The sequence below is a fragment of the Rhinatrema bivittatum genome, chromosome 8, assembly GCF_901001135.1.
Source record: "Rhinatrema bivittatum chromosome 8, aRhiBiv1.1, whole genome shotgun sequence".
In the NCBI taxonomy this organism is placed as follows: Eukaryota; Metazoa; Chordata; class Amphibia; order Gymnophiona; family Rhinatrematidae; genus Rhinatrema; species Rhinatrema bivittatum.
In genome coordinates, this window is record NC_042622.1 from 26,301,182 (window position 1) to 26,373,270 (window position 72,089).

The window sequence follows — 72,089 nt, forward strand, 5'->3', positions numbered from 1 at the left end:
TTTTATAGGTTGTTTCTTGTATTATGGTAAATGATTTGCCTGATGGCTGGCAAGGCACTGTGCGCACCTCTTTACGTATCGATATCAATCCCATGACCCAGCATCTGTCCGCAATTCACTTCTTGCCCAGCGTCTCATTTCTAAACCAGTGATACCCTACCTTTGCCAAGTAGGCAGTAAGACAAATATTGGAGCGATACACTAACATATTTAATTCTATCAATAACATAAGAACATAAGAAAAATGCCATACTGGGTCAGACCAAGGGTCCATCAAGCCCAGCATCCTGTTTCCAACAGTGGCCAATCCAGGCCATAAGAACCTGGCAAGTACCCAAAAACTAAGTCTATTCCATGTTACCTTTGCTAGTAATAGCGGTGGTTATTATCTAAGTTGACTTAATTAATAGCAGGTAATGGTCTTCTCCTCCAAGAACTTATCCAATCCTTTTTTAAACACAGCTATACTAACTGCACTAACCACATCTTCTGGCAACAAATTCCCCATCCTATTCTATTGGTTGCACGCAAGTTACCTTCAAGCTTCCTGTTGCGTACACCGATGTATACTTCTTTCCCCAACCCCGTTATGTCATGTGACGCTAAGGGATTGGCCAGCTCACTTAATGCACTGATGAACCCAAAAAGGACAATATTGTACTCTAAGATGCGATACAGAAGTTAATATTCAAAGGCATTTTTAAGGATGGATACCAACTAACCCAAGTAAATCGGGCAGACCAAGTGGCTAAAAAAGTAAGCACGGTGCTCCCAATGATGTCTGGGCCTGAAAATTATTTTCATTATTCCCTTATTGTGCAATAACTGAAGAAGTAGAGTGATTTTTTAGTCGTATGATTTAGCCTTACCAAATAAAAATAAAGGCTACCCTTCAGTACATTTTTGATTTGTGTTACATTTAGAGATGATTTGTATTCCATAAATTGGGAAGAAACAATCTGAAAGATATAAAGCAAACTCACATAGATAACATGAAGGTTATCACTTTATGGGGGCAATTTTTTGAAACCATTTTCAAAGGGTTTCCCCAAATCTTGGTGAGGAGATTTGCATCTGCTAAAAGTAAGCCCAGGGCATACTTTCCTTCCCCCAACCTCACCATGCCCCTTTTCGGCCATGGTAAAAGAACCCGCATTAGTCACAAGGGGGGCAATTTTCACTGGGGCTTTTTCCACAGGTAAACAGATGTTTACCTGCAGAAAAAACTTTGAGAATTGCCTTTCATATAGTGATTTGTCCCTAAGGGCCTGCTTTAATATTCCATTTACAGAGTCACCGTGGGCCGATGCTGATACTCCATAAATAGGGCAGTATGACAATATGTACCATGGAAACTGTTGCAGGAGCGCTAGGGAGCGGTCCCAAATCCGGAGAAGTTGGTGTGCCCTTGGACCACGGCGGGACTGCAGAGAGCTCCGTAGAAGCGCCGAGGCAGGTAAGACGTGGCCAAGCACAGGTGGACAGGCTGAAGACCAGGGATTCTGACCTCTGCCAAACCTGAACGCATCAGAAGAGAACCAACAACGCAATGCTGGTCTCTGGGATAGCCCTCCGGCCACTTGATAGCTCTTTCAGACCTGCCGTACGGGAACGGCAAATGCGTCAGGACGAACAGAGGTCGAGACAGGCGATGGTACTGGAACTTGGAACAAGACAGGAACTCGAAGACTTGGATAAGACTTAAAGACTGAAGACAAGGTCAGACGACGATACTTGAAGACATGATCAGACGATACTTGAAGACGAGGTCAGACGAAGGTACTTGACAAGGCTAAGGCAAGGCTGAAGAGAAGAACATTGGGAACATTGATGAATAGAGATGTGAATCGTGTGCCAGATCGTCTTAACGATCAGATTCGGCTGGGGGGGGGGGGGAAATCTGATCATTAAGATATGTGAATTGGAATCATTTCCGATTCCAATTCACATCGCAAATTTTTTTTTAGGGAGGCCTGCGCCGCTAAAAAAAAACAACCCACCCGACCCTTTAAATCAACCCCCCCCAAAACCTTTTAAAATTACCTGGTGGACCAGGGGGGCCTCGGGGGGCCTCAGGGAGAGATCCAGGGGGGCCTCAGGGAGAGGAGAGATCCAGGGGGGCCTCGGGGAGAGATTTCCCGTTCCCAGGCATCAGCTGTTCTAAAAAAAAATGGCGCCAATGCCCCTTTGCCCTTACCATGTGACAGGGTATCTGTGCCATTGGCCGGCCCCTGTCACATGGTAGGAGCACTGGATGGCCGGCGCCATCTTTAAAGATGGCGCCGGCCATCTTTACTCATCAGCCCCTATTATAGAGTATTACTAAATTATAGAGTATTACTCTATAATAGGGGCTGATGAGTAAAGATGGCCGGCGCCATCTTTAAAGATGGCGCCGGCCATCCAGTGCTCCTACCATGTGACAGGGGCCGGCCAATGGCACAGATACCCTGTCACATGGTAAGGGCAAAGGGGCATCGGTGCCTGGGAACGGGAAATCTCTCCCCGATGCCCCCCTGGACCACCAGGTAATTTTAAAAGGTTTGTGGGGGGGGGGGGGTCGGAAGGGTGGGGTCGATTTAAAGGGTCGGGTGGTTCTTTTTTTTTTTTTAGCGGCGCGGGCCTCCCTAAAAAAAAAGGGTCGGGAGGGTGGGGGAGGCTAAGGGGGGTCAATTTAAAGGGTCGGGTGGGTTTTTTTTTTTATCGGGCCATCGGTGCCATTTTAATTAGTGGCAGCCAAAATGGCGCCGATGGCCCGAGAGCGGGAGATCGCACCGGGACACCCCCCCCCCCCCCCACTGGACCACCAGGTAATTTAACATTTTGGGGGGGTTGGGGAGGGTAAGGAATTGGTTTTAAAAGCTCAGGGTGGGTTTAGGGGTTGTTTTGGTGTGCCGGTTTTCCCACCCTCCCCCAAATAATTCCCGTGCTCTATTTAACGATACAATACAAATGCCCCTGACGATAAATCGGGGGCATCTGTATTGTATCGTGCACTCTAACAATTTAGGACAATTTTAAAATTATCTGACGATAATTTTATTCGTTCAAAAACGATTCACATCCCTATTGATGAAGACACTTGATGAGTGGAAAGACAACAGAAGAGTTAAAACCCAGCATGAACAGGAATACGGCCATGACTCATAGCAGCAACCAACCTGGACTGAGCTTCAGTGACAAAGCGTGATTGACACACCTGACAGGCCAACCAGAAGAAGTGAAGGCTTCAGACCTGGCGTGGAAGACACTCCAGAAGGTCATCCCAAAGTTGAACAGAGGATGAAAGCCCACTAGGAGGTAAATCCGGGACCAGGACATCCGAGAAGAAGGCTTACCTGAAAAATGAGCCAAAAGGTCTGAACGCTTGAAAGCGAAGGATCTGAAGATAAAGACGTCAGGAGAATCTGAAGACAAGGATATCTGAACATGAAGATGTCTGGAATGTCAGGACATCTGGACTTCAACCCCCAGGACACTCAGTCAAGAGCATTGAGGAGGCACCAAGAGGCAGAACAACTGGATGACTGACTTCAGGAAAGACAGGACATCAGAGGGCAGACATCAGGATGATCTGAAGGCAAGGACAACAGGAAGGTTTGAAGGCGAGGACACCTGGAACATCGGATGACGAAGACATCAGAAGACAAGGACATAGGATCCAACAAGAGACCAGAACATGGAATGAAGAGGCAGATGAAGGATCAGGAACCACAGAGGAAGACAAGGGAATTCCCATGAAGAACAGAATGCCTTGAAGAAGTGAAGGTGGACATTGGATTCTCCTGCAACGAAGAGCTGGAACGGAGGATCCAGGAGCAGTCCAGCTCCATGACTGACTCCTTGCGAAGGCAATGAAGAACTGAAGGCAGAGCCCTTTTGTAGGGTTGCAAAGGAAACACCTTGATGACATCACTAGGAGGAGCCAGGAATACTGCCCACAGCTGGCCCTTTAAAAGACTGAAGGACGCGCGGCCTCGCGCTTAAGAAGGCAGGAGGCAGGACCCTGGTGAGCGGCGTCCCTGCTGCAGACCAGAGCAGGAGTAGCACTAGGCCGTGAAGCAGGGCCCAGCTTGGAAGGCGGCTTCCTGCCGCAGAAAGGAAGACTGAGGGTGGCTCCAAGCCTCAGAGGACGGCGCTGACATTGGCGGCTCCCTGCCGCAAAGACCAAAGAGGAGCAGGAACGGCACCATACCTTGCGGGGTTCAACATTGGCGGCCTCCTGGCTGCATGGAAACACGGCGGCAAGGCCCGCCATGCAGGAGATGAGCGTGGGCGGCCTCCAGGCCGCGGAGAAACATCGGCGGTGGCCTCCAGGCAGAGCAAGGAGAAGATGTCGGGAGAGCAGGCAGGCTGGCAGAGAAGCAGGCAGCAAGGAGGTGAGAGGCTGCTCACGGCCTAGCCGCGAGCAGAATCACAACAGAATCGGATCCTTCCCTTCACATTTGGAACAAGGATTATTCTGGTGGGTATGGAAAAGGGCGTGCTTGAACTCTCTAGCTGAATGACTTTCCGCAGAGACAGTCCTTATCCATACCCACCAAAATATCCTATATTCCAATTATGAAGGAGAGGGGGCAATCCACATTTCACAACTCTATAGAGGGAGAAAGCAGAAGAGTATACAGACTGGAAGGGCCATATTGTTTTTTTATCTGTCGTCATTTACTATGATCTTGATATTCAAACGGTTTATCTGGCTAAATTTTGAAGTTAGCTGGCAAACTCCAATGTTTTAATATTTCCCCCGGCTTCCTGGCTAAATTTTGCCTGGACAACTTGTTGCCCACATAAAATTTACCCGGATAAAAAGAGGTGGCATGTGGGGGCATGACCAAATTATGGTTTTGCCTTAGTCACAGCGGCCTAGACAACATTACCTTGGGAAGTCTGGTTGGACAAATACCTGTCCTAAAGTTATCTGTATTACTTTATCCAGTAGGGATGTACACAGTCATTTTTGTTTTGTTTCATTATGGGCTTTTTTTCTTTTGCTTTTTCTTCATTTTGTTTGTTGACCATTCCACTGCCTAGGTAGAGGAATGGCCAGCAGAGAAAGGGAGGTGTTATTGCCCTGGATAGGTCCCTGTGAAACCTCATTCGGAACACAGTACATTTCTGGCGGGCACATCTTCAAATGGTCAGAGGTCTCCTTTAAAGCAAATGGGGATAGACTTAAAGATCTAAACATATGCACCCTAGAAGAAAGGCGAGATAGGGGAGACATGAGAAAGACATTCAAATATCTTAAAGGTTTCCATACACAGGAGGGGTGAGCCTTTTTCAATGGATCATTATATGAAGGTGAAAGTGGGGAGACACAGGACAGAGTAATAAGATCATAAGGTTTGCCATACTGCGTCAAACCAATGGTTCATCAAGCCCAGTATCCTGTTTCCAACAGTGGCCAATCCAGGTCTCAAGTCCCTGGCAGGATCCCAAGGCGTAGATAGATGCCAAGCTGCTTATCCCAAGAATGAACAGTGGATTTCTGGTTTATGGACTTTTCCTCCAGGAATTCATCCAAACCAAATATTTCTTTACAGAGAGGGTGGTGGATGTGGAGCAGCCTCTTAGTGAAAGTGGTGAGATAAAAACAGTATCTGAATTGAAGAAAACATGGGATAAATACTGGGGATCTCTGAGGAAGTGATGGGAATTATAAAGCTAAATTAATTGGGTGGATGGGCAGACTGGATGGATCATATGGTCTTTTCTGCCATCATGTTTCTGTATTTCTATGTTGATTCTTTCATTTCTTTTCATTTAATTAAAATGAAAAAAAGAAGACCCTCTCCCTAAAATGTCAGTCCCAGACCCCCCCCCCCCCACACACACACACAATTTTCAGCCCTTTCTCCTAATCCTACCCCACCCTAAAGCCTCTTACGACATTGATGTTTATCATGAGGCAGGCGCAATCCCAGGTCACTCCTGCTCCACCGGTACTGTCATTAAACATGGTGCCAGTGGACTGAGACCAGCACCATTTTTTATTTCTTCCATAGGAAATGGCGCTAGTCAGGCCCAGGGCCAGGCCTCAGTTCAGGACTGAGAGGGGATGGGGATTTGAAAGGGAGCAGAAGCAGAGTAGTGATAGGGACAGTTACCTTCAGGAAGCAAGGCAAGGCCTGGCTATTCATGAGGCTTTCTTGTAGCCTCCAGGACCAAGATTTCTTTTCTCTTAAAATGAGCCCCCGAGCTCTTGGTCATCAGACCACCTTTAGCCCCATGGGCTTTCTTAATTTAAGCCACTTCTCTTTCTTGGCATTGGCCTTTTGCTTTCAAGTGAGTGCTCATCTCTGTCCCTACCCGTATTCCCTTGCTATTGTAGCCCATGAGCTGCTACCTCCTAAGCACCCAAGTTCTATCTTAGATTGTTACACAGATTCATGGTCACTGCTTCTGTACCGATGGTAGTCGATAATTCAATCGTAATTGTAATTCTGATTTGATTGTAACGAGTCTTGAGACTATCTTGCGAGGATATGAAATGTTTGTAAATAAATAAATACCCTTAATGGCAGTATTGAAGGGGCAGGAGCAGCTGTGGACTGCTCTTTCCCCATGAAGAATGGTAAGAGGGTTAGGGGCACAGTGAGGAAATCAGAAGCATGGGCCCCAAGAGTCATTGTTTTTTGGCGGTGTACCGTTTTTTTTTTTTTGTTTGTTTTTTTTAAACAACAAGAATGATTTTCATTCATTTTAAAAAACAAATTGAAATGAAACAGAGCACGTCATTAAAATTTCTTGTTTCATTTCAAGCGAATGCACATCCCTATTATCCAGGTATATTCAGCAGAACATTTATTTGGGTGAATTCTAGTGAATATCCAGTTAAAATGATCTGGGTAACTTTATCCAGATAACTCTCCCACTCCCCAGCTTACTCTGTTGTGGTCCCGGGCCATGCCCCAGTCCCTCTACCTACCTCGGGGACGTTTCGCGGCCTTCTCGGGCCTGCATGGCCTTCTCGGGCCTGCATGGCTTCCAGCTGCCGTGGATCCAGCGCGTCTCTCCCTCCCGAGGAGGGAGAGACGCGCTGGATCCACGGCAGCTGGCTCCTCCTCCTAGACGCGTGCGAGGAGGAGCCCTTCTTAAAGGGGCCAGCGCAGGAAAACTATAGAGGACGCCCTGGATGACGTCAGATGCTGCAGGATATTTAAACCCTGCAGCTTCACCTAGACAGGGCCTTGCAACAAGGTTCCACAGTTCTTCTGTGTTTCTAGTTGCTGCGTTGGACTCCGGTTCGCCTCTGCTGGTTATTGACTCCTGGCTTCTGACCCTGCTTCGCCCCTGACTTCGTCTTCAGCTTCCGCTCCTGGTTTTGGTTCGTCCTCTGACCTCTGGCTTTCGACCCGGCTCCGTCCCACGACTCTGTCTTCAGCTGTCATCCCTGGCTTTGGTTTGGATCTCTGACTTCTGGCTTCTGACCCGGCTTCGCTCTTGGACTCTGACTTTGGCTTCTTCCATCACCTCAGGTATCCGGTACTTGCTGGCCCAGAGGATTCTCCTAAGTCCCAGCGGCTTGGGCTCTCACGGGCTCCTCCCGGGGGAGCTGTGGGCTTCCGAGGGTGAAGACTCTTCAGCTACCTGGGCCCAGCCGTCCTTCGTCCATCTCTTCGGCCGCAGCCCGGATCCTTGGTCGCATAGGATCCCACCTAAAGTCCAAGAGATCCGGGTCCCTACGGGTTCCTCCTGGGGGGACCTTGGACTTCCAGTGGTGAAGCCTCGTCCGAGTCTCTTCCGTGCCGCCTCCCAGCTGTGACGCTCGCTGTGGGCCTTTACAGCATACCATCCACTGTCTCAGCCGGCCCAAGGGTCCACGACCGTAACATACTCAGTATGAACCTCCATGTTAGTATGTATACATTTCTGCATGTCTGCTTTCAGTGTGGGGTTGGGAGTAGCACGCCACAAATATTAACAGTGGCTTCTGAAGTGGAACCTTTGCTGTATCTCACTATCGAACCCATGGAAGCATGGCTATGATTTTAAAGTCCATTCAGGATGTCCAGTCACAAGACTGTTTAATTCTAAGGTTGATCTCATAGTATCAGAGCTCTCAATCACTGGCACGGCAATGCTCTTCCTAAAGGTAGGAGTCCAGTAAGGTTCACAAAGTATGACATGGAATGGCAGCACTTGATTCATGGCAATGGGCTCACCAGGGTAGTAATAACTGGAAGCAGTATGCTATGCATTACTACTAGGTAATAAAATACCAGTCATCTAGTTAATTTGATATTTCAGCTTACAGCAAAAAAAAAAAAAAAAAGAAATGTTTTAAGAAAGCAAATAATTACCGAGAAAGAAGCGCCAGTAAAAGTAACGGCTAAAGTAATTCAGACTGTATCGAATTTGTGCGGCATGCAATTCACAGGTAATGTGGATAACTTACCCTGTCCTTCCCATTTTAGTGTGCCTGAAAAACATAAAGAATATTTGTTGGGGAAAAAAACAAAACAAAACAGAGAGGATTGTTAAGTGGATAATAAGAGGGCTGCCCTGTGCATTCTTGTGAGAACGTCCCCCTCTGCTCCCTCTCTATACAAACCAACCTGGGACCTACTGAACAGAGAGGAAATCCAAGGAAGGGGGAGGAGCTTTGGCAGAGACTCCGTTGCTATGGAAACAACTTCCCTTTTGTCTGCTCATTCCGAAGGGTTGCCTCGTTTATGGCATGGCTTGGTTCTCAGGTAAAACACTATAGATTATGCTGTGCAATTAGGACAATGACAGGAAGAAAAACAATTCAAAACTGCGACTCATAGGAAGAAAGATATGGGCACAATCAGAAATCATTTACATGATGACAAAAGTGTGCATCTTTGGCCGGTTACAGTCTTCTAGAAAGATACAGCTAGATTCTTGATGGATTTCTCTAAAAATTATGCTACTAAGAAGACAAATACTTGTGATTTCAACGCAATGTGTACAAGTAGATCTCTGCTATCTAAGAGCCACCGCTCTGATGGGAAGATGTGTCTATGGGATTGTGACACGTCAGACATTGAAATTTCTCTCAGTGAGGAGACAGTAACTTTGAGGTCCATATTCAAAAGATTTTTCTGGGTAGTTGTTCAGGCTTATCTAGTTCCTTTTTACATAGTTATAGTTATTGTTCCCTGTAAAGGCATTGCCAAAAAGTTCCAAGTTACTTGTAAACCGATACGATGTGCAAACGGTTGTCGGTATATAAAAAAAAATTCTAAATAAATAAATAAATAAAAAGATCTCCTCCTCGCTCTCTGTTTAAACTTTATTTGAGTAATTCAACAGCTTCATAAAATTTAGCCAGATGAACAAGATGTGGTGATGGGGCATTCCAGGGCTGGGGCTTAATGGCAGCCGGTTAGTGCTGATATAAGGTGCTGAGCAGACAAAATGATTCAGGTGAGTCTCATCGTGCTGGAGGGCTGTTCTAAAGTTAGCTGGATAACTCTACACATAGGTGTCTTTGATTTTAGCTGGGTATATTCAGCAGAACGCGCCTCGGGTTATGTTCGGCAGAATATCCAAACAATCTTTACCCAGATGACTTTCTTGTGTCCTGGCTTACTGAATACGGGCCTTTATGTATTCAGGGCCCGATCCATCAAGATGTTTTACTGTGACAGAACAGGAGAGGAACCTTCATACAGTCCTGCTTCTTGGTTTTCTAAGTCGTGCCTTCATCCCGTGGTTTCCATTTCCCTAAGAAATGATACAAAACCAGGACTAATTCAGCATGCATGAGGATTATTTGGAAACAAAATGGGAAATTTTAACAAAATTATCCTTTTCAGTTTGAAAACAAAATAAAAAACAAACAAAATGTTGTTCTTTTTTCATTCATTTCATTTTCAAAATAAGTCAGTCCCAACTCTAGACCCGGGACCCCATGCTTTTGGCCAGCTCCACCCACCCCGTTACCCCATCCACAGGTCTTCAGGAGTAGGAGTCATCCCCAGTTGCTTCTGCCCCCCACTCCACTTCTGATTTTCAAAATGGCACCTGCCAACCGGAGTCATTGAGAATTTTTGACTCTTGGAAAAATGGCTACTTGGTCAACAAGCATCACTTTCTTATATGGCAAAAATTCACAATTTGGGAAAACAGGACTGGTGAAGCAGGTGTAATTGAGGATTGCTTCTGCCCTTGAAGATCATCAATAGAGTAAAAGGGGGGGGGGGGGGGGGAAGGGTCCATAGGGGACTGCCCATGACTCAGAGGAAAGATTATTTTCAACTTTGCAGGAAGGGGGACAGACCCTCCATTTTTTTACATTTTACTTTTTGGGGTTTTTTCATTTTTTATTTGTTGTTTATTTCATTTTTAATAAACAAAACAAAATCAAATAAACAGCAAACTAAATTTAAAAAACAATGTTCAGTGCAAACCCCTAGTAATTGATGGCCTAGTAAAGCCATGTGTTTGTCCATATTCTCAAATCAACTGATTTTTCCTACAGCTAGCAAAATGCTAAATGTGAAGTAAGCAGGCAGAAAGCTGATGATGCCTCTTCTTATGCATCCGAGCATATTGTTATCTTGTCCAGTTGCTTTATTGGCTATCCTGAGGTGATCTGAAATGATTACACCTAGATCTCTGTTTTGGCAATTTCCAATTCATGACCTCTTAATTGATAGGTGACAAATGGATTTTTGCATCCCAAATGCAGGATTTTACGCTTTTTCCCATTAAAGCCCATTTTCCAAAGGTTTGACCAGTCCTCCAGTTTTTTCAAGACCCCTATCTTTTTCCTCACATCTTCTGACATGTATTGTCCACTCTGTTAAACATTTTAGTGTATCATAGGGATGTGCACACAAAACATTTTCATTTCATTTTGGAAGAAAAAGCTATATTGGTTCAGTTCACTTATTCTTTTCAGCTTCTTTTTTTGACACTTTTTTCATATTGTATCATTTGCTTCAGTAGTTTATGTGTATAAATGCCATTTTATGTGCATAAAATCAGATTTTCTGCTCACAAAAAAATTATACAATGTTACAAAAACCACGCCCTATAGGGCAACACGATGCTATTACAAATGTTCACGTTTTTCACAAAAACATTATAAGCATAAACAATTACCCAAATGAATGAAAAATAAATGCACATCCCTATCAGGTATATTTTCCCCGAAGTTCCTCAGCAATGTCACTAATACAAAGCACCAACCCCAGTGCGCAGTCCTGGGGAACCCCCGCTGGTTACTTTTCCTCTATTCAGGTGCTCTCCGTGCATCACCACTTTCCTCACCCAGTTTACATACAACACTCTGGCCTACTCCCGTGCCATCCAGCTTGTTTCATCAGTCTTCAATATGAAGCAGTATCAAAAGCCCTCCTGAAATTCAGATAGGCAGCATTGCTCTGATCCATCACCTTTATCACCTTATTAAAGAACTCAAACGGGTTTGTCTGGCAGGATCTTCTTTTTGTGGAACCATGTTCCCTAGTGTCCTATAAATTACTTGTTTCAAGGTGCTGCACTATCCTTTTTTTTAGCATTTCCATAGTTCTGCCCCTTACTGACATTAGACTTTCGGGTCTGGGGTTCCCCACCAAGTGTCCTGGGATGTACACCATTGGGTCCCATGGCCTTATCCACTTGTGTTTTCATAAGTACCTCCTCTTGTATATTTTATTTATTTAAAAACTCTTTTATACCGTCGTTAAGTTAGATAACCATCACAACCGTTTACAGCAAGGCATGATAATGAAAATATGAGTGGTATAGATTACAAATTAAACATGTGCCATCATAGTATGGTAACAATTTAATACAAAAAACTATGGGGCGGATTTTGAAAGGCCCGCGCGCCGGCTCGCTTATTTTGCATAGGCCGCCGGCGCGCATAAAGCCCCGGGATGCGCGTAAGTCCCGGGGCTTTCAAAAAGGGGCGGGAGGGGGCGTGTCCGGGGGCGTTCCCGAAATGACGCGGCGTTTCAGGGGCGTGCCGCGGCGTATCGGGGGTGGGCCCGGGGGCGGGACCGGGGGCGTGGTGCCAGCCCGGGGGCGTGGTCGAGGCCTCCGGACCAGCCCCCGGGACCGGAAGATGGAGCGGGGCTGCCGGCCGACGCGCGCAAAGTTATGCCTGCTTTCAGCAGGCGTAACTTTGCCGACAAAGGTAGGGGGGGTTTAGATAGGGCCGGGGGGATGGGTTAGGTAGGGGAAGGGAGGGGAAGGTGGGGGGAGGGCGAAGAATAGTTCCCTCCGAGGCCGCTCCGAAATGGGAGCGGCCTCGGAGGTAACAGGCAGGCCGCGCTGGGCTCTGCGCGCGCAGGTTGCACAAATGTGCACCCCCTTGCGCGCGCCGACCCCGGATTTTATAAGATACGCGTGGCTACACGCGTATCTTATAAAATCCAGCGTACTTTTGTTCACGCCTGGTGCGTGAACAAAAATACGCGATCGCGTAATTTTTAAAGATCTACCCCTATGTGTGTAAGTTAAGCTTGTCTGTTGGGAACATATTAGGCAGTTTGAATTTAACATTAATATGCATTTGTAGGTTACAAGTAACAAGTTCTAGTTTGGTGCGTCCTTATCAATCAACTGGATTTTTCCTTCTCTTTATCTTTATAAAAAGCTTGTTTAAAGAGCCAGGTTTTCAGATTGGTTTTGAATATTTTGAAATTTCTATGCAGCCTTATTTCGAGTGGCATGGTGTTCCTTAGCACGGGGCCTGCCAGTGATAGTGCTCTATCCCTTACTTGCATGAGGCGTGCTGTTTTGACAGAGGGGACAGTTAGTACAGCTTTATTAGCAGATCTCAGGTTTCTTTGCAGGACATGTACGCGCAGTGCAGTGTTAAGCCAGTCAGCTTTTTCATCGTGGATTAGTTTGTGAATTATGCATAAAGCCTTATATTGAATTCTTTGTTCAATTGGAAGCCAGTGTAATTCGATGAGTGTTCCTGTAATGTGGTCATTCTTTTTTTTGCCAGTCAAAATTCTAGCAGCCGAGTTTTGTAGTATTTGCAGAGGCCGAATTGTAGATTGTGGTAGACCTAAAAGTAGGGAGTTGCAGTAGTCTGTGCTTGCGAATATCATTGCCTGCAGAACTGTGCGGAAATTGTTTAGTGTTAGAAGAGGTTTTAGTCTTCTCAGGATCATTAGTTTCACGTATCCTTCTTTTATTTTCAATGAGATGTGTTGTTTCATGTTTAGTTCAGGGTCAATTATTACTCCTAGATTCCGTACTTTTGTTGCTAGTTCAACAGTTTGGGTATTTTTGATTGTGAGTGTTGGTTGAACGTGATGTATGTTTTTATGTTCAAGGTGTAAGAATTCCGTTTTGTCGATGTTTATTACCAGTTCCATTTGATTTAAGAGCTGTTTGATAATTTCAAGATACATATTGGCAAGTTTCATTGTTTCTTCAATGGTGTTCACAATGGGTAGCAGTAGCTGTATATCGTCTGCGTATATGTATGATTCCAAGTCCCGCTAGTAGGTGATATACCAGGAGGAGATAAATGTTAAAGCATGTTGCCGACAGGGCTGATCCCTGTGGGACACCGGTTAGCAGTGTGACTTTGAGAGTGTATTTTTGATTTGTGCTTGAAAACATCTATTGTTTAGGTATGACTCAAACCATTTTATTGTTTTATTAGTGAGACCTATTTCTTTCAGTCTATTGAGTAGTATTTTGTGATTTATCGTGTCGAATGCTGCGGAGAGATCTAATAGAACTAGAATGTAGTATTAGAATGGAACTGGTAATATTCAAGTTTATAATCATTTTATATTTATCAAGGCTATTTCCCACCATAAATCTCTCGCTTTCCTCTTCTTCTGTAAACACCAAGCTAAGGTAATTTTTTAAGATATCTGTTTTTACTAGCCCTTCTCTTCAAAAATCCCATTTTCATCTTATCTATTCCTTCTTTAGTTTTTCCCCTCTATAGTTCTTCTTTTCCCCTCTGTAGTTCTTCTTTCTTAAGACAGTGGAACTGAAAATTCATGCCTGCAATGAGCTTAAGGCCAAATTTTCAAAGCGCTGTGCGCATACAATCGCCAGGTTACATGCGGTTGTAATGCCGACGCGCGCACATGTTATTTTGCATAGCCGGAAGTTGTGCATGCATGTATACTCGCGCTCACAAACACACGCATGTCAAAAAGAAGCATGTCAGGGGCGGACACGGGACACACGCGTTGACGTATTTTATAAGGTCCATGCGCTTACGAGATGGCGCATTCAGGCAAACACGTGCATATATTTGCTACTGCATGTATATGCGAGCCAGTTTTGCTCGAGTGTTTTCTGACAGTTTGCCTCCTTGCTCTGCGTCACTGGATGCAGAGCAGGGCAGAAGGTGATTTTTTTGGACTTACTGGTGTAAACTGGGAAAGTGACAGATAATAACACATGGCTAGCAGGTTTAAGGCAGGGAGTAAGATTTTCATGTATACACTGGTGCTTTAGGTATAACATAGGGATGAGACAGAAACAGGAGACGAGAAATCAGTGTTGTACCTACAGCTATTGAGGGGAATATTCATAGTTGGTGTATCTTTTCAACATTATTCTTACAATAGCTGCATGGTACTCAGTAGAGATGTGAATCGTGTGATCGATCGTCTTAACGATCGATTTTGGCTGGGGGGGGGAGGGAATCAAATCGACGCGGTTTTGTTTTTTTAAATATCGTGTAAATCATAAATCAGGGGAGGGCAGGAAAACCGGCACACTAAAACAACCCTAAAACCCACCCTGACCCTTTAAAATAAATCCCCCACCCTCCCGAACCCCCCCAAAATGTCTTAAATTACCTGGGGTCCAGTGGAGGCTCCCGGTGTGATCTTCCACTCTCGGTCCATGGGTGCGTTGATAGAAATGGCGCCGGCGCTACCTTTGCCCTGTTATATGACAGGGCAAAGGTAGCGCCGGCGCCATTTTGGTTCCTGTCCCCGAATTCACGAGCGTAGGAGATCACTCCCGGACCCCCGCTGGACCCCCAGGGACTTTTGGCCAGCTTGGGGGGCCTCCTGACCCCCACAAGACTTGCCAAAAGTCCAGCGGGGGTCCGGGAACGACCTCCTGCACTCGAATCGTGTTGCCGTATTGCAAAATGGCCATATGGCCGGCGCCATTTTGCAAAATGGCGCCGGCCGTACGGCAACACGATTCGAGTGCAGGAGGTCGTTCCCGGACCCCCGCTGGACTTTTGGCAAGTCTTGTGGGGGTCAGGAGGCCCCCAAGCTGGCCAAAAGTCCCTGGGGGTCCAGCGGGGGTCCGGGAGCGATCTCCTACACTCGTGAATTTGGGGGACAGGAACAGGCGCTACCTTTGCCCTGTCATATGACAGGGCAAAGGTAGCGCCGGCGCCATTTCTATCAATGCACCCGTGGACCGAGAGTGGAAGATCACACCGGGACCCTCCACTGGACCCCAGGTAATTTAAGACATTTTGGGGGGGTTCGGGAGGGTGGGGGATTTATTTTAAAGGGTCGGGGTGGGTTTTAGGGTTGTTTTAGTGTGCCGGTTTTCCCGCCCTCCCCCTTCCCCTCCCCTTCCCCCGATTTACGATTTTTGACGATAAATCGGGGGAATTCCTATTATATATCACCTCTAACGATTTTTGACGATTTAAAATATATCGGACAATATTTTAAATCGTCAAAAAACGATTCACATCCCTAGTACTCAGATCAATACGGCTCAGAAGAGAAAGAGAGAGGAGGAGAAGAAGAATGCAGAGGAGGAGGTACCCCTTGCACAGAGTTTACAGGACTCGGACACAGTTTCTGGATCTGTCTGAGGAGGAAGTAATGCGCAGGTTCAGATTTAATAAGGAAACCATACAGTACCTATGGCAACTGTTAGAGCAAGAACTACAATCTACCACCCAAAGGGGCATGTCAAGGTCACTACCGCCCTGGCCTTTTTTGATACTGGCACCTTCCAAACCCCTCTAGGGATCACATATGGAATCACTCAGTCTGCCACCTCTAGATGTCTAGAGCAGGTCCTGGCTGCCTTGCTCAGGAAAACGCAACACTTTAAATCCTTCCCTTTCAAAAGACAGGAGCAACACCAAATAGTGATTGATTTCTATCAAATCGCATGCTTCCCCTCAGTCTTGGGAGCTATCAATTGCACTCACATCCCCATAAGGGTACCGGGAGGAGACAAGGCCACGTACCGCAACTGCAAGGGATTCCACTCCCTAAATATTCAAGTGCTCTGCAACACCAAGGGCATCATCATGAATCTGATGCCCCGCTTTCCAGGATCCACTCACGATGCCTACATTCTATCATTTTCGAGCAAGGACATATCCCTGGGAGATGGCTTCTAGATATACCCATTTCCCTGCTTACTTTTGTCTCCCTTATATTTAGGGTGCCACTGCAGGACTCCTTTAAACTAACCTTGTGAGCTGTGCCACTATAAAACCCAGAAGGTATATGTAGCCCAGATTTTATGTGTCTTCTTCTCCTACAGGTGACAGAGGCTATCCACTGAAAACCTGGCTCATGATCCCCATTGCCACCCCTGGAACTGCAGCTGAGTGTCACTACAGCAAGGCTCACCGTAAGACCCGGGCTGTCACAGAGAGAACCTTTGGTTTACTTAAAACATGCTTCTGCTGCCTGGACAGATCTGGGGGATGCCTTCTTTACAGCCCCCCTAAAGTGTGAGATCTTTCTAGCCTGCTCTCTGCTACATAACCTTGCACTAAACAGACACATGGCTTCTCCGGAGAAGGGCTGTCAAGAGAATGAGGAGGAGGAGGAGGAAGAGCATCTGGCTCAGAATGAATTGCAGGAAATACATCGCTTGAGTCAAAGGCAGGCTATACAGCAAAGGAGCACTCTCATTCAAAGACATTTCAGAAGGTGCATTTATTTACAAAAAAAGGTTTTTTTAATGTGCTCTTTCTCCCCTCCCCAAAAACGTTAAGAAAACCACACGAACTTTCGTTAGTTTTCTTATCGTTTGGTCATTGCTCCCAAAACGCAACGAAATAGGAAATATCGTCTCTATTTCCTATTTCGGCGCAAACGAATGCACATCCCTAGTTTGTATCTCCTGTTTTGTTTTATGTGCCTGTTCTCTCTAAAAGAATCCATGCCAGATGTTAGATTTCAAACATGTCTTTTCTGCTCCCCTCCCATCCCTTTGTGAGGTCAATACTCTATCAATGAGAACTAGCCAGTGAAATTTCCACATCACCTGAATCTCTTCCCACTACACTAGCTCTGTTAAATAGCTTCTAGCAAGACTGCATTCTACAGCTTTGCAAGTTGAAGCCTTTTGAGAGGTTGAGGGGGACCTGCATTACATACCAGCTACAACAGAGCCTATGTTCAAGGCTGGGTGCTGCCTGAAGCTCTATAACAGTTACAAAGTTAGATAAATTATTTGGCTTTTCCTGTCCTAAAGAATATGAGCATGTGGATGGGTGTACAAGCTTAAAGTTATGGATGTGAAAGAATGGTAAATTGATAGGTAGCTATGAGTACTCTGTTTGTATGATATAGTATGTATGTGCTATGACTTTTAAAGAGTCTTAAAAAACAGACTACTCATAGCTACCTATCAGTTTACATTCTTTCACATCCATAACTTTAAGCTTTATTTTTGCTTAAGGCTGCCCCCTAGATATTTCTTCATAGTCTGTGTACACTAGATGAGGTACAGGAGTACTGCAGACCAGGCATTCTGTCTAACAGTGGAAAAAGGTATAGGGCTGATAAGTACAATGGTGTCCTGTCCCTCAAAACCCCTCCTTCTCGTTGCTGTGCAGATAAAAAAACCCCCATCTCTAGCACACTCCATAATTATATGTGTGTACCCAGTTCCCCTTTCACCCTGTGTCAATAATGATCCCTAGGAACAGAGAAGGGCAACCAAAATGATAAAGGGGATGGAACAACTCCCCTATGAGGAAAGACTAAAGAGGTTAGGGCTGTTCAGCTTGGAGAAGAGACAGCTGAGGGGGGATATGATAGAGGTCTTTAAGATCATGAGAGGTCTTGAACAGGTTCATGTGAATCAGTTATTTACTCTTTCGGATAATAGAAAGACTAGGGGGCACTCCATGAAGTTAGCATGGGGCACATTTAAAACTAATCGGAGAAAATTATTTTTCACTGAATGCACAATTAAACTCTGGAATTTGTTGCCAGAGGATGTGGTTAGTGCAGTTAGTATAGCTGTGTTTAAAAAAGGATTGGATAAGTTCTTGGAGGAGAAGTCCATTACCTGCTAGTAATTAAGATGACTTAGAAAATAGCCACTGCTATTACTAGCATCAGTAGCATGGGACAGACTTAGTTTTTGGGTACTTGCCAGGTACTTGTTACCTGGAATGGCCACTGTTGGGTTTGATGGGCTTGATGGACCCTTGGTCTGACCCAGTATGGCAATTTCTTATGTTCTTATCCCCCTACCCTCTGTGAGACTTTAATCTTTCCTCTCTCAGCCATATTACAGTAAACATGGCTTACAAAAGAAAAACTTTGGTACACAACCCTGAGCTTTGCTGAAATAATGAAAAGAAGATTGCACTGGTAATATATGTAATTTTTTTTCTAAATGTGGTGAATGTCCATGTAGTAGCAGATTGCAGCTGTACGTGGAGATGGTGATGGTGCTGCAGAACTTCATTCTGACGCTGATGCTGCTGATGCCGCCTCAGCTCCTTGGCTTGGCAGATTGGCTGTTCCTCCTTGACTGTTGGAAGATTTGGTGAAGGTAAAAAAAAAAGAAAAACCTGATCTCATAATAAATATCTACAATCGTAAAACTGCAACTCTCATTTTTGTTTTGCAGGGGAATTTTCCTAAGTAGTCCCTCCCTTTCCCCCCTCCCCCTCTTCCCCTTCCCCCATCTTTCCCTTCTCCCTCTTTCCCTCTCCATTCCCTCCCCTCTCTCCCTTCATCCCTTTCCCTTCTCCCCTCTTTCCCTCCCCTTCTGTCCCTACATGTACAATAAACACACCATTTAAAATGTTAAACTTTTGACTTTGAATAAAATATGTACAATATTTACAATATGTACAAATATAAACAAAAAAAAGGTTGTGGAGAGGAGCACTAGGGACAAAAAAGATGTACAAAAAACTCCCCAGGGAGTTAGGGAGGCAGGGATGAGGGAGGATGCTCAGGACCGTGGCATGTGATTTCCCTGCCCCCAGCAGACTGTATGACCCTGAGAATCACATCCATGGTCCTTGGAAGGCAGGCATAGCCCTCAGCTCCTCTTGCAGCCCCCCTCACGTAAGTTCTAAATTGGCCCCTAGTTAGAAGTTCATCAGCCTCTGGACTGCTCACGTGGGGGAGGCCCAGAGGAAAGGCTGGCCCCTTTGTTTCCCCACATTCCTAACTCCCCGGGCAAAACAGGGAGGAGGCCCTACTTGTGGAGGCCCAAAATCACAGAACATATAGAAAGGCATGGTTTAATGGAACAAACTCAGCATGGCTTTACCCAGGGCAAGTCTTGCCTCACAAATCTGCTTCACTTTTTTGAGGGAGTTAATAAACATGTGGATAAAGGTGAACCGGTAGATATATTATACTTGGATTTTCAGAAGGCATTTGACAAAGTTTCTCATGAGAGGCTTCTAGGAAAAGTAAAAAGTCATGGGATAGGTGGCGATGTCCTTTCGTGGATTGCAAACTGGCTAAAAGACAGGAAACAGAGAGTAGGATTAAATGGGCAATTTTCTCAGTGGAAGGGAGTGGACAGTGGAGTGCCTCAGGGATCTGTATTGGGACCCTTACTTTTCAATATATTTATAAATGATCTGGAAAGAAATACGATGAGTGAGATAATCAAATTTGCAGATGACACAAAATTGTTCAGAGTAGTTAAATCACAAGCAGATTGTGATAAATTGCAGGAAGACCTTGTGAGACTGGAAAATTGGGCATCCAAATGGCAGATGAAATTTAATGTGGATAAGTGCAAGGTGATGCATATAGGGAAAAATAACCCATGCTATAATTACACAATGTTGGGTTCCATATTAGGTGCTACAACCCAAGAAAGAGATCTAGGTGTCATAGTGGATAACACATTGAAATCGTCGGTACAGTGTGCTGCGGCAGTCAAAAAAGCAAACAGAATGTTGGGAATTATTAGAAAGGGAATGGTGAATAAAACGGAAAATGTCATAATGCCTCTGTATCGCTCCATGGTGAGACCGCTCCTTGAATACTGTGTACAATTCTGGTTGCCGCATCTCAAAAAAGATATAATTGCGATGGAGAAGGTACAGAGAAGGGCTACCAAAATGATAAGGAGAATGGAACAACTCCCCTATGAGGAAAGACTAAAGAGGTTAGGACTTTTCAGCTTGGAGAAGAGACGACTGAGGGGGGATATGATAGAGGTGTTTAAAATCATGAGAGGTCTAGAACGGGTAGATGGGAATCGGTTATTTACTCTTTCGGATAGTAGAAAGACTAGGGGGCACTCCATGAAGTTAGAATGGGGCACATTTAAAACTAATCGGAGAAAGTTCTTTTTTACTCAACGCACAATTAAACTCTGGAATTTGTTGCCAGAGAATGTGGTTAGTGCAGTTAGTATAGCTGTGTTTAAAAAAGGATTGGATAGGTTCTTGGAGGAGAAGTCCATTACCTGCTATTAAGTTCACTTAGGGAATAGCCACTGCCATTAGCAATGGTTACATGGAATAGACTTAGTTTTTGGGTACTTGCCAGGTTCTTATGGCCTGGATTGGCCACTGTTGGAAACAGGATGCTGGGCTTGATGGACCCTTGGTCTGACCCAGTATGGCATTTTCTTATGTTCTTATGTTGTGGGGGAATAGGAAGAGGCCCGGGCTGCGCCTCTTCGGCTGGACGTGGCTCCATCTCCTGATGTTCCATGACTGGGGGGCGGGGAGAGAATCTGGCTATCCCCCCCCCCCCCCCCACTCCTTCACAGCAGCTGCTATTGGTGCGGGGGCTGGGCCTGGTCCTTCGTCTTCTTAGTCAGGTTCTAGAGCATGTTAAAACAAAAGCAGGGGTCACAATGAAGTGTACATAAATGAATCTATGTAAGAACATTGCCCATGAGCCACCAGGCCCAGTCCGCTCTGCACGCAGCCGCTCTAGCCACCTCCTCTTCTTGAAGCACAGCCACCGGGCCTTCTTCATCAGGTCCTCTATCTATAGGAAGGAAATAGGAAGACCACGAACGAACGTGCTCTATAGGTGCTAATGGGACCCAACACCCGCCATAACGCCCTCATGCTTTTTGATGAATGAACCTGATGGTTTGGAAAGAGGATCTGGCACAGAAATAGAGCCTAAGGAAAAGATTTTTTTAAAAATTGCCTTTTCCTTGTTATCTAGCAATTGAAAGGTTTCAGATTTCAGGGTTCAGGCTCCACTACACTATTTCTCAGCCCCACGCATATATAATTCTGTGCTCAATTGTTCTTTTATTACAATGAGTGTCTAAATAGCTTGGGAAGCAAACTGTGTGCATCTAAACTTTTCTTCCACTTTGATCTCAGCTTAAGATACGATGCATTATGACATTTTATAATAAAAAAAAAGACTTGGTAATAAAGAAGAGTGCAAAAGCTGATGGTCTGGTTATTACACAGATAGTTTCAGTAAAGGTTGCCTTGTCATGGGCTGTTTAATCTATAATGTTTATTGATCTGACAGGTCCGCTACCAGCCTAGTAATCGTGAACCTTTATTTAACAATTTGCAATGAAGTGTACTGACTCCAGTATCTGTGGTTATTTCTGGTGTGAGTCTGTTATGTTTTAAGAGCATCTTTTATATATATATATATATATATATATATATATATATATATATATATATATATATATATATATACATATATATATATATATATATGTTTTACCAGGAGGTCTCTTCCTCCTGCTTTGGCAGTGGGTTGCATTACAATTGTGTCCCCATTGGGTTCAGGTGACATGGGGTTACTCCTCTCCCATCCCCAACCCTAGTACCTGCCTTTTGTACCGGTTCTCAGTATCTGCCAAAAGCCCAAGAAGGGAAGGTTCTAGACTCATAATTCAGACTTTACACTTCGGTCTTAGCCGAGAGGCAGACTAGGACTGTTTAAAAGCACATGTCAGATGGAAGTCTTAAAGGGATGATATTGTTCTAGTTACTTCTGGATTACTAAAGGCACTGTTGGCTGACAAAATGACTTCTTGCTTACCAGCCCTTGGCAAAAGTTGTACTTAAAATTGGAAGTAAGGCAAGCATTATTGTCATTGTTTCACCCCTTCTATTGCCCTCTTCTCCCCACCACCTGATACCCCTCTATCTCTTCTCCCTCATTACCTGCCATCAACCATCTCCATTACCCCTGGGAATGGGAAAAGGTGACAGACAGACAGGCATTTTCTTGGCTCCGACTTTGTTTAAGAGGAGTCATAATTTTTGTCTAAACCATACAGAGATTAATATTCAAAGGGGTTTGTGTGGCTAAGATCTGAATTTAACCAGACAAACTTGAGTCTTCAGTTCCCTGCCCCACTGAATAGATACACTTTAGTCCCAGGTAAGTCATTATCCAGGTAAAAGTTATAGAGATTAAAAAAAAAAAAAAATGAGGTGGTGCTGGGACATTCTCAACGGGGAGCATTAATATCCCACACAAACCCAATAAAGTAATCTGGGTAAATCGGATCATGCCAGACGGCTCTCCTAAAAATACCCGATAACCTGGTCCGGGCATGTTCAGCAGAGCGTGTAGCCAGTTATGTTCTGCTGAATATTTGAGTAAAGTTATGCGGGTAACTTTGCTTGGATAACTTTCTCGCTCCCCTGCTTACTGAAAATATCGACCTCACTTTGCTTAATAAGAGAACAAAGCACCTTGATTATGAAAGCAAGGACTGTCCACCTGCCCACCTCCGTTGTAACATTTTGCTATAACTAGGAGCAACAGTGGATTGGAGAATATGGCCTTGAGGCAGTAGCTCTAGATGGCTCCAGGTCATCAAATACTCCACATTATTTCATTTTGTTTTGCTATTGTTTCTTCTTTTCTTCAGTTCGTTTTTTTGTTGTTGTTGTTTTGTTTTGTTTTCATTTGGTTTCATTTAGACAAAACCAAAATGAAAAAAAAAAAATGGATCTGGGCCCCCACCAGTAAAACTTTAAAAAGATAGCTCCCCCCTTCCCCTTTCGGCCCATCCCCTCCGGGGCCCCCCTTCCCCCGCCCTCACCCTGTGCCATACCTCGCGCTAATATTTAGGGCAGGGGCAATACCCATTCACTCCTGCTCCACCAGTCTTGTTTTTTCAAAATTGCATCAGCCTCAGGTCAGCAGGCGCCATTTTTGAAAAAAAGGATTGGCAGGGCCTGCAGGAACATGTAAGGATCCAGAGCTTAGTTCTCCAGAAGAAAGCCTGCTATTTGGAATTCTATTCGGATCCTTAACATGAAAATGTTAAGGACAGATTCCATAGCAGTGAACAACTGTTGCGGCAGTTTCTGCAACCAGAAAATTACAAAAAAAAAAACCCTGTAGCCTTTGTACATTCAGGGGTGGATTTTAAAAGCCTTGCTCGCGTAAATCCACCCGGATTTATGCGAGCAGGGCCTTGCGCGCCGGCGCGCCTATTTTCCATAGGCCTGCCGGCGCGCACAGAGCCCAGGGACTCGCATAAGTCCCGGGGTTTTTTGTCGGGGCGGGGCCGATCGACGCGGCGTTTTGGGGGCGGGACGTGGCGTTTCGTTGGCGGGCCCGGGGGCGTGGTTTCGGCCCGGGGCGGTCCGGGGGCGTGGCCGTGCCCTCCGGAACCACCTCCGGGTTGCGTCTCGGCGCGCCAGCAGCCCGCTGGCGCGCGGGGATTTACTTCTCCCTCCGGGAGGCGTAAATCCCCGGACAAAGGTATGGGGGTTTAGATAGGGCTGGGGGGGTGGGTTAGGTAGAGGAAGGGAGGGGAAGGTGAGGGGAGGGCGAAAGAGAGTTCCCTCCGAGGCCGCTCCGATTTCGGAGCGGCCTCGGAGGGAACTCTCATACATTACATGTATGAGGTCTTTTAAAATGTATTTTCCACCTTTTGAGACATTTCAAAGCGGATTACATTCAGATATCGTCGGTATTTCCCTATCCCCAGAGGGCTGACAATCTAAGGAGGTCATTTACGAAACTGATTTGGGCGTTTACCATGCAGTAAACGCCTAATGCAGCAATAATGCATGGTATTAGTAATGAGCTAATTAATTTTATGAGAATGAAATTATCAGGCTTGCCTCAAAAATCGCAAACCATGTTATTTCCTTGAAAGTTAGCTACAACTCGGGAGTTTTAGCTAACTTTCCTGAGAAGCATCAGGACACTAACTTGCATCCTGATGCATCTGGGTTGTCTCTCAAAGGGCCATAGTGGCCCCACAACCCCCCCCCCCCCACACACACACACACACATTCACCAATGTGTGTAAATCCTGCCTCCCCCGGGGCTGTCATGAGACCCTCACCACCTCTAAGAGGGGGCCCTCATGTCTATAATTAAAAAAAAAAAAAAAAGTATGTCATGTAGCAAAATCCTAACCTCCCCCCCCAGCAAAAGCAGTCCAGTACACTCCCCCCCCCCCTCCCACGATCCACCTTAGCCTACTCCCTCTCGGGCATACCTGGTGGTCTAATGGGACCCAGAGCACCCACTAGGCTCCAAGCCCAGTGGTCTTTGCCTTCAACATGGCAACAGCTGGCGTGATACAGATATGACCCTATCACATGATAGGGATATATCTTGTATCATGCTGGCTGATGTCATGTGATATAAGATCACACAACACCCACCTACACCAACCGTGTATTCCAGTACACAACTCTGTAAACAATTTAAAGAACGCAAGGTACTGGTATATACTGTTAAGCACCCTACCACCAGCAAAACGTTTGTTGGACCAAAAGACTTTCGGGACCTGTTCTTCGTGGATAAGTATTCCTGGTTATTAAATATTGACCATCTTTTCCTTCTGCTGGGATGCTGCATCAGTCTTGTTGAGACTATTTCTAAGATAAATTGATATTTAAAAAAATCTAATAAGACTATTTTTAAGAAAAATTGGTATTCAAAAATCTAACAAAAGGTATATGTGTTTATAATTAAAGTAATGTGACCCCTTATCACAGTCGAGTTTGTGTTTTAAAGGGTCGGGTGGGTTTAGGGGTTGTTTTTGTGTGCCATTTTTCCCGCCCTCCCCCAAAACGATAAGAGAACCCCACGAACAATTTCGTGGGGTTTTCCTATCGGTTTCGGGGAGCCCCCGATTTCTGACAAGTTTGAAAATATCATACGATATTTTCAATCGTCAGAAAAACGATTCACATCCCTATATACAATGTGTAGGTGGAGTGGAGAGAGAGAAAGAAAGCGAGCAAGTGAAGGTTAGACAAAGCGAGTAGATGCTCAGTGTGTGGTAATGAAGAAAGAAAATGCTGAGCAGTTGACCTGATGGAGCGAGAGAGAAGGTACTGGGTAAATGAGGATGGGGTGGAGAGACAGGATGTTGGCACTGTGGAAAGAGGGCAAAGAGATTAGAGTGATGCTGGCATGCTACTCTAGGAGTAGAGGGGAGAAAGAGGAGAATGCTATATGCGGGAGAAGAAGAGATGCTGGGCAGAAGGACAGAGAAAGTGGATGCTAGGCACCTTGGACACAGAAAGGGACATGCACCACAGAGATTGAGATGGTGTTGGGCCATAGCCAATGCTACCAAAGAAGGGAGCACCATGTTGAAACTACTGCTGCTAGTAGGTGGGAGAGATGTGATGGAGCTGCCATTAGTAGGTAGGATGGGAAGTAGGGGAGGCACAAGACCAAAGGTTCACCTAGGATGCCTAATACCCTTGCACCAGCCTTAGCCTTGACTCTGGATTGAGATGAACTTGAATCATATTTTATCACTAGTGTTTGCACCACAAGCCCTGAGTTCATTGCTAATGATGTTATGGCCCTGCAGGGGATTGGCATCTGAGCCATCACCCTGCTATCATTGGCAGGCTAAAATTATATCACCCTGCCTGGCATAAATGATTGTTTTGGATTGCATTGGTAAGGATAATTATCATTGGTGCATTGACACAAGGTTCTAAAGTGATCAAAGTTGCAGGCTGAGATCAGGGTTCAAGTTCTATTTCTCAAACTGATGCTGCTTGTGACCTCGGGCAAGTCACATCTCCCTCCATTACCTCCTTGGGTACAAACTTGGGGACTGATTTACTAAGGCTTTTCTCCCATTCTGTGTCTAGGGGGAAAAATGCTCAGTCAATGACGGCCTTGGATTTTAAGTCCTCTGGAACAGAGACAATTTGTAATTCACCTTGAACTTCAGTTTGGAAAGATGAGAAATTAAATCGGGCAAGTTTCCTATCTGAGTGGCCAGGCAGCAGGCCATGCTGATTCCTGGCACAAAGTCGTGCCAAAATGGTGATGGCTGCCACTGTGAAAGAGATAATAATGGTGATGGGTGGGTCTGGGATGCCCTCATTCAGTAGGAGTTGCTTCACATTGTACGCTTATAAGAAGAAAAGTCCTCGGGCTTCTGACCGGCTGCAAATATCCAAAAAATGTTCCATTCTAACGTTTGTAGTGTATAAGGTTCCTCTGCTACGTGGATAAAAGAATTGATCTCCGAGTGAATGTTTTAGGCAGGATCCTTGCACTTTTCCCAGCATAATTTTGTTACAGTTAGCGGAACAGTAGTGCCCTTTTCTTCCCACTGTTTAATTTTTCTGCCTGATCACTGAATCCTTTTAATTGCAAAGAATCCTCCATATCTTAAATGTATTTGATCTGGGATGCCTGGCAGGTCTTTGGGTTCTCTTCTGTGTTATAAATTCAAAGCTCCTGTTTCAAATGCTTTCATGGTGCTTTTGGTGGGCCTGCATGGGATAAATTAAGTCTGTTTTTTTCCCCCCTCTGATTGCCTTGTTGGATTTCTTTATAACTTCACTTTCTGCTCAATACTTCTCAAAGTACTGAGAGTTTAAAGAGGTACAATAAATCCCAGATCAGTTTTAATGACCACGGTAAGCCTGCTTGTAATATGTCAGTAAGCCGAGCCTATAAGCCAATGGGGAATAGGCCATTTCTGCCTTAGTAATTGCCTACACCGAAAGATTTATAATGTCATTATCTGAATCTACAAGAAATAACTCAGCCCTGAAATACCCTAAAAAAAAACCACAGATACAACAATTCTCTTAAAGGCTAGTCATTCATAAATGGTATATCAAACTATTTTCCTCAATATGTTTTATGTTCCAAATGAAATCCACTCAAATATAAATGTCTTTTTCTTAGCTATGATTTCTGTGCTCTCTGGTACTGGAGTTTATTGAGGAAAATGCTGGTGAAGCACACTGAAACCTCTATATTTGGGAATTAGAAAAGTTGACTTTATTTTTGAAATGTAATTTTATTGCAGCATTATTGAACCCTTTCCCCCCCAGGGAAGTGTTATCTGGATAAAGAAAACAAATCCCAGCACTTCTTTTCCTCATTTGCTATTTCTACCCCTCCCCCCCCCCCCCCCCCCCCCCCCCACCAAAGAAAATGACATTCTGCATATGCTGATGAATGCACCGCAGTGCTTGCCAACATTTTAGTGTCTCTTCCTCTGTCTTTAGCATTCTGGGATCAAAACATCATTTCCTAAAGAAAAAAAAAATCATGAAATGTGCCGTCCAATTTGCAGACTATTTAATCAAGTCCTGGTGTTGCAATTGGAGATTTCATCCTCTGATACTTTAATGTAATGTTAGATTTATACTTTGTCTAGACTAAATGTCCCTGGGACTGTGTATGGCACATAGGATGGGAACACAATTTCTTTGTGGGTTCTTAGTCCTGAAGTTCTAACGCTTCGGATATAACCTTTCAAACACCAGGGAACACTTGACCGTAGCCAAGCTTCCGCCTTTACAACAAAGCTTGCAGAGCAAAATCTCCGCTCCCTAGACAGGAGCATGCAACAAAACCTGGTCTGTGGGAGATGGCAGAAATCCAAAGTGCTCCAGCTCTTCCTGTTGACGACATTGCGTGCTCGATTTTTAGACAACAGACCCGCAGTTGAACAATCCCCTTGGAATTTCACACAGCTGCAGCGTTAGGCTGCCGTAAACGTTAGAATGCGGGAATCGGGTAGGAATATCTGTAGGTGCACATTTAAAGAGAAGCCGGCCATTGGGAAGGCAATGTTCAAAAACCATTTCTCGGAAAAATGCCCATTCTTTATGCTGATATTATATTAGAAGGAAGCATTCCGGGGCAGCAGGTAACTTACAGGTTGAGGGAGGAGAAATGGGCAGCAGAATGCATTTTCAAATCTACACGCATTATTTTCCAAGTAAAAAACACAAGGACAACAGGGAAAAGCAGGTGCGGATGTCTGCAAGTGCCTCGTGCCCACGGAAATGGTGAAAGTGAAAGTATGCACGAACATTTGCTTTGAAAATTGGTGCCCAGGCTGAGGGGTGAAACATCCCGGTGGACTTTGAAGCAATGCACAGTTTTGAAAATTGACCCTCCCATTATGTAGGACAACCTAAGTGAAATCTAATTAGCCAAATATTAGGCCACAGTGAGTGAATCTCATGTAGCCAAAAACCCTAGATTGGCCAATAAGCCAATCTAGGGTTTAAGACCCCAATTCACAAAATTCTCCAAGGTTAGGATCTAAAGAATATTCACTATCCTACAATGGATGCATGGAAATGTTCACAATCCTGTATTGGACGTTTGGTACACCTTCAATCATTATCTTCAAAGGGATAGCCGTGCTAGTCTGGTGTAGCAAAAAATGACAAGAGGTGCCACCCGACTCCTGTCATTTTTTGCTCCAATCATTCTGTATCACTTACATGGAAAGAGCAGTCAGTTTAAAAACTACATCAAGCAGTTTTCTTTACATGCACTTACATTTGTAGGCTCCGTCGCAAGCTCACTGAGCTCAGTTTACATTTACTTGGTGTTAGCTTGGAACAGAAGAGCAGGAATCTCTTGCACGATCCAGAGCAGAGGATCTCAGTCCAGTCGGTCTGGTTTTCAGGATGTCCACAATGAAAATGCATGAAATTGATTTGCATGCACTGCCTTCATTGTATTCAAGTTTAGCCCATACATATTGATTGTGGATAACCTGAAAAGCAGACTGGCTGGGAGTGTCCCAAAGATTAGGTGGAGAACCACTGGCTTTGACAGCATCTTCCTTAGTTCATTTACTATTTGTGTTAAGTGGAAAATGCCAGCTCCAGACTTGACTTATTACACAGATATTTTCTTTTCAACTTTATTTAAAACATGACATGATGCCTACTTTTTTTCTATGGTGCGCATATTGGACACATGATAACAGATAAGCAAAGGGACTGAAATAGCGCCATTTTGAAACATGACCAGAAGCACTAATAGTTAAGAATTCAATGCTAGCTAAGTCTTTCTGCATCTTTCAGAAACGTTCGCAGTTTAATTACCTTAAAAATATTTTAAAAATCTATGAAGTATAAAATGTAGCTCTAATCATCACTCACTTCATCTTGGATCAAAAAGGGGTGAGTGCACTGGTCTGGAGTTCCTACAGAACTGCCGTTAAGTCATTTAAATATCAATGGGGATGCCCCTTGCAGGCCTGCAGTCCTAATTGATATGTAGATTTCCTAATGGCAGTCTTTAATAACTTCCAATCAGTGCAGGAATCCTTTTTTGGAAAGATGCACAAATGGACAGCAGTCAGAACTGAAACCTTGACAGTTGGTTGTGCTGCTGAAAAGTTTCAAACTTGTGCTAATCCATGCAAATTCTTGGTCTGGAAATTTGCATATGGTTAGGACTACTAAGCCGTAGCGATGTGCCATGCACTTGAAATGAAGCAGGATATGTCAATGACGCCTGCCTATTTCTATGCATTTCATTTTAGTTATGAAACAAAAGGAAAACAAGCAACATTTTTTTGTTTTTCATTTCGTTGGGGGGAAGGGTTTTCATTTTCTTTTGGGGCAACATCTCCAGCCCAAAAAAAGCCATGCCATTTTTAAAAATTCCAAGCTGTCTGATTTTAACCTCCTCCTCCACCCCCCTCTCAGGATTTCTTGTACCTCCCACCAAACTTTGTTACTACCTCCCCTCCCCCCCAGCTTACCTGTGATATCCGGGGCACAAAGAGGGGTAGGAAACAATCCCAAATTGCTCTTGGCCTGCCATTTTGAAGTATGGATTTGGCGGCAGCCTGGGGTCAGCTGGTGCTATTTTGAAAGATGGAACTGGTGACTGAGGGATCACTCCTGCCCGCCTTCAGATCCCTGATATTGCAGGTAAACGGAGGGGTTTCTGTGGAGGCAGTGGCTGGATAAAGCCCAGGGGAGCTTTTTTCAAATTGGATGGCTTATTTTTAAAATGGCAGGCCATTTCTTGGGCTGGGGACGTTAACCTCAAAATGAAACAAAACAAAATGAACCCTGTCCCCCCACCCCCACCATCAAAACCGAAACCAAAAAACCCTCCCACCAATAAAACGAAATGAAAAAAAAAGAAAGCCCATGCAGACCCTACTAGCCAATAGGAAAGCAGGTTTCAAAATGCTCAATGACATCACAATGTTCTCTGGCCTATCTGAGATTTCATCCAAACTGAACTGAACTGATCTATAACCCTATAGGAAAAAGAAACAGGGATTCTAAGTACTGGGGGCACTGAGGGCACATGAAAAGTGTGAGCTGGGAAGGTCTGTGACAGAAATGTGAATGAAATTGGATGGAAACATGCCCAGCACAACTGGGTGTGCATACCGTGCAATTGCACAGGGCGGCGCACCTGGAGGAACGGTGGAAGAAGCAGCCCGCGAGGCCGTGAGTGGATCTGTCCCACCGGCGGCCGAGAAGAGGAAGAGGCCTGTGGAAACAGCCGGTAGATCGTATTCCACCGGCGACCCGGACGTACAGAAGGCCTGTGAGGCTGCCGGTGGACTCCATCTCACCAGCAGCTCAGAAGAGGAAGAGGACTCCGAGGCAGCCGGTCGACCCCATCCCATCGGCGGCCCAGAAGAAGAAGAGGCCCATGAGGCTGCTGGTGGACCCCATCTCACCAGCAGCCCAGAAGAAGAAGAGGCCTCCGAGGCAGCCGGTGGACCCCATCCCATTGGCGGCCGAACAAAGAAGAAGAAGCTCCTTCTCGGTGCTGGATTACGCTGATCGGCGTGATGCACGCGATCAGCATAGAGGAAGTGCTAGGCTCACATGGTTTGATTAGCACACGGGCCGGCACACGAAGAGCAGCAAAATGGCTCCCACTGGTATGTGTGTGGGTGTGTGAATGAATGAATGAGAGCCTGACCTGGGGGTGTGGTGTGTGTAAATGGGAGCCTGCCTGGTGTGAAGAAAATTTGTGCTGCCTCACTAATCCACGCCTTACTCAGGATGACTGAAAATAAAAAGTTTTCAGGTATGGAGAGCGGTGAATTTTCCATCCTTATTAGTTTTATTTATTGGATATCTGAGTCTGCCATTATGAAATAATGTATTGCTGTTTGGGAAAGTTTTAAAATTTTGTGTGAGCTCTTAATTATTGGATGTTATTCTGTTCCTTAGATCATTGGAAATTTTCTTTTTATAAGTATGGTTTTACTAATACGATTGATTTATATTCTTTGAAATTATTGTTTGATGAATGATTTATATGGACTGGTGATGTTTCTGTTTTTCCATTGCTGCATTGCATACAGAGTCTGGCTTGTTACGGTTTGCGGTTTGCGGGTTCAGTTTCTGCTTCTACTTTATAGTCTCTGAATGTATAGTTTATAGTCTCTGAATTTGGTGAGGGTGAGTCTGTTTTCTTCATATTTAATTGAGGTGGGGTATTCTGTGTTAAAAAAAAAAAAAGAGGAGGGGGACAGCACAGTAATTGTTCGCACAGGGCAGCAAAAATGCTAGCACTGGCCCAAAGGTTATCTGGGGGAAGGGGTGCACACATAGACAGACCTGAGGACCCTGTACAAAAGGAAGCCAAAATCACCAACAGCCAGCTGTCTCCATTCATGGCAATGCTTGCTACAGCTGACCAATCAATACTGAATTAAACATTTTAAAGCACAAGGATTGCTTCAGAAAGATATTTAACTAGTTGTTTACAATTACTGTGATAGAACCCTATATTACAAAAAAAAAAAACCCCACCCCACACTACCTGCATCCACTGATCCTACTTTGAGCCTACAAAAAAAATATTTCACGAGGTACGCATACATGCATCTGTCTCCCACTAACGTCTGCAGCTGTGCTTTCGGTATCCCCGATGGCAGATGTGACTGGCACAGTGAAGCAAGGTACGATTACCCCGAGGCAGAAGATGTGAAATCCGGAATCCGGGTCAGGTTAACAGAGCCATAAGAATGAAGAGTCACATCTGCCATTGAAGTCGTGATGAAGATACAAGGATCGCATCTGTGGTCATTCTGTGTGAGTAGTTGGCTTTTGGAGAAATATGTGCCTGGAGTTTATTTTGCTGTTTATGGAGGAGAAGATGTTCAAAGACAATTTTATTGCATAAAAAAGAAAAAGAAAAATAGCCATTTTATCAGAAGCCAGTGATTTTACTGGGGATACCGATGGTACAGCTGTAGAAGTTATCTGAGAGTAGGGTTTGCCAACTGGCTCCAGATTTTCAGCACAGGTTGATCCAGTCCTGGTTTTACCTCATTGCATGCTGGGACTTATTCTGATTTCCCAATTGCATTCTCTAATAAAATCAAGACTATAAGTATCTGCATGCAGGGGAGTAAAAGCAAGACTGGATCAACCTGTCCTGAAAATCTGAAGCCAGTTGGCAACCCTATCTGAGAGTTAGATCCATGTACGAGTGCCTCTAAAAACAGATTTTAGTAGGCTCATAGTAGAATCAATGGATGCAGGTAGTGTCTTTGTTTTGTGAAAAGTTTTCACACTATAGCTTAAGAACATAAGATAAGATATGCCATACTGATTCAGACCAAGGGTCCATCAAGCCCAGTAACCTGTCTCCATGCTACTAATGCCAGCAACAATCAGTGGCTATTCCCTATTGATTACTAGCAGTTTATGGACTTCTTCTCCAGGAACTTATCCAACCCTTTTTTAAACCCAGCTATACTAGCTGCCTTAACCACATTCTCTGGCAACAAATTCCAGAGCTTAATTGTGCATTGAGTGAAAAAGAATTTTCTCTGATTTGTTTTAATTGTGCTACTTGCTAACTTCATGGAGTGCCCCCTAGTCCTTGTATTATTCGAAAGGGTAAATAACCATTTCACATTCCATTTAAAGTCCTTTCATGATTTTGTAGACCTCTATCATATCCCCCCTCAGCTCTCTCGTCTCATGCAGTTGCCTACCTTTATTTTTTTTTTACCATGCTTCCCCTTCCCAAATTACCTTCACTAAGTAATTGTAATATGAAAATCTCTCATGCTTCTCACTGGTAGGCCTTACTCCCAATTCTGTCTCGCCCCCATCCCTTCTCTCGACTACACCTAATTCCCTTTCCACATGTAGACCAGAGAGACTAACCAGCCAGAAAACTTTCCTTTCTTGGGATAGACTGGTAGAATGCTTTTACTTCACCGATAACGTCAGGTGAGCCACGCAGACCAGAATCAATCCAAGAGTCCCCTCTCTGAAGCTAGGAATGCTGCAAAGGTCACATTCACAGCGACTGGGATTGGAGTGGGGGGGGGGGGGAGGGGTGAGATGGAAAGCTTGATCATTGCTCATTGGCATCACCTAGTGGTCAGACTTACATTCCTTTGCCATGGTCTGGTGGAAGCCACAGTTTGTGGGCCCCGAGGAAAATGAATCCACTTCTGACAAGGGCTGAATACTGTCAATTTAGAAAGTGAGTGGGCTATATAGTAGAGCATTATGAAAGATCAGAGATCAAATGGAAAGGCATATGTTACCATTTATGACTTATTAACAGCATTCCTATAGCCTTTACACTAAATATTATGCCATTTAGATACAGCATTTTTGCAAAAGTAAAATCAATCTTTATCAAACTCTGTATTTTTGTCAGGACGGAGAATTGGTGGAATGACATTCAAGGCCCCAGGAAAACAAGCTCTCTTTCCTGTTCTCTCTCTCCCTCTCTTTCTGAAGAAAACTCATTTTGTGTTTCCAAAAATAAAAAGCAGCAGAATTAGGAAATCACATGACCCAGGGGCAAGAGGAAGTGCCTCCAGTTTGCAGAGCTGGGCTAATTGCAGGCGAGGAGCCTCCTGATGAGGGATCCTGCAGAAATTTGGAAGCTTTACACAAAGGACTAATAAAAACCCAATCACTGCCTCCGAAGTTCCTGGAAGATGACGTCTAGCCAAGGAAGCGCATTGCTTTCCGAATGTATTCAAGTTCTGAAGAAAAAAACTGTAGTCGAGAGTTTCAAACGTGAAGATATGGCTATTTTCGGACTTTTTTCCTATTAGTGTCATTTTCCAGATGGTTAATTACACAAATAAACCTTTTGAAATATATTTTTAATCAGTTTCATACGGCCTTTAGAACACTGAAACCAGAAGAATATTTCTGTGTATTAGTTTGGTGAGTGCAACTTGTTTATAGAATTCTCTGTTTTTCACATGATAATATGCTGGCATACATAGAGACATTGAAACATGATGGCAGATAAAAGACCATATGGCCCTTCTAGTCTGTCCATCCATCCAATTTATGTAAGAACATAAGAACATAAGAACATGCCATACTGGGTCAGACCAAGGGTCCATCAAGCCCAGCGTCCTGTTTCCAACAGTGGCCAATCCAGGCCATAAGAACCTGGCAAGAACCCAAACACTAAGGGGCAGATTTTATAAAACTACGCGCACGCGTACTTTTGTTCGTACGCCGGATTTCAATAGATAGGCGCATAGCTGCACGTATCTGTTAAAATCCGGGGTCGGCGCGCACAAGGCTGCCCAAAATCGGCAGCCTGCGTGCCGAGCCGAACAGCCTGCCTCCGTTCCCTCCGAGGTCGCTCCGAAATCGGAGCAGCTTCGGAGAAAACTTTCCTTCCACCCCCGCACCTTCCTCTCCCTTCCCCTATCTAACCCCCCCCCCCCCAGCACTATCTAAACCCCCCCTACCTTTAATCCAAAAGGTACGCTTGCCTGAGGTAGGTGTAACTTGCGCACGCCAGGCCGGCTGCCGGCGCGCCATGTTCTGGTCTGGGGGTTGGTCCGGAGGCCGCGGCCACACTCCCAGGCCAGAACCACGCCCCGCGGCCCCGCCCCCAGAATGCCCCCGATAATGTGCCGGTCGCGAAACACCCCCCCCCCCCCAGGAAAGCCCCAGGACTTATGCGAGTCCCAGCAGTCTATGCAAGATAGGCTCGGCGTTCGTGGGGGGGTTTGGGGTAGGTTTTCGGGGGTTACGTGCGTAACCTACACGCGTAGCCCTTTGAAAATCTACCCCTAAGTCTATCCCATGCTACTGATGCCAGTAATAGCAGTGGCTATTTTCTAAGTCAACTTGATTAATAGCAGGTAATGGACTTCTCCTCCAAGAACTTATTCAAACCTTTTTAAAACCCAGCTACACTAACTGCACTAACCCCATCTCCTGGCAACAAATTCCAGAGTTTAATTATGCATTGAGTGAAAAAGAATTTTCTCCGATTAGTTTTAAATGTGCTATATGCTAACTTCATGGAGTGCCCTCTAGTCTTTCCATTATCGAAAAGAGTAAATAACCAATTCACATTTACCAGTTCTAGACCTCTCATGATTTTAAACTCCTCTATCATATCCCAAGCTGAACAGCCCTAACCTCTTTCCTCATAGGGGAGCTGTTCCATCCCCTTTATCATTTTGATTGCCCTTCTCTGTACTACTCCATCAACTCTATATCTTTTTTGAGATGCGGCGACCAGAATTGTACACCAATTGTACACGGTCTCACCATGGAGTAATTCAAAAGCATTATGACATTTTCCGTTTTATTCACCATTCCTTTCCTAATAATTCCTAACATTCTATTTGCTTTTTTTGACTGCTGCTGTTGCGATCCTGCCCGTGAGGAGCGTGGGCAGGCTCTTACCTTCTCGCAGCCAGTCGGGCTGCTGACGCTGCTGCTTCTCTTTCCCTGAATCAGCTGGGGCCGTCCCCATGCGGCCGGCTTCTCTGCTGCTGTTCTGCCTTTCCCCGACGTGCTGTTGCGATCCTGGGACCTTTAGCCAGCAGGGCGGCAGTCTTCGCCAGTGGCTGCTTCAGCCCGGGTCCTTGCCTGGCAGGGAAGCCGTCCCTGCCGGTGCCTGCAGCCTCTCACAGCTCCCTGCAGCCAGCACTTCTCTCTTCAGCCTTGCAGCGTGGAGCAGTGCCTGCAGCCTGCTACAGCCCCCTGCTTCCCCTGCAGCCAGCCTTACCTCTCTCTGCTTCTTCCTGCTTCAGTCCTTGCGGCTGGGAGCTGCTCCAGCAACCTGCCTTCACCCAGATCCAGCCCAGGGCTGCTCCGCTGCTCCACTGCTTCCCTGGCCTTCCACGTGGCTGAGGACGCCACCAGCTTCCAGCTCTTCTCTCCAGCTCCCTAGGGCGCGGGCGCGCGCCTCTCTGCTCCTCTTCAAGGGCCAGCCAGGTGTGGCCCCCTGCTGACCCCTCCCTGGGCGTTGTCTACCTCATCTCTACTAAAGGGCTCAGCGTTCAGTCTGTCTTTGCTGCGGCCGCCATTGCTCACGTTTTTAGTTTGACGTGCTTTTTTTTAAAACTCCTAATGCGGTTGAATGCAATCAGTTTCTAGCATCAGGAGCTATTTATTTATTTATTTATTTATTGTCACTTATGGGTTGCCATACCAAACATGCCTACAGTGACATACAATGATAATAAAATAAAAAAATAACACAAAAAGTTATTTAAATACAAAAATAAAATATAAAAACTGTCACCATAAAGTATGAGAAGTCAAAACACAACCCAAGACATTTAATGGGCAAACGAGAGACTCTTTGCTAACTTCTAAAATTTAGCATTGTCAGCTACTGAAGAGCTTAAAGAGTTCCATAAGTTAGAAGCGATAGTGAGCGCATTAAGAAGACATGAACTGAACCAAACCTAAAAACCTTCAAAAAATATCTTAAAACCTGGATGTTCACCAAAGCCTACCAAAACACCCAATGACTCATACACACCCTCCCCACAATATAACACAAAACTGGACTGAAACCTCCTCACCCCCGCCCTATTAACCTTCATTCAGAACCCTACCAAGTTCCCCTTGCTACGTTAAGAATATCCCCCTCAATCTTAATAATGTTGTAAATGAATGCTGTATGTATAAATGAACGCTGTGGGGTAGATTTTATAAATGTTCGCCCGTGCGTACTTTTGTTCGCGCACCAGGCGCAAACAAAAGTACGCCAGAATTTATAAGATATGCGCGTAGCCGTGCGTATCTTATAAAATCTGGGGTCAGCGCGCGCAACGGGGTGCACATTTGTGCACCTTGCGCGCGCCGAGCCCTGTGCGCGCTGCCCGTTCCCTCTGGCCTCCCCCCACCTTCCCCTCCCTTCGCAACGCCCCCGGAATGCCCCAGATGACGCGCCGGCCATGACACGCCCCCGACACGCCCCCCAGGAAAGCCCTGGTACTTACACGCATCCCGGGGCTTTGCGCGTGCCGGCACCCTATGCAAGATAGGCTCGGTGTGCGCGGGGGGGGGGGTTGGGGTAGGTTTTCGGGGGTTATGCGCGTAACCCTTTGAAAATCTACCCCTCTATGTACGTCAATGCATCTACTAACCTTCTAACACTTTATTCATCGAAAACATGTTAACCAATATGAATACAATGTTAATCCCCATCCTAACCTCTTAACATCTTACCCATCGAAACTTGTAAACCGTTGTGATGGCAAAACCGAATGACGGTATATAAAACTCGATAAATAAATAAATAAAATGTGTTGAAATGCAGCGCCTCTTTTTTCTTTTTTACTCCTGTCTTGTTGCATCAGCCCTTAGAAAGTTGACCTACATGAAACAAATGGGGAGGTCTCAGCCTAATTTGTGACAAGGTGAGATAGGACAGGCTTGACAGCAAGCTACGGGGCCAATTTCTTTTTGAGTGTGTGTGTGTGTGTGTTTGCACTGATGGACAAAGTATATCCTGTTTAAATATGACATTTTTCTTCTGCTATGAATTCAATTGAATCGCTATCTGAAAGTGATGACTGGTTTGCCTGTAGGTTTGAAACCTGCAAGATAAAGACTGTACTTCGGCAACTTGCTTAAGTTTTGCAATGTTAGAAAAGAACCAAATACTGAGCAGCAGCAAAGCCCTTCAGGAATGCCGGCACATAGAACTTAAATGAAGAAATCCTTTAAAAATGCACAAAGTCTGTGCCTAAGGGAACCACGTGCAGGAAAGTCCATTTTACCTTCACGAATGTTCTGCTGCCGGTTATTACCCCATCTATCCCCAGCACATAGCTAGGATAAGGGAGAACAGAGTGGAAATTCTGCAGTAAGTTGATTAGTTAAAGGTTGACCTCTTGTATTGCAGTTTCCAGTTATTGCATAGGCTCAGCACAGTCAAACGTTTGCTTTAGTCTAATAAAACAGCCAGTGGTTCTGCAACTGCTACTGCGAAGGAATATATTTGTGTTTCTTGCACCAGTTTAAAAAAAAAAAAAAAAAGAGTTGGCAGGCAGGTCTAGCAGCAAGAAACCTAGGTTCAGTTCCCTGACCGCACGTTAAGCAACCAGGGATCTGGGAGGAAGGCAGTCCTGGCCATTGCTCTACAGCAGCACCTAACTGGCTGTCTCAAAAACACCCTCAGGCTCTTTTTCGGAGACAGGCCCTCATTTCTCACGCAAAGGATTCTTGCTTAGTTCTTTACTGAGAGTGTGCTAGGAGACCGGCGAGGCCTGGGGTAGTAATCAAAATCATGAAAGAATGTAAATGTGCTTGTGCCAGTTGCAGAGGGCAGTGCTAGAGCAGAGGTGGTTCTACAGTGGGGAGGAGGTGGAAGAAAGAGTGGAGCCAGGATTTTGGTCTAGGTGTGGAAACTTATATGCGCCGCCTTCTCAGAAAGCGAGATGACAAAACGGAATTGCAAAGAGAGGCAGTAGGGCCGTATCAAGCTCCCAAAAAGGAGGAGACAAGGTTGACCAGCATGCAGCAGCAAGGTCATGACACCTGCTCAGATAAAATCTGAGGAAACTGGCAGGTCACCCAGCACGAGCTGGCTATACTTCCCAAGTAAGGACACAGAAGATAAGGAGCGATATCCTCCAGATGGCACAGTAAATTGTTACGCCCTGTTGCGCAGGAGGTGGACCCGTGAGCTGAGGTGGGGTTGGGGCTACCCGCAGGGCAAGCCCTATGGGTCCCCACCGTCGGTAGACTGAGCTGGCTGACTGACAAGGCCGGCTGGAGCTTCGCCAATACCAGCCCTTGTTCCCCGCAGGTTGAGCCCTTGGGTACTGGGGTCGGCTGGAGTTAGATGGGCCTCCATCCGAGGTCTTCTGATGGATGAGGAGGAGGAGGTTAGCCAGGGACCAGCAGTGGTAAGAGTAACAGTTCTGATCTGGACGAGGCGGCATCCCAGAGTCCCGGGCGCCAAATAGAACGAGAGGCAGACAGGGGGCATCTGAGTAAGAACGGACCGAAGCCTGAAAAGCCAAGTCCAGAATGAGTATAGCAGAGGCGTCATTGAGCAAGTCGAAGTCAGGGCAGGTGGCAGGCAAGGTATGGCGGTGAGGCATAGTCAGACAATGCAGAGGTCAGGCTCAGGAGATGATCAGTAGCATGGACAGGCAAAGCAGAGGTCGGGTCCAGGAGATAGCGTGGTTGGGCAAAGCAGAGGTTGGGTCCAAGAGAAGATCAGTAGCATGGTTGGGCAAAGCAGAGGTTGGGTCCAAGAGAAGATCAGTAGCATGGTTGGGCAAAGCAGAGGTCGGGTACAGGAGATGATCAGTAGCGTGGTCGGGCAAAGCAGAGGTTGGGTCCAAGAGAAGATAAGTAGCGTGGTCGGGCAAAGCAGAGGTCGGGTACAGGAGATGATCAGTAGCGTGGTCGGGCAAAGCAGAGGTCGGGTCCAGGAGATGATCAGTAGCGTGGTCGGGCAAAGCAGAGGTTGGGTCCAAGAGAAGATCAGTAGCGTGGTCGGGCAAAGCAGAGGTCGGGTCCAAGAGAAGATCAGTAGCGTGGTTGGGCAAAGCAGAAGTCGGGTCCAAGAGAAGATCAATAGCGTGGTTGGGCAAAGCAGAGGTCGGGTCTAGGAGTCAGTCCATAGAACCAGTAGAGTAACGCAGGAACACAGGAACAAAGGAGAATACCGGAACTAAGATCAGGAACAGGAAGAAGACAGGAACACAAAGGAATCACCAGAGAAGAAATGAAGTACACGACCAGCATGGAGACCTGTTTCAAAGGCAACTAAATGAGGCTGGGCCCGGCCTTATATACCGGGACCCAGTGACATCATCATCCAGGGCCACAGATTAGTTTCCCGCCAAGGCCCCATTAAAGGAATAGGAGATGCGCGCGTGCGCCTAGGGAAGGGCGCAGCACGGGACGGCGGCGCCTCCCCGCGGACTGCGCGGAGAGGCCTGCCGCGGAGCATGGATGTCCGTCATGGAGGAAGGAGCACCAGGGTTGGCCTGAGGTCATAGGCGACGGCCCATGTCCACGAGAGAAGTGGAGCCAGACATTGGAGCAGGCAAAAGAGGGTAAGAGGGCCTGCCTCGGCCTGCACACGCAACATAAATGACGGCAGATAAAGACCAAACGGTCCCTTCAGTCTGCCCAGCAAGTTGCTTACAGTAGTAACTGCCAATCTGTGCAGGTTACCCCCCAAGCCTTCTGTTAAAGGTAATAAATGTCGTTTCATGCAGGTTACCCCATGCTGAAATGTTACACCTAAAGTTAACGTAAGTTACCACATTTCTTCATTTCCATCTTGTAACCTCTGGGGATCTGCAGTGTTTATTCCATCAGAAGGGCAATTCCATGCATCCATCGCCCTCTCCACATCTTCCTGATGTTGGTTCTGAGTCACCCCCTAACTTGGAGTTTCATATCGTGACCCCTAGTTCTATAATTTCCTTTCCAATGGAAAAGGTTTGACGATTGTGCATCATTAAAACCTTTCAGGTATCTGAAGTTCTGTATCATATCTCCCCTGCACCTCCTTTCTTCCAGGGTGTACATATTCAGATCCTCCAGCCTCTCCTCATAAGTCTTCCAATGCTGATCCCTCATCATTTTGGTCGCCTTTCTCTAGACCAGTTGTTCTCAACCTTTTTTCCCGTCGTGACACACCCGATGGACAGTGCTCACACTTGTTACACACCGCTCACAACAATCCACAGCTACATTTAAAAAAAATTTTTTTAAAAGTTAAGAATGACACAAGGGAAAGATAAGAGGTACTCTCTTTGAACAGAAATAAGATACATTTTTGTACAAGCTGCATTCTCTCTCTATTCCCCGTGGGGCCACCAACCTTCTTTCTTCTGCTGTCACCTTCGGATCCAGCAGGGGAAGATGGAATCAGATATCACTGGCCTGGAAGAGAAAAAGAATTGCCATTTCTCTCTGGGCTCCGGCAGGAATGGAGGACAAGAGCTGTGTCCTACTGGGCCCAGTGGGTGAAGAAGTCTGCCCCGTGAACCGTACAACCTGGCGCATCCTTCCCTCCCCGCACAATTAAAAACGATGCATTTATAATAGATTTTATAGGAAAAATGACATTACGATTACATTCTGAGGTAAAAAAAAAAAAATCACTTACAACATGTATATTATATTTACATGCACTATTGTGGTGCCAACCAGAAAACCCTGCAAAAAAGTAAAAAAAAGACTCTCGGAACCCATATGGCATTAGGCCTATTGATATGTGTTCAGAGTGGGCTTAGCACGCAGAAAGTCATGAGTAAAATACAGTAAAACCTCCATACAAAAACAACACTGCCAGCATGCAAACAGTAAGAACAACCCTCCTTGTGAAAAGGTAGAAGTGCTAATATTACAGCAGGCCCTAAAATACCAATACACCTCATATTAGGAAAATAGAAGAAGCCAGGCTGCTATAGATCCCTACACAGAAACTACATGCTGGCAGAATACCTCACCTTGGTCACACATGCAGAATACAGAAAGACCCTCGCCAAATACAGAATGAAAAGAGCATACTGTAGGCATGAATAGAAATATACAGATAAAAACTGAACTGGAAACCACAACAGTACCACAATGGAGAAACAATCACCATTCCTCATAAAAAAAAAATAAAAAAATATAAAATCAATAGTAATAAAATCATACTAATAAAACAATACATATCTTGTAACAGCTGAAGAATAGAATAACAGCCAACAATTAGAAACTCATAAAAATGTTCCAAACACCAATAAAACATTCCAAAACAGCAGACACAAACATCCAATAATTAAAACTAATAATAATAAAAAAAAAATTCCCTGATCTCCACATCCTGGGAACTTTTGATTTCACGTTGCCTTGAGATTGTCTTGGATTAGCAAGAGGAGAGTAGGGGGTTGTTGCTCAAAATTTCTCCTCTCTCTCATATATACACATATGGTCTCCCTCACTTTCACATGCTCAGTCTCACACAAACACACAGACTGTCTCTCACTTGCTCTTACTCAGTCTTGCACGCGCATGCACACACGCACACGCACACACACACACTCACACACATGCAGGCTGTCTCTCACTCTCATGTGCTTAGTCACTCACAGGCACATGCACGCACACACAGACACACACACACACACACACACATACACTGTTTGTCTCTCACTCCCACTTGCTCAGTCTCACACAAGCACATACATACACACGCTGTCTCTCACTTTCACATGCTCAGCCTCACACAGGCAAACACACCCACAGGCTCTCTCTCACGTGCTCAGCCTCACAAAGGCTGTCTTTCACTTATGTGCTCAGTCACACACAGGCACACACACACACATACAATGTTTCTCTCCTCCTGAAAGGACAAGTAACAGCAGCAGCAGCAGCAGCTTGAAGCTTTAGCCTGTCCTCCTCCAGCCCCTGGGGCAGACGAGACTTGTTCTCATTCATGGAGGCCGTGGGGGCTGACGCTGTGCTTCTTCAAATTTGGCTCGCACTGCTCCTTCTCTTGTTCTCGCCTGGGTCCACCTCACTTCCTCTTCCGGGCTGTGCCAATAAGGAAGCCAAACCACCTGCTTGGCCCCCCACCCCCACCCCCAGGCGTTCTTTCTGGGTGGCCACTTAGTGGCTTTGCTGTTAGCGCTCCGCCCGGGCCTGAAAAAGCCGACAATCCCGGGTGGAGGAGGAAATCTCTGCATTCCGCTGGAGCGGGGGGGGGGGGGAGGAAGAGCAGTCGCACCAGCAGAAGACCAGGGAGTGTGGTATTCTTGCCACAGAGGTGGCGACACAGTGGTTGGGAATTGCCTCCTTCCTGTCTCTGTCCCATTTGGAGATACGGTCTCCAGAACTGAATACAGTGCTCCAGGTGAGGCCTCACCAGAGATCTGTGTAAGGACATTATCACCTTCTTCCTGCCGGCTCTTGCTCTCTCTATGCAGCCCAGCATCCCTCTGGCTTCAGCCACCGCCTTCTTCCATTGTTTTCTTGCCGTCATCTCATCAGTCCAGACACTTTTTGGTTGAGCCTCTCCCGCTTCGGTGGCTGAGTGAGAAATTTCAAATTATAGGGTTTTCGGTGTTAATAAGAGGGTCAGTGTTTGGGTAATTGCCAGGTTCTTGTGACCTGGTTTGGCCTCTGTTGGAAACGGATGTTGGGCTTGATGGACCCTTGGTCTGACCCAGCATGGCAATTTCTTATGTTCTTATGTTCTTATGTCACTAACAAATGTTATCAAAGCACCGATTGAGAGAGGAAAAACGTGATTGCTGGGTCTTCTGCCAAAGAAATATGGCAAAACCCATCCAGGTCGTCTCCCAGGGGTATAGAGGGAAGACAGAGTCTTGATGGAAATAACTTAGATGGAATATAGTTATATGTAAATAACTGAAAGTATTAACTTTTATTTATTACATTTTACCAAGTTAAAAAAAAAACAAGTATGCAATAGAAATAACATTATCAGGATCAATGTTTAACAATTTTCTGGTTATATTTCAATAGATATCTACACCTTTAAAAAAAAAAGAAAATGAATAGAACCAGTTCTTTACCCCAAAAGAGTTCTTATCAGATAAGTTGGCCACTTTCCTCTTTAAAAAACTATTCTATACTCTTTCTGTGTCTTTTGTATATTGTAACTCTGTAAGTGTTCTCTTTCTCTCCTTTATAATATTTAAATCCGGGTAGGTAAGTGCGATGGTCTCGGTCTCTTTTCCTAGGATTCCTTGCATAAGTGTTGGGATTATCTCCGTTTGTTTCCTAGTCTAGCTAGACCATGTTGGTTCTGGGATGGATACACTTAGCTGTTTTCCTTTGCTCTGCACTCAATCTCCTTCCCCTCCACCGGTGCTTGATAACGTAGCTGGCTATATCGCGGTTAGGGATCACAGCTTGTGCCACTGGAAGGACACTGTCACCGGATCCAATTGGGGAGTTTGGTCTCCTGACTTGACTTTCTGCCTAACTAGGCCTCAAATAACAGAAGTAGTGTCTTCCTAATTACCCCACCACCGAAAGTATCTTCCACAAGTGTTCTAGTTGAATTCCCTCAAGCTGAGGTCTAGAAGCCTTATTGAACTCGGCTAGCTAAGTGAGTGAAATAAAAAAATAATTGAATTTCCCTCTCACTGTCTATGCACAGAGGAATTGCTTCAGCGGTTTCTTATGTGTATTGTACAGAAATTGCACACTCTCTCTCTCTTTGTACTCACACACTTACTTCAGGTCACTGTTTTCCAGATCATTTATTTAAATGATATAAGGCTGAGTTGCTTCTTAGAAATATATCTATATATCTCCTGGGGTTAGAATTATAGGGTTTTCCTCTTTGCTGTAGTACAAGTATAATAGCACACCACTGTACTTGTATCTCTTTTCACACTCACAGTTCTGAGTTTTAAACCTTTCCAGCATTTAATTTGTTCCCTTCACTGAATGTGAAGTGTTTCACTCTATTTTTCTTATTAGCACAACTTTGTGCAGTGGGATTCTGTTACTGCTTAACCTTATAAGTAATGTAGGCCAGCAGTTTAAGCAAATTGTCTCTTAAGTCCCATGTTAGCTAGCCAGACACACCTTATATAAAAAAAAAAATTTCACTGAAGTTGTCTGTTCCCCTCTGGTTATCATAATTCATCTTTTTCCCTTTCAGGAAATAAATTTTTCTCCCGGACTTTAATTTCTCCTGTTCTCCTTATTATTGAAAAGACAGAGGTATAGCAGAGATACACACAGCTGTATAACTGGATGTGTGACCTTAAACTCTCTTCACAATCTCACTTCTGAAGTTCAAGCAGTACATGAATCTTCTATCAATGGCTGATAAAAGCACGCAATTCAGCCCCAGATATTAATCTTACAGGATTAACTGACTCTAGCCTGGTTCTTACCATTACTCAAACATTTTGTATACATTCACACACACAATTAATATGGGTAGCTAGGACATTCATTTCTCTCCACATCTGCCCTTTTACAAAGAACCATACAATAATTACACTGATAACAGGGTGGAATCAAAAGGCCACAGCTTTATTAAATCAAACTACCAGGTGCCTGAGCCCACCATCATCAACTTAAGGAACTCCCAGTGAACATCCGCCACCAGCCAGCAAGATGATCACTACCATGCAATCCGGCCTGGAGGTTCCCACAAATCACGATCTCCCGCCACCTCCCAGCAAGGAGCCGAGTCAATAGAACCCTGCCATGCCCAACAAGGAGCCTTATGGGAATAACTGTACCCAGTTGTCCACAAAGTGTCTAGACATGACCACCGTCAAGTTGGAAGATAATTCAGTACAACATTGACCCCAAAACTGACTCAGGAAACCCGCCATAGGCACAGGTATGAAAAAAACCTGTGACCCCCCAAAGATGTGGCCCAGATTCCTAAAAGAGCAAATCCTCCATGACCTCCTGAAATGAATTCAAGAAAAAGTCCAAACCTATAAAAGACAAGTGAACCCCATCATTCCAAAACAACTTCTGGTTCATATCCCAAGACCACTCATGATGAATATGACGACCCTCCAACGAGCCCAACCAAGAACCAATCTGCTGATTTGCCTTCGCCCAACTCCTACACCAGATTACCTTGTTCATCTCAGATGGCCTTGCAATTATATCGGACCAACAAATTATAGCAGCAGGTGACAGTATGGAAATAACATTAAATATTTCCTGACCATGCTGATGAATTTGCATCCCGATATTTTACTCCAATCGTTCCCCCATAAATGAATAATAATAAGCACTTGTGGCTGATTAAACCATTCCAAACCTTGCTGCAAACATGGGATCAATCCATCCCACAGCATCCCCCTATGACCCAACCAATGAACGATCATGCTGTGTCGCGATAAGTCCAACTGAGTCCCATATGGTCGTCCACATGCATGCCTATACGCCCACACGATATAGGAGTGTCCAATGATCCATGCACCTTCCCCCCAAGCATGCAGTACCTAAAAGAGAAAAAAATGAGTAACATGCTCATAACTCAAAGAGGCCCTGGACGGACATAACCCTCAATGCGTCCGATCTCCACCTACCGATCTTCCGAATCATCCCACTGGATAAACCCGAACAAGCCACCAAAGTTGCAGATCCAGTCCTAAATGAGTGAGTCCCAAATCTACTCACATCTAACCCAATTGCGGACAAACTAGACCACAATACCATTGCAAATTGATATTTCATCAGCGGGCGAAGGTCAGCATGCATTAAAAATTGGAAGCCCCCTACAGCCCGAATTTGGGAAAAAATCTTTGAATTGGCCACAGGACATGCCCGCAAGCCCGGAACTGCCCTTAGAACCACAGAAACTCCTCTATTCTCCTGATCAGTCTTGGATTTAGGGGCATAAAGAATGATGGGAATCACTACTTAAGATCACATGCTGCACTAACAACCCAGTGTCCTCCACCCCTTTTGATGCTCTGGCCACCAATTCACTAACTCGAAAAGCCCCAAAGAATGTCAGAATGACAGCCACCTGAAACAGGCAACATTTGTATGTGAACGTACAAATACTCACCAAAACATCCCAAAGCTTGAGCAGGATATCAAGCATAATGGCAGCTGCCCTACACCACGCATGACACCTCTGGACCATTCCAGTAGCATTCGCCAGACCAGAAAATGACCCATCGGAAAGCCCCAACCATAAGCCCACATGAAAACAAAAAAATCTCGATAGCTGCCCAGATACAGCTGACTTAGAAACACCATCTGCTTTAGCTTTTTCAATAACTTGCAGCAATAACATGTCCAGAACTGGACCCCATCGCCAACCCAAGGTGCAAGGAAAGACACCACCTTATTAACCCCATTCATATAACTTGTCCAAGTAGAAGGGGGCTAGTGATGCTTGCAGTCGCTTCCACGCTTCTGGAAATCAAATTTCCATAGGAAAGGAGGTACCGAAGCTCCGTACTGGTCTGCATTTGGAACAAGCTTCCAAAACAGCTCCCACTTAGAATGAGAAAAAGAATCAGCTGCACCATTAGCCATACCTGGGGCATGATGAGCCCAAACTGTCACATTCAATATCATACAATGGAGCACCAACTCCCGCAACAAATCAGAAATCATCATACATTTAGCCAATCTCTTGTTGATAACCTCCACTACACCATGGTTATCACACCAAAATACTACCTTCTTATCTCAGAAATGCGAGCTCCATAAAAAAAACCGTGACCACAATTGGAAACAATTCTAAAAAGGTAATGTTTCTAGTAATACCGGCTAACTTCCCTTCACTGGCCAAGAGGCCATGCACCAAGAACCTTGACAATATGCTCCGAATCCTAGGGAGCCGGCGGCATCCGTATACAAATCTAAATCCTGACTAGATAAGAAGTTTGACTGCCAGAGGGAAGACCCATTGAAATCAGATAAAAATCTGCCCTAAATACTCAAATCCTAACGCATGCTGAGTGTAACGTGAATATGGTGATTGCTCTTCTTAACACCCGACATTGCAAAAGACAATCTGCGAAGGAACACTCGACTCATGGGAATTACCCTACATGCAAATTCAAGCTACCCACCAGTGATTGCATCTGTTGTAAGGTTAATTTCGAACAAAGTAATGCTCTGTTAATCATCCTTACTACCTTTTCAGATTGCAGCCATGAAATCATGTCCACAGACTCCAACTCAATACCAAGGAAGACCAATCGCGTGCAAGGACCCTCTGTTTTTCCCTCAGCAATGGGGATACCAAAATTATCAGCAACTTCCTGAAAGCATCATAGAAGAATTGCGCACTCACCTGAATCTAACCTTCTCACAAATAAAAAATCATCTAAGTAGTGAACGATATTAGTTGACCCGGACTGCTGCTCTACTACCCAATACACAAAAGTACTAAAAGCTTCAAAATACGCACATGCAGTCGAACATCCCAAAGGCATGCACTTGTCAAAACAAAAGGATTCATTAAATTGAAAACCGAGCAAATGGAACTATCACAGTGAAACGGCAAGAGCCGAAAAGCAGACTCTATATCAACCTTGGCCATCAGGGCCCACAACCGTTACACAACATCTGAACAGCAGAAACATACGAAGCATAGTGCACTCCACATAGATCCTGCGGAATGAAATCATTCACAGAAATACCCTCTGGGAAAGATAAATTGTGTATCAATCTAAACTTGCCCAGTTCCTTTTTGGAGATTACTCCCAAAGGTGACAAAACCATCCACTGAAACAGAGAATAACTGAAAGGCCCTGCGATGCTACCCAACTTGATTTCATCCCGCAATTTATCACTAACCACATTAACCATCTTCTGCACTGAAGAACAATTCTCGCCACCCCCAATAGATATTGGACCTGAAAAAGCAATACGAAAAACAAACTCAAATTCTCTATATAACAGAATAGCCACCTCAACCCTGGGGTAAACCTCAAGCCAAGGCAACATCGTGACTACACAAATCGGGGTGGGTGCCCACACCAAAAACTCACTTTGCAGGCCCTTTTGCAGAGGGTCCACCTGAAGATCCGTCTCCCGCTCATTTAAGGCACTTGATGACAGGATGATTTGCTCCACAGCTAGAATATATGTGTCTGAACTTACAGTCCGGGAAGTTGCACCATCAAATGTCAAGAATTCCCAAACTGGACTTTTCTGTGCCACCCGACACGGGACACCCTTGAAAGGGCTGACCACTTACATTAACAGAACCACTAGTAGTGCTCGCAGATGACGTGACCTTGCTGTTCATTTGCGTCAGCCACAATCCTACATCTGGAGTACCCCAGGACATAAACTTATTCTCTTCCATATGATCCCGAAACCGCTCATCATAATTGAGCCAGAACCACCCCTCATATTCCTTACTAGCAGCCAAAATTGCATCAGCGTAAGCCAATAAAGGCCCATACTGAGAAGGAGCATGATGACCTACCACACTCGCTAATTGTAGAAACAACCGGATCCAATTCAAAATGTTGCGAGAAACTTTCTTTTGAGTCCCAGGGAAACGCTCGCTACTCCCCTTCTTTTTTTCCCTCCTCTTCCCCCTACGATTCTCTAACAGCTGTATAATATCAATGTACTTCTGATGCCTGATCTACTTCCTAAGAGCCCTAGGCACATCTTTCCACAATTCTGAAAATGTCATAGTGGATAATACTTTGAAATTGTCAGCTCAGTATGCTGCAGCAGTCAAAAAAACAACAGAATGTTAGGAATTATTAGGAAAGGAATGGTTAACAAAACGGAAAATGTCATAATGCTTCTGTATCGCTCCATGGTGAGACTGCACCTTGAATACTGTGTACAATTCTGGTCGCCGCATCTCAAAAAAGATATAGTTGCAATGGAGAAGGTACAGAGAAGGGCGACCAAAATGAGAAAGGGGATGGAACAGCTCCCCTATGAGGAAAGGCTGAAGAGGTTAGGGCTGTTCAGCTTGGAGAAGAGACAGCTGAGGAGGGATATGATAGAGGTCTTTAAGATCATGATGTTATATTTGGGAACCATAGGAGAGCGATCCCAACTTGAGGAGATAGTGTGCCCTTTGGCCTCAGCACGACCCCAGATGAATCCAAGACAGCACCGAGGGTTGGCAAGGCGTGTCCCAGCATGGGCGAAGATGGAGTCTGACCGTCTGCCGGACCTGCATGCTTCTGGAAGCCAACAACGTTGGCTTCCAGAAGCATGCAGACCTGCCACTAGGTATCAGCAAGAAGCAGCAGGCCGGACTGAGGATGAGGGCAGACGAAGGCCTTATGACATAGAAGACTCAAGATGAGACGAGAAGACTCTGGATGTGGACCAGGAACTTGGAAGACTCTTGAGACTCTTGGACGAGACGAGAAGCTGGGAAGGTTCGGACATTGGCACTGTCTCTCAGGGCACCCTACACAGCCCACCGACACGGGCGGACCCAATGGGATGGTCGTGGACCACCCTGTCCCACTGCGCGCCCTACACAACCTGAAGAGGCTGGTCACGGAACACGCAGAGAGCGGGACAAGCGCAGGAAGGGAATCCAGCTGAGACGAAACTCCAATGACAAGGCCAGGTGTCATCTGGAGAACCACAGGAGCTGGAGGGTCAAGAGGACTTGGAAACACAGGAAGAGAATCCAGCTGAGACGAGACTCCAATGACGAAGCAAGATGTCATCTGGAGAACCAGAGAAGCTGGAGGGTCAGGAGGACGCGAAATAAGCGAAGGAGGGCGGAACCTCGGAAACATCAGGCAGTGGAACATCAGGAAGCCTGAAACATCAGGAGGTGAAACATCAGGAAGCCTGGACTAGGAACCTCAGGACATGAAGACATGGAACATCAGGAAGCTACAGGAAGCAACGAAGACTCAAGAAGCACGATGAGACATGGAGCTCCAACGAAGAACAAAGACCTGACGGAGCGCTGGAAGACGACAATTCCAGAGAGCAAGTAACTCCAGCAAGGCAAAGCTGAAGTGGAGAAGCAGCCCTTAAATAGGGCTGGCACAGGAAACCAGGAAAGCTGACTTTCGGTGGGGCCAGGTGAACCCTACCTACGCTGCCCCTTTAAGAAGGGGAAGAAGACGTGGGCCTGCCCCTTACGAAGGGGGCAGGACCTTGGAGAGTGGCCATGCTGCTGCTGAAGACACTGAAGGCAGGAGAAGCTGGGCCTGCCACAGGCAGGCCCCGACATCGGCAGCAGCTCCTACCGCTGCAGGAGGACTCAAAGGCAGCTCCGGCCGCCAGGAGAGACCGGGGACTGCGGCCTCTGGCTGCGAAGATGAAGCTGACGTCAGCGGCGGCCCCAGCTGCAATGAGGCACAGCGACAAGGCCCACTATGCTGGAGAGGCATGGTGTACCTTGCCGTAGCTCCCGCCGCGGTGAAGAAGACGAGCTGACTGCGGCTCCTGCGCGAAGAATGTCGGCGGCTCCGTGCCACGTTGAAGGAGGCAGCACCGAGGTGAGAGGCCTGCTCGCGGGGAGTAGCTCCACGGGCAGGAATCATAACACATGAGAGGTCTTGAAAAAGTAGATATTGTAAATATCACTCTATGCTTAGTTGGTTATTTACACTTTTGGATAACAGAAGGACTAGGGGGCGCTCCATGAAGTTAGCAAGTAGCACATTTAAGACTAATTGGAGAAAATTCTTTTTCACTCAACGCACAATTAAGCTCTGGAATTTGGGATGTGGTTAGTGCAGTTAGTGTAGCTGGGTTTAAAAAAGGTTTGGATACATTCTTGGAGGAGAAGCCCATTAACTGCTATTAATCAAGTTGACCTAGGGAATGGCCTCTGCTATTACTGGCATCAGTGGCATGGGATCTACTTACTGTTTGGGTACTTGCCAGGTTCTTGTGGCCTGATTTGCCCTCTGTTGGAAACAGGATGCTGGGCTTGATGGACCCTTGGTCTGACCCAGCATGGCAATTTCTTATGTTCTTAGCTCCTCTGTCATCACTTTTATCCTTTGTCGTGGCACCAGCCGAAGATGAAATCTACAAAGAACCTGAAGAGGATGAGGAGGAGATAGATGAAGAATCTGATGAACTAGTTCTATCTTGCTTTTTATGCTTAGAACAAACCCGCTTCTTAACCAACTCTCCCGACTTATCACCCACAGAAAGAGACTCCCCCCCACTCAACACGCCCACCTCCTGATCCGTTGTTGAAATGGAAGGAACCAATGTACCGGTCCCACTCCCAAAACCCGGTAAAGTAACAGCGGACAACTCACCCGATTGTGTCATCTCAACGCCGTCATTCCAGAATCCTGAGCCACAAGGCCAGGCATATTGGTCGCCGCCACCACCGCCACTGGATGATTACGCCATCCTTTCCTGGTGAGAAGGTCCTGGACCATCTGACAAACCTTGCAATGCGTGACCCTGTCAAGGAACACAGGAATCTGAAGCAAAAGGCCCAACAAACCCTGTCATATCTGTACCCCTTTCGACTCTAAATCCCTCATTTTGAACCCCCATCCTCAATAAAATCAAGACTGGACACCGCCCACTCTGGTCAGGGGGTACCACATGAAGGACCCCCATAATCAGGTCGAAGGGCCAATAGAAAGGGGGGCCCCCCAGCCACCCCCACCCTGCGTAGTCCACCTACCTTGAAATCCCAGGCTCAGGCTCTGGGTTCAGAATCCTCCCCCAAACCAGTAAAATGTGGACCTAAACCCTCCCAGGAACCACTATAATTACTGGCCATTCCCTCTGCACTCGCTCCCCACTCAGGGGAAAAGGCAACAGAAGGTCTGGTTCTACATTCTTTAGGTGGGAGGGCCTTCCAGCCTTGCTTGCTTCAGACCGGCCAGATACATGCTTCTCCCTGGCTTATCTTAGGGGGGGCTTCACATATTCTATGCAAGACTTGGGTACACTGGTTAGATTTCATTATCAGAGCTTTCCTTGAATAAATTATCTCTGGAGTGTTTCTTGGGTATTTGTGTCAGAGTGTGCAAGGGGCCATATATGTCATGATTGCCCTAGTTGATATGTGCCTCTCTGTAAACCGTTGTGATGGTGCACGACCAAATGACAGTATAGAAATGATTTAAAATAAATAAATACATTTCTGCCATTCTTGACCAATGGTCACTTCATAGTGGATTACAAATAATAACAAAACAATATAGAAATATAAAAATAAAGAAACTAGCATCCAGTCAACTTGAGTAGATGATTCACATACAGACAGCGCATAAATTAAATTTCTAATCATGGGATCCTGATTGTTTTCTTGATTGCTGGAAAGCAAATGAGGACGAACCTTTCTCCATGTGCCCTGCTTCGAAGCACCCGCTGCTTTGCTGCTTTTGGAGACACGAAGCTGGGCTGCATTGGGCATTGGATCTGATCCAGCCTGGAAGGTCCGAACCCCTGCTTTTAAAGGATTTGCAAATTTCTGAGCAAGCAAAGAGCGTACTGATTGTAAGAGCAGAGGTACGGGGGAAATATGAAGGCGAGGACACTGAATATCTGCTTTCTTGTGGACGTAGAAGGGGAGATTATTAAGATCGGCTATTATTTCATTAAATACTGTGGTTATCTCATAAATTTAATCTTCCTCACCAAATATTTATCGCATTAGCATTTCAGGAATTAAACTATTTAGCATTTGGTTGAGTACATAAAATCTGAAAAATTATCCATGTTTGATATTTCTGTTTCTATTATTCACATTTCTGTTTCTATTATTCGCATTTCTGTTTCTAATATTCGCATTTCTATTTAACAGTCATTATTCACCTTTATATAACCGTTTACTGCAGACCATATTCGCTACTAAAGTTCCTTGTAAAAAGGATAAATTTGTTAAATATTATTGTTACTTTCAATGTTCCTTGTAATAATGTTCAATGGTTGATTGTTATTGTTCTATGTTCTATGTAAAAAAACCCAGGTCTAACCTCCCAGACCAGGGCAACCTTTTCGTTACTTGTAAACCGGATTGATTTGTATTGCATACAGGAATTCCGGTATATAAAAATTAAAAATAAATAAATAAATAAATATTATAACACCATGTGAAATTCTCTCTGTCTACAGTCTACATACGTTACAATGGGTTTGGAGTAATATATTCTTCTTCTTGGTATAATAGAAATAATTATTGTTGTCAATGAAATCATTGATTTTTCTTTGTGCAATTTAGTCTAAAAAAAGAAATAGATACATGCAAGCTTACACCATACATACAAACTTAGAATAAGCTATAATTATACCCCTGAAATTTTGTCTTTCTGACTCTGTCTTCAGGTTTTGCACAGCACCGTTAGGATTTTAATCCTGAATTACATTAAGACAAAAGAACTAAGCGTTGCTAACTTTATATTTATATTTCATGGTGCTGGAAAGGGGCAATAGGCAGACAATATCTAAAGTACTTAATAAGGAGTGAAACTACCTGAAATTTAGGAAGATGGTTAAGGCTCATTTATTCCCTTACAAACAGGAAGAAAAAATATCTGTTAGTACCAGCACATTCTAAATTTTTGAAATTTTTATTTGGCACCTCTTTATATGTTACACTGGATTGTGTTTACAATTTTGTGATGCTATTTTGTTTCAGTTGTTAATATATATTATGATTTATTTGATTTGATTTTAAATTATTATGTGTATTTATTTATTTTTCTATACCGGTGTTCGATTTTACATATCACATCGGTTTACATTCAACCAAAAAATGCAGGAAACCGGGCGTTTCCTTTTTTCTAATACATTGAACATTTGTCTAATACACTGAACATTTGTAACATGGAAATGGTTAACAAGGGATATGAATGGAATATGGAGATGGTTAATGAGAGAGAGGAACATTAATGGAGGTCAAAGTGAAAGGAACTCTTATCATATTGTAGTCAGGGGTAGGATTTACGTCTTACAGTTAAGGACAAGGCGGAAGAGCTTCTATTTTACAGTGGTCAGGCCCAGAAATAATATCTTGCATTGGAGTCTCAGTGCTTAGTGAGAGGTTAATAGAATAGTAAGGGTGTATGACGGTTGATAGGGGGCTTGTTGTTGACTGAGCTGTAGGGGTTTGTTCTGGTGTGGGAGTTCGATCATGTTATTGCTGCGAAGGCTTTAAGAAATAGCCAGGCTTTAAGCTTTTTCTTGAAAGATTGGGGTGCTGGGTCTGTTCTGAGTTCTGTGGGGAGCTTGTTCCACAGAGTGGGTCCGGCAAGTGATAGCGTTCGTTCGCTTGTTGATAATTTGTGTGTTTCTTTTGGTGTTGGTGTTTGTAGGAGTCCGGTGTTTGATGAGCGAAGGCTCATTGTTCGAACTGCTTTGATTGTATTTGGACAAATTATGCAGTCTATAAGTGTTTTTAAATAAATTAAGGATATGTGTAAATAAATAATAGGGTCAATATTCAGTTGCTATGCAGCTAAGTAAGTTAGCCGAAAAAACATATCCAGCTAACTTGGCTGGGATATTCATTCGGTGGCACAGCTATGCCATCAAATATACCCAGCTTTCTAATAATTTGCCAGGTAAGTATCTAGCTAATTTTAGATCTGCTGAATACTAGCACCTCTTCCTTAGCTGGCTAACCTTCTGGCCTGATAAAGAGTTATCCAGATAAGTGGCAGCTGCTGAATGACAGGAGCCGAATACTGAAACAGCGCTACGCACCTGGATAAGTCTGAACTTATTGGGATAAATGGTGCTGAATAGCGGCCTCAATGCCAAAACACACACACAAAACATGTACATGGACTAGGAGATATATATTTGGTGAACATATCAATATTTAAAAAGTCAGTTGCTAAAATTATTTCAATTTTAGCAGTCCATGAATATGATTGAGCTATGAAACTAAATCATTCCCCTCATCAACTGTCCTGCCCAGGTAGAATGAAATCAGCAGGCCTGTTTGTTTCCTGACCTGGCAACGTCCACAGTGTGCTGTTCAGCAGCGTGTTACTGAAAGTCTCTCCTGGAACATCTATGAGCAGTCCCAGATCTGCCTCTGGGACCACCTCTGGCCTCCTTGATTGGACAGCAGGATCCAGATAGGATTGGCTCCTACACTTAACTTGCTTCCTCTTTACTTCATGATTCCTCTTGGGACAGCAGTACTGGTTTGACCTTGTCTTGCTTCCTGCCTGGACCTCACTGGTCCTGCTCCTTTGGACAGACCTCTTGGACATTGACTCCGGCCTGACGTCTGACTCAGAGTTTGCATGCTTTATTGTCTTGCTGATTTTCCAGGTACGGTCCTCAGCTTGTCTGCTGCCCTAGTTAATTTATCCCACTTTTTTTTCTATTTTATTTGTGTGCTGTTACAATAATACAATGCACTGAGACATGCTTCTAAGATAGAATTCACTTTACTTTCAAAAGTGATCAAACTAAATGCACAGATAATTGACTGACTTGTGCATTTACAATCTGGACACTTTTTTTAATGCTAAACTTACAATTGTATTACTAGATGCACCTGTCTGAGTTTAGAAATTGCACACTGATTGGAAAGGGAATGGCTGGGGTACATGTCTAACTGGTGCACTGTTGCATTTCTTTTGTTCACGGGGATGGCAATATGGTTAAATGCCTATTCTCTCAGGTAAATTGGCTGTAGGAAAATTACCTGCCCTCAATAGTATTGATTATTTATCTGCGTGACTGATATTTCACCTTTCAGCCCTTCAGATCGGATTACATTCAGGTACTGCATGCATGGGTAATATTACTTAGGGATGTGCAGCAGGGACGGATTTGTCCCATTCGGTATTCGTATTCGTCAGGACCCAAATCCGTTGCATCCGATATCGGGGGACCCGAATCCGTTCATTAGTTACATATGTATTCGTTTCCCAAAAAAAACCCCATCGCAACCCTTTAAATTTAATTAACTACAACCCCCCACCTTCCTAACCCCCTCCCCAAGACTTGCCAAAAGTCCCTGGTGGTCCAGCGGGGGTCCTGGAGCGATCTCCTGCACTCGGGCTGTCAGCTGCCGGTATTCAAAATGGCACCGATAGCCTTTGCCCTTACTATGTCACAGTGGCTACCGGTGTCATTGGTCAGCCCCTGTCACATGGTAGGAGCAATGGACGGCCGGCGCCATCTTGTGATAGTGTCTGGTGATCTGAAGGCAACAAAATAATGTAACAGGGCGGTGGCTAAAGCCAGAGGGATGCTGGGCTGCATAGAGAGAGCAAGAACCTGCGGGAAGAAGGTGATAATGTCCTTATACAGATCTTTGGTGAGGACTCACCTGGAGTACTGTGTTCAGTTCTGGAAACCGTATCTCAAAAATGATAGAGACAGGAAGGAGGCAGTCCAGAGCAGTGATTCTCAAACAGTGTCTCGCAAAGGGGGAAGGGTAACAGTATTTTTTTGTTAAATATAATAGATGAGAAAATGCCTTAAAACTAAAATTTATGGTAAACTTGGCACTCACAGTATAGCGTTTCAGGGTTCCTATCCCCAGCTGTCAGTGGAAGATGTCAGCTGATTGGGGCTGTCATAGCCCATGCTGGAACCTAAGAGCTGCTGGAAACTGTTAGTTTACTGTTTCCATGGTAACCCAAGTGCTTCAAGCTAAGCTGACAGGACAGTTGTGACAGTGAGGATCCAGTCAGTGACAGAGAGGGGGAACCCAGTGAGGTCAGAGGTGCTTCATGCTAAGCTGACAGGACAGTGTTACAGTGAGGATCCAGTCAGTGAGAGAGAGTGGGGACACAGTGAGGGCAGAGGTGCTTCATGCTAAGCTGACAGGACAGTTGTGACAGTGAGGATGCAGTCAGTGAGAGAGAGAGAGGGGACACAGTGAGGTCAGAGGTGCTTCATGCTAAGCTGACAGGACAGTTGTGACAGTGAGGATCCAGTCAGTGAGAGAGAGTGGGGACACAGTGAGGGCAGAGGTGCTTCAAGCTAAGCTGACAGGACAGTGTTACAGTGAGGATCCAGTCAGTGAGTGAGAGGGTGACACAGTGAGGTCAGAGGTGCTTCATGCTAAGCTGACAGGACAGTTGTGACAGTGAGGATGCAGTCAGTGAGAGAGAGAGAGGGGACACAGTGAGGTCAGAGGTGCTTCATGCTAAGCTGACAGGACAGTTGTGACAGTGAGGATCCAGTCAGTGAGAGAGAGGGGGACACAGTGAGGTCAGAGGTGCTTCATGCTAAGCTGACAGGACAGTGTTATAGTGAGGATCCAGTCAGAGAGAGAGAGTGGGGACACAGTGAGGGCAGAGGTGCTTCATGCTAAGCTGACAGGACAGTTGTGACAGTGAGGATCCAGTCAGTGAGTGAGAGGGGGACACAGTGAGGTCAGAGGTGCTTCAAGCTAAGCTGACAGGACAGGTGTGACAGTGAGGATCCAGTCAGTAAGAGAGAGTGGGGACACAGTGAGGGCAGAGGTGCTTCATGCTAAGCTGACAGGACAGTTGTGACAGTGAGGATCCAGTCAGTGAGTGAGAGTGTGACACAGTGAGGTCAGAGGTGCTTCATGCTAAGCTGACAGGACAGTTGTGACAGTGAGGATCCAGTCAGTGAGAGAGAGAGGGGACACAGTGAGGGCTGGGAAGGAACTGGGGGAGGCCCGATTGTGTCGCCGCACGTATTTTTCTAAAATCCCCTCCTGTGTGTGAAGCAGGCCACCCGACCGCACATGCGCGTGCAGACATGAAAATCCAGCGCGCATTTGTGCATGGAACCGGTATTTTATAGCATGCGAGCGCCGATACGCACAGTTTATAAAATAGCTGAGTCTAGGTGCGCGCGCCAGGACACGCGTGCATATTTTTTAAAATCTACCTTCAACTTTCCAAAAGATACCTTGATCTCTAGGTCACCAAAGGAAAAAAAACAAACCCTATTATCTGAATTAAGCATCCCAAAGCAGGCACCACAAACTTTAGCAGAATTCCATTCATGCTGTGCCATGGTTTACCCAGGGACAAATGGAAAACAATAATATTAATTCTGTGAGTGCTCTGATTGCAAAGTATGTGAGAGCCTGTTTGGATGTCAGGGGCTGTAGCAAATTCACTGCTATTGTAAAATGCCTACAGATTTCCTTGGCCTAGAAAAAGTGCAAGGACCACATCTGACCACCCAGGCTTCCTAGGAAGCAGGCCGATCCAGGGCGAGGTAGCGGTGGAATCCTTACAGCACCTACTGCATCAGGAATCTGCCAGATCCGAACTCTGCTTAACTCAGATATGCCATCTGCTTAAAATATATAGTTTGTTCTGTTTACCCTGATGCTTATTCCGCCAGGACTAGAAACCAGCAGTAGGTCTGTCACATGTGAATAATGCCGTCTGTCTCCCTAGTGGTTCAAATGCCAGATTGTACAACGCGAGGATAGCCCTCCCCCTCCTCACCCCTCTAAATATAGTACTGTTCCTATCCAAGTCTGCCGCTAGAAGAAAAGAATTTTCTTCCATGAATGTTAATAATGGACTTTAATAAAATTGAAAACTAAGGCATGTGGTAATTATTCAGCTAAAGGGTGATTGTAAACTCATGCTACTTAGCCCTGCTTTCATAATTCAAAGGAGCCGGTCTGCTTGTTGCCCTTGATTTACTTACCTTTGTGCTACTACGAGTAGACTCATACATTCGGTGCTGTCAGAAATCAGCTTGGAGTTGTGTAAAACCCCCTACAGTTGTTTAATATCTTCTGTCACTGCACCATTCTAAGAGTGCGGAATGCAAGCAGTGCCCACAGCTAGCGTGCCTGGAAAAAACCAGAAACTTCCAGGCACTTCATCACTCAAGCCTGTTTAGCAAATGGCAGAGCAGCAAATATTGATATTATTTGATGCATTGGGTTCTGTGCTGAAAGTACTCAAACCAAGGGTGCAGATCTTTTCAGAAAGGCAGATGAATCTTGGCCCATTTTTCTGTCTCTCTCTGGTCCCTGCCTGGACTGCTGTGTTCACACTCAGTGACTTTCCAAGGCCTGACAAAGTTTCTGATTCCTACAGAAAGCCATATCTTTTCAGGGTCTGCATTATAACAGCAGAAAGGTAGGCTTTTTCCAGCTAGGACGCAAGCGTCTATAGTAACTCACCATGCAGGAGAATGCCAACCTGCTCAGTCTTTTATCGCCAGGCCTGGTTTTAACCCCTTGCATTCATGAACCTATACTTTGTTTGTATTATTTCCCCATCGAAAGTGGAACAGCAGATTCATACATGGCACACAGCAAAACCAGAACTGGATTAGCTGGGCGGTAAAATATGGAGTCGGCTGGCAATCCTAGTTTGTTATGAAAGGTTCTACACTGGGGCAGGCAACTCTGGTCCACTAGTGCTAGAAACAGGCTTTGTTTTCAGGATATCCTCTGTGAATATGCATGACATAGATTTCCATATTGTGGAAGCAATGCATGCAAATGTATTTCGTGCGTGTTTACTGTGGCTTTCCTGAAAGCTAGTCCTGCCGGTGGCACTCGAGGAACAGAGTTGCCTACCCCTGGTATAAACCAGGGGTAGGCAACCGCGGTCCTCCAGTGCCTCTCCTGCATGCAGCTGCATCTCATGCATATTTTTGGGGCTACCCTGAAAACCTGACCAACATCTGGCGCTCGATTACCGGAGTTGCCTAACCCTAGTCTATCCCTTTCTTCTGCTCATGTCAGAATTAGTAGAAACATTTCAGTTCTCCTCCATTGATTCTCTTCTTTTTTTTTTTCAGAATTCTTTCTCTGCTCCGTCACTGAGTCACTTTATTTCTTGTCCCCTGGAGTATTGGGGTTGCCCCTCTGTTTTCCTTAAAATTGTTTATTGGCTTTCTCACAATTTTTTTTTTTTCTAAACGAACTGCATTGATTGATTGTAAAACAAACATGCAAACAGCAAATACATTCATCAGAAATCAGGTCTGTGACGGCAGGAATCAATTCAAATAAACAGAACAAACTGCTTAGCAATGAGGGAAAATAAAGGAAATACTTCTGTCAACAAATATATGGGTGCATGGCTTGAAACCAAATATATAAATCATCTGATCCCTATTTTCATCAGCTGTACATTTAAGTTTAAGGCAAAAGCATGGAAGAGACCACCTAGGTCCCTCACTAGGTAAATTGTCTCTAGCTTAAGCCTAAGCTAGCATTCAGAGGTTTGCAGGCTGGACTGGTCAGCCAGCTCCTTGAAAGCAGGCTGGGCATGAGGAGGAGGGGAGAGTGATTATGGTTTGGTTTTGATCCAGAGGCAGGGATGCTGCCCTGGCCAGTACCCCCCCAGGTCTGGAAGGGTTTGTCCTGGTGAGAAAGGAACAGGAGTTTTGGAAGCCTGCTCCTGCCTAAGGAGGATTTTCCTCGCTGCCTTGGACGGGCAGGATGCGGTTGCTGGGGGTTCCCTGCCGCTCAGCTAAGGAGGCTCAGCACTGACCTGACAGAGAGAAATATTTTGGCAGAGAGTTTTGTTCTTGTGATTTTGGGAAGGTCCTGCTCACTGAGAAGTAGGAGAGATTTGGGATTTTGAACACTTTTCGGGTCTTTCTGTCTCCAGGAGTCCACAGTCTGAGAGATCGAGAGATAAGGAGATCCAAGACCCACTAGGAAATCACCTTCTGACATCTGGAAGGTTGGACTTTGCCTGGTCTCTGCCACCTAAGGGACACTGACTCAGCTGTTGCAACTGAGGAAAGAGGCACCTTTGGACTGTTTATTTTTTGTGAGAAGATCAATTGGAAAATTTTGCTGCAAATTGGACTTCAGGTCTTTCTGGTTCCAGTAAATCTTTGCTGGATACTCCACCCGAGGGTCCAGCCTCTTCATCTCTAAAGTAAGGATATCCCAAGCATGAGTACCTCGGAGAAAGAAAATATAAAGGAACTGAGGGGCTGTGGGTTGGTGCCCGCCCCTGTGAGCCTACGGCCCCGAAGGTTGAATCCTGTTCCCCACTGGACTGAACCCGGTACCCCCAGGGCAAGTGGACTGTGCTGGTGTGAGAAAAGAGAGATCTGGAAGAAAGCGGCCCCGGAGTCCACAGTGGGCCCCCTGCCTTCCGGGAGGTCTCCGAAGAGTGGTTTACAAGTAAAACCAAGACGTACAAAAGCCTGAAACATAAAAAGTCCTTTGTCCAAGAATATCATTTCCTATAACTGCAGGGAGGGAAAGAAATCCATCTACATAAAAAAAAAACTGGACAAGCAAAACCTGCTGCAATAGGAACAGAGGAGTCCTTGCATGAATGGCAGTGGAGTCATTAGCTATGGGCATAAGGAGGCCATGCCCCCAGGCTGCTCACCGGTGCCCCAAAATCTCAGCCCCAGCATCTCTGGCAACCTCCTGTCCAGCACACCATAAGCTTTTTTCGCTCCCCAATCAGCTCTGCCACACCCTTCCCACTAAATTCCCCCTCCCGCCACCTCAACCAGCAGGAGAAGCAGTGCTTACGATGGTCCTGTGCGGCAGGGATAGCTGAAGTGCTATTAAGTATTGCTTCTCTCGCTCATGGAGGGAGGGAGGGAGTGAGGAGGGGAATTGAGGAGGGCAGTGCAGAGCTGACTGGAGGAAAATGAAAACCAAACCGTGCTGTCCTGGATAGGGGTTGACAAGGATCAAGCAAGGTAGTGCAGAGCAGATTGGGGGGCAGAGAGGTGCCACTCTATGTGAGTGGGAGCTGAAGGTATAGGGATAAAGGGAATTGACCCCAGGGCAAAGGAAGAAGGAGAAGAGGTTCACTGGAGGGGAGAGAGTGTGCCAGGCATGAGAGGGAAGGGGGTCAAAGCAGAGAGTCCTAGGAATTGGGGGGATGTGGAGAAGAGAACGTGTGATGTCTTTTCCAGGGATTCAGAGGGAGGTGGAGGGTGAAGAGAATAAGTGGATAGCAATCTAGGAATGTGGAGGGACATTCCCATGAACTGGGAGGATGTGTGGGAAGTGCTTTCCAGGGACTGGGAGCACACTTGGGATCAAGTCCAGGGGAAGTCAAACCTGAGATGGTGAGCAGAGAAGACAGAGAGCGAGCACAGGGAATATAAGAGAAGAATGGAGGAAGGGAGAGGACACCTTGGATACAAGAAGGGTAAAGGAGAGGGAAGGAGAGAGGACCATGAGGTAGAGAGAGAGAGAGAGAGAGAGAAGATGATGAATAGAGTGAGGGGAGAGGACCAGGGATGGTGGGTGCTAGAGAAGGAGAAGACTGGGGATAGGGAGTGTGAATGAGAGAACCCTGAATTTATGTGGTGGGAGGGAGGCATCAAGAGCAATTATGTAGGAGGAAGTGGATGAGGACTATGAAGAGAGAGCACAGAAGAAAGAGGAGGAGCAGTGGGGAAAAGAGATCAGGAAGAGGAATAGAAAGACACGACCAGGAGGAAGAGAAGTAGGAGAAAGGGTCAGAAGGCAAGAAGGAAGAGAAAGTACATGGGATATACTCCACAGTCCTAGACTTTTGTATTGGGTCCAAAATATTTTGTGGTAACAAAGAATCAGCCTTAGTGCCACCGTGAAACCCGGACTAGCTGACGCAAAGGGATTGTTTGAGGACCCTCTCTCACCCCCTTGAACTTGCCTGTTATGCAGCAGTCTTCTGTTACTGGGCTTCCCTCTTCTACAATGGCAAGCAGATCCGATGGAGCATGGGAGCCAGAGGTTTGGCCACCAGCTCGGCACTCGAGATTACACCAAGTCCGGATCTGCGGAGGAGCCCCTGCCCACCCTCTGCCGTGGAGGGAAGCCGCTGGGCCTGAGAGCATTCCAGAGCTGCCACGGCAGGAGAGCATTGATCTCGCAGGACCTGTTCAGATAGAGGAACATGGTCCTGCGACACCACGAGAGACGCAGGGTGAGAGAGATGAGGTCGGTCTTGGGCCCAATTTTGGATAATTGCATTGAGGGGTGCCTTGACTTCTACACTGACCGGAGTGAGTGTTCCGATATGTGATTCTACCGCCCCCCCTCCCCCCTTCCCCTATCCCCGAATCAGACATCCCGGCAGCAGCCCCTCCTCTTGTTAAAACACAAGTTGTGACTTTGAATGCCATTTGGTCAGCCCTACCCTCTCTCCACCAGGTTGTCACCTTAAATGTTACTTCTTTTGCACAAATCCAGGCCCAGTAACAGGAGCAAGAAGGGAAGATGTTACAGCAGGGACAAAAACTGGGATTTGTCTCTGCCCGTATGAAGGAAATGGTTGAGCTTCAGGCCTTACTGGTTCAGGACACATTGGCTATTTCTCGGAGACTTGAGAACTTTGAAAATTCTGTTAAACATTTAAATTTGAGATTTATTAACTTTCCTAAATCTTTAACAACTTTGCCTAGAGATATGTTTACGAAATATGTGTTTGAAATTGTTAAGATCCCAGAGGAAGCTGATTCGCCTGTTAATTACCTGCCTGAAGGGAAAAAGAGGTTGGATGGAAGGTTTGGTACAGCTGTTGGTGGCTTGCCTGTGGACAATTTGGACCTGACAGCAATTTTGGAGAGATCTGGAGATGAAGAACCCAAAAGGCCATCCCTGTTAGTGTCCTTCCTCTTTGAAGAGGACAAAGATTGTATTTTATGACGTGACTCTTAGTTTTTTCGTGTCCAAGAAGACTCAAGAGTGCCGTAAGAAGTTCTGGGCCATGCGCCAGCCAGGAAGTTATTGCAGTAGGTGCTTTTTTTGTTATTAGATATCTCTGTAAATGTTGCACTAGACGTCAGAATTTTTTTAATGGTTTTTTTGAACCGGTTCAGTTGTGCTCTTTTCTTGACTCACGCCAGTGAGTGGAGGTAGTAGTGGGGCTGTTCAATAGGCTCGCTCTAGTTCCTCAAATGGAAAGTTATTAGGTTGGCAATGTTAATTTTCGTATTTGATTTTTTGCTTTATATAACCTTATCCCTCTGTCAATGTGCTTGGATTCCCCCATCTGTTTTTGGACTAATGGTATACTGAGATTGTTCTTGTTCTTTTGATTTCCACTATGATTGTTTACGTAATTTCAGTATTGTTTTTCTTTTCAGGTTTTTGACTTGATGGTATTATTTGAAATGTATAAAAATGAAGTATTAAAAAAAAAAAATTAAAAAACTTGAAGAATCTCTACAAGAAATAGAGACAGGATGGAAGTGGCCCAGAAAAATGCGACCAAAATGGTGTGGAATCTGCACCAAAAGAGTTATGAGATGAGATTGAAGGACCTAAATTTGTATCACTGGAGAAGAGGAGAGACAGGGGTGATATGAGAAAGACTTTCAAATACCTGAAAGGTACTAGTAATGCACAAGAATCAAACATTTCTCAATGGAAAGAAAACTGTAGAACAAGGGCTCATAATATGAAGCTCCAAGGAGGCCGAGGCAGGAGCAATGTCAGGAAGTATTTCTTCTTGGAAAGGGTGGTGGATGCATGGAATTCCCTCCCGGTGGAGGTCAGGGACGGATTTAGGTTTTTGTCACCCCTAGGCACTGTTTGTGGTGTTGCCCACACCCCCCCCCCCCCCCCAGATAGGACATTACCAATGAAATTAACACTGACCAACTCAAAACAGAAATAAAACAATGGTACATCTCAACCTTTTTTATTTCATGGCACCCGTTCAAGTTTGCTCAAACCTTGTGGTACACCAAATTAAATTTTGCACGATTCTGACCCTCCTTCCCCTTCCACCAACAAGAAGAGAGCAGCACTTTCCACCTGTGTGAGCCTCATTCTGCCGGCTTCAGTCTGACATCTGAACATGCAGACCCAGCTGACCGCACGGCCTGACGCATTCAAACACCAGACAGAATCTGGCAGGGGCTGTGCACAGATGGAGAAAGCGAGGTGGATAGGCTCAGAGAGCTTATGGGAGCAGTTACATAAATCACCCCGAATGTGGCTTAGCAGTTGCACCATTGGTGGTAGATCCCCTTGTCCAGGGTGCCAACCACTTTGTTCACTGACAGTTCTGGCTCTCCCAATAAAAGCTTTTTTGTCAAAATGTTCCCCGCTTGAAAAGTAGTGAAGAACACTCAAAACGCCGTGCGTAAACTGAATTACAATACAGTAAATCCCCCATACCAAAACAGCAGTAACTGCCAGCACAAACAGTAACAGTCCTAACCATGAAAAGCAGCACTGCAAAAATTACACCTGGCCTAAAAACACCAATACACCTCCTATTAGGAAACAGAACAAGCCAGGCTATTATAGATCCCTACAAAGAAACTCCATGCTAGCAGAATACCTCACCTCAGTCACAAATGCAGGGCACAGATAGACCCTCACCAAATATAAAATAAAGAGACCATAAAGTATAAATAGAAACTGAACTGGGTACATAAACCAGACCCTGTATGCAGTGTAACAATGGAAAAACAAAATCACCAACCAATCCTCAAACAAAATCAAGAAATAGAACTCATAATAGTGAACCATACTAACAAAGAGACAAAACAGCTGACAAAGTGAATAACAAAACTAATGGATAAAATAAAAACTTAAAAAATTTCCCAAACAACAAAATCATTTTCAAACTAGCAGACATAACAAATAACAGCCAACAATTAAAATGAGTAGAGCTAAAGAAATGTCTCCCTCTCTTTACCTGGGAACATTTGATTTTCAGTCACCCTGAGATAGTTGTGGATTAATGAGGAGGGAGGGCGAGGAGAAGTCGCACAATCTTTCTTTTCTCTCTCATAAATAAACACATTTGCTTATATGAATATAGGAATGGGGTAAGTAGGAAGAGAGATATGAGAGTGGAGGGGAGAGAAGGGGGTGAGTGACAGAGGGATGAGTAAGGGGTGTGAATGAGAAGAAGGAAAGGAGGTGAGATGGAAGGGGCTGTGACCAGTGGGAGTGAATGGGATGAATGAGTGGGAGGGAACTTCCCTCCCCTCTCTCACATCCCCTTTCAAACTCCCTCTCATTCACCCCTTCCCTCCCTTTCACCTCCCTTTCCTTACACCCCTTCCATCTCACCTCCACTCCCCTTCCTTCCCCTCACACCTCCTTTTCCTTCCCTTACTCTCATCCTGTCACCTCCGCTCCCTTCCCTCTCATACCCTTCTTCCTGCTCACTCTCCTTCCTTCCCTGTCTCTCCTTTTCATCACCCCTTTCCTGCAATCTCTCCCAGAATCCCAGCTCCCACCCCTCCTTCCCTTCCCTTCCGTCACCTCAGCTCCCATTTGATTCAACCTTCCCAGTCTTCTTTCTTTCTGTGACACCACTGGGCCCAGCTGCTGCATGGTCTTCCTTGGCCACTGAGTGCTGCTGTGCAGGTAGTTTTCTTGCTGGTGGGATGCGGGAACCCTGCCAGCTTTTCATCTAATGCTGGTTGCTGCGCTGGATGAAGACAGAAAGGTCCACCGCAGGGGTGTTTGCGGCCTGCGGAGCATTCTGCCATCCTAAGATTTTGCACGGCTGCTTCACCTGCCCTGCCTAATTATGGAACTGCCAGAGGCGCGATGGGGAAGCCTCCAAAGCACCGCGTGGCCAGCATCCGGTCCTGCGGTAGCACGGTTCTAGGGCAGGCCCGGCCCCCCATCTTCCTGGCTTTTTTGGTTGCCGATGCCACCTTGATTCATCGAGAGAGATGTTGAACTGCCAGCTGAAGAACGTGGGAAGATGATGGGTCTGCACTAACACCATGCCATCGGGGGGGTCTACAGCACAGCAGCTGCAACACTCTGATTTTTTTTGTTTTTTAAGGAGGCAAGCCACGAACCTACACCAATTTGACTGGATGGAAAAAGCAAATCCAGATAAATGAGTGGTCAAGCCAGCTTACATGTCGCCAGCCACCCGCTTTGGGGAAATGTAGTAGCAGGAATCAGGTAAACTGAGTTCAGCTATCAGTGGCGTAGTCAGAGCTTAATTTTTTTGGGGAGGCCCAAGGTTAACATGAGTGAGCAGTAGGCATACAGGTCTAGGCCCTACTAGTTGTACTCTTATCCGTATTTAATGCCTTAGAATGCACCTGACGAAGAATTTCTAAATAGGCTACAACAGCTGTTATGCATCATAAGTGAAACTTTAAAATATTTTAATTATATTATTTCAAGCACTTACCAAAATTGAAAATGCCTTACTAATCTGTATCAATTTATTTTATATTTGCAGTTTATAAATACACAATATCATGTAAAAATTAAACAAAGAACATTTAACAAAAACATCAGATCCAATCATGTAATAAAAAAATATCAGTGTATTCCTTTAAGAATTCTCTTTCCAAAAACGCAGAGTATATTATAACTAAAATAAAATAGAAATAATAAGAACTTAAGATTTGCAATGGACACACAACAGAACTAGGACAATTCATATTACAACTCAACATGCAAAACAAAGATTCAAATTCTGGTGTCACCTCAGTAACAATAAAATTAACTCCCTCCACTACCAAACACTGTGAAGTAACACAAACCCTTACTAAACTTTAATAGAAAGCCACCTAGAACCTCGCCATATTATACCATTCAATAACAGCAGTACCTCTCAGGATTCCAGCAGCAGCAACCTTATCTATGAAAAGATAGCAAGGCAAACATTACACCAGACCCTAGAACATTAATACACCACCTGCTGGGCAAACAACAAGCTGGACTGCCACAAATCCCTACAAAATATCTACACACTAGCCGAAATACTGCACCTCTGTCACACATGCAGAGCACAGACCGACCCTTACATAATACAGAATAAGGGGCTACAAATTAGAGACAAACATGCAGATAAATTTGAAATGGAAAGCCCAATAAACCAGTCTTTGTGAACAGTGGAATACTGAAGAAAATACAAAATTCCCAAAGATGGCATATTCCAGTCCATGAAAGTCAAAATATTTTTTTTTACCTTTGTTGTCTGATCTTATTCTCCTAATCAGTTGGTCACAGTCTCTTCTTTTTCCCCTTGTCTGTCTTTTCCTAATTCCTTTTTCAGGGGCTCTTTTATTATTTCTATTCCTTCTCTTTCTTCCTGCCCTTTCCTTCCTCCCTGATACACACACACAGGCTCTGTCTCACACGCGCATGCTTTCTCTCACACAGGCTCCAATTCTCGCATGCTCTGTCTCACACACTCAGGCTCCCACTCCCACACACAGGTTTCCACTCTCACACGCAGGTTTCTACTCCCACACACACACAGGCTCTCACTCTTACATGCTCTCTCCCACATGCAGGCTTCCACTCTCACATGCTCTCTCTTTCTCACACCAACTGTCTCTCACACCCACATGCTTTCTTTCATACATACACACACAGGCTCTCCACTCCCATTGTTGCGTTTGACGCCCACGGAACTCCGCAAGCGGCTTCACTTACCCAATGCCGCTCTGCCGTGGCTGAGTCAGTGCTGTGCTGTCTCTTGCGGCTTGGGCCACTGCCACCGCTGCTGTCTTTGCGGTTGAGTGCCACTGATGCCGCTTCCACCTTCTTTGCGGTGTGTGCTCCACTGGCATTATGTCAGAAGCAGCTTTCCGCCGCTGCTGCTATCATTTTCACAGCCTGGGATGCTACCAATGCCTGTTCTTGCTCCAGCTCTTCCTGGTGTCTCTAGGCGCATGCGCACGCTTCTCTTTACAATTTAAAGGGTCCATGGCAGGAAAAGCCTGAGGCCCTTTCTGATGATCTCATCCAGGTAGCCCTATAAAAGGGCTCTGCAGTGTTCACACCAGGACTTCGCAAGGATCATCATGGTCGTCCATGGCTCTTCATCCTTCAAGTTCTTCCGTGGTCATGTTCCTGTCTTGTTGGTCTTCATGTTCTTCATTGGATATTCCTGGCCTTCTTGTTCCTGTTCAATGTTTCTGGTCTCTCATCAGCTCCTTGTCCAAGTCTTCTGAATCCTCTCCTTGTCCAAGTCTTCTGAGACTTCTTCTTGTCCAAGTCTTCTGTCAAGTTCCGGATGTTCCAGTCCTCGTTCCCTAGTTCTGCCCTTCAACTTCTCTGTCATCCTTCCTCCAGGCGTGCTAGCATCATGGTCTGTGACTAGCCCACAGCAGGTTGTGTAGGGCACCTCCTGGCACAAGACCTGTCTCCAAGTCCATCTTTGCTGAGTCAAGTCCTTGGAGTCCATTCTTGTTTTTAGAGTTCCAGGTTTCAAGTTCCAAGTCAAGTTCCAAGTTCCTAGTCATGTTCCTAGTTCTGGCCTTGTGGAGCTTGTCCAGCCAACAGATCTCTTTGTTCCAAGCCATGTTCATCACTCCAAAGGATGCCCCGGCTCCCGTCCTCATCCGAGTCTCACTCCCAGCATGGTCCATGAACCAACCCATAGCGGGTTGTATAGGGCGTGCAGCGAGACAGTATGGTCCATGACCAGCCCTAGGGCTGTATAGGGCTTGCTGCGATGCAGTGCCTGCTGAAGCTGAACTCTATCCTGAACCAGAGCCTTTGACCATGCTCCTTGTCTCCAGAGCCTTCGTCCAAGTTCCAAGTATTCGTCCAAGTTCCTAGACTTCACTGTCTTCGTCCATGTTCCTCATCATGCCATGTCTTATCCTCAGCCTTCGTCTCCTGACGCACTCGCTGTTCCAAGCAGCAGGTCCAAAAGGGCTATCAAGTGGCCGCAAGGCTACCCCAGAGACCAGCATTGTGTTGTTGGGTCTCACTCTGTGCGTACAGGTTCAGCAGAGGTCTGAGCGAGCTATGCTCCAATTCCAAGTTACGTTCCAAGTCCAGCCCGTGCCTGGATACACTTGTTTCCCACGGTGCCTACCTTGGAGCCTCGCCCTGAAGTTGTGCCGTGAGCCAAGGGCTCACTCTCTCTCTCAAGCAAGCAACTGCACCTTGTCCTCACAACATGTTGCAAAGGTCATGAGCTTGGTGAGTGTGTTCCTGCAACGGGCCTATGATTCCTGGATTAATTGCCTCAGTCCTAAACCTTGCCCAAGTCTTGAATGCTTTTGAACTCTTTTTTGTTCTATGATCCACAGGAGGCACCTGCATCTGTTTCATACATTTTTAAGACCTGCAGGAGGCACCTGCATGTTTTCCTGGGGTTTTTTTTAATGACCTGCAGGAGGCACCTGCACCCAGGTTTGCTCAAATTTTTCAGTCCATTCCTCGAACTTTTCTATGACCTGCAGCAGGCACCTGCCACAGTTCCTGGAACCTTTTTTTTCATGACCTGCAGGAGGTGCCTGCATGTGTTCCTGGGTTTTTTCAATTTGCAAAAGGTGCCTGCAGCCAGTCTTACTCAAATTTTTCAGCGAGTCCAAGTCTTTTGGTTCACCTTGTCCACCCATGACCTGTAGGAGGCATCTGCATCCAATTCTTGCTCAAGTTCTGCAGTTGATTCAAGTTCTTGTATTTTTCTTTGCAGCTTCAGCTTCTACTTGCAACAGCCTTCATTCTGCTTCCACTCATGCTTCAAGCCACCAATTTTGTCGCAAGCCTTCAACTATGTCATTAATTCAGTTATCAGCTTGCTTCAACTTTTCAATTATGCTCCAGTCTCTGGCCCTGCATTTTGCAAGCCATCAACTCTACTTTAGCCATCAGTCTTGCCTTGCCAGCCTTCAGCTCCTGGATCATGGATAATAATGTCTGTGGCTCTTCTGGATATTTCCAGCCCTCTGATATTCAACCAAAAGAATCACCTGCATTTAAAAAGTCCTAGATTTGTGGCAATATCTTAATTGGAATCCTGCAGGGGAGCAACCACATTTTTAAGACCCGGAGGTACAAGGAGTTATCTCCAACCCCAAAGAACATCTGCCATGATTATTTTGAAGCTTCCACGCTTCAACACTATTCCCCTGCTCTGTGCTCCACAATAAAATCTGTTAGTGGCAATCTTGGGCCTCATTGTCAATTGCTGACTCCTCTTCAGAAGAACATTTTAGGTCACCACTCCTTTCTACAAGTTTAATCAAGGGATGTCTTTTTCTCCTTCTTGTGCCTCTTGATTACTTTGCGACTGTCTTCGGCATTGTATTCATCTGTCTGCTGAGATCCTACGTTTTAACACGACTGTTATTCCTGCTAGACGGTCTTTACCACCAATCATGAAGCCAGCTAAATAAAGTTTTGGATCCCAATCTTGCCAATAAACATCGTAAGAGCAACTACTGACTTTGAAACCTTTGCCTGAGATTGCGTTGCAAGAGAGCGAGACAGTCACTGTAAGAACACAAGAGC

General features: G+C 45.4%; 1 long non-coding RNA gene across 1 annotated transcript; it reads right to left on the minus strand.

Moving 5' to 3' along the window:
• Positions 1-9,288: 9,288 nt before the first annotated feature.
• On the minus strand, positions 9,289-57,560 carry LOC115098330. Its single transcript, XR_003858471.1, has 3 exons — positions 57,474-57,560; positions 52,291-52,441; positions 9,289-9,696 (listed from the first exon to the last, which is right to left on the minus strand). It is a non-coding gene; the product is annotated as an uncharacterized LOC115098330 (long non-coding RNA).
• Positions 57,561-72,089: the final 14,529 nt, after the last annotated feature.